At 38.2% G+C, this 72,089-nt stretch overlaps 3 protein-coding genes and 1 long non-coding RNA gene across 4 annotated transcripts; all 4 read left to right on the top strand.

Moving 5' to 3' along the window:
* Nucleotides 1-18,454: 18,454 nt before the first annotated feature.
* On the top strand, nucleotides 18,455-19,835 carry LOC113318679. The gene is made up of 2 exons (XR_003344756.1): nucleotides 18,455-18,960; nucleotides 19,138-19,835. It is a non-coding gene; the product is annotated as an uncharacterized LOC113318679 (long non-coding RNA).
* A 3,608-nt stretch (nucleotides 19,836-23,443) lies between these two features.
* On the top strand, nucleotides 23,444-24,772 carry LOC113315817. The gene is made up of 4 exons (XM_026564067.1): nucleotides 23,444-23,914; nucleotides 24,077-24,180; nucleotides 24,315-24,582; nucleotides 24,692-24,772. Exons 1-4 carry the CDS (start codon nucleotides 23,444-23,446, stop codon nucleotides 24,770-24,772), a joined length of 924 nt encoding a protein of 307 aa, XP_026419852.1.
* A 19,201-nt stretch (nucleotides 24,773-43,973) lies between these two features.
* Nucleotides 43,974-45,170, top strand: LOC113317474 (ethylene-responsive transcription factor ERF086-like). The gene has a single exon (XM_026565598.1). The coding sequence runs from the start codon at nucleotides 44,024-44,026 to the stop codon at nucleotides 45,128-45,130; it is 1,107 nt and encodes a 368-aa protein (XP_026421383.1). The 5' UTR covers nucleotides 43,974-44,023; the 3' UTR covers nucleotides 45,131-45,170.
* Nucleotides 45,171-62,492: 17,322 nt separating this feature from the next.
* LOC113315816 (uncharacterized protein DDB_G0283697-like) lies at nucleotides 62,493-64,796 on the top strand. The gene is made up of 8 exons (XM_026564066.1): nucleotides 62,493-62,571; nucleotides 62,783-62,809; nucleotides 62,951-63,040; nucleotides 63,221-63,355; nucleotides 63,528-63,638; nucleotides 63,729-63,913; nucleotides 63,963-64,164; nucleotides 64,540-64,796. Exons 1-8 carry the CDS (start codon nucleotides 62,493-62,495, stop codon nucleotides 64,794-64,796), a joined length of 1,086 nt encoding a protein of 361 aa, XP_026419851.1.
* The last annotated feature ends 7,293 nt before the right edge of the window (nucleotides 64,797-72,089 follow it).

The raw sequence follows: 72,089 nt of genomic DNA, 5'->3' as shown, positions 1-72,089 counted from the left end.
TGAGAGTTCACCGATAGGCAAGATATAAAAAGTAATCACAAACACCTTCGTCTCATCGTTTGTGATTCCACGACATCTTGTTTCGCTACCATACGATTAAGATTGTTGTGAGGTGATTGATAACTCTAGGCTGTTCTTCGGGAATATAAGACCGGATTATCAATTGGTTCATGTTCACCTTGACTATTATCAAAAGACGGAACAAAAACTTTAGGGTTTTTCTGTGGGAGACAGATTGATCCTTTGATAGGCTTGTCTGTGTGAGACAGATTTGTTTATTATTAAAGCCTGCGATTTTGGGTCGTAAAAACTCTTAGTTGTGGGTGAGATTGGCTAAGGGAATCAAGTGCGCAGTATCCTGCTGGGATCAGAGGCGTAGGGAGTACAATTGTACCTTGGATCAGTGGGAGACTGATTGGGGTTCAACTATAGTCCAGTCCGAAGTTATCTTGGAGTAGGCTAGTGTCTGTAGCAGATTAATACAGTGTGTATTCAATCTGGACTAGGTCCCGGGGTTTTTCTGCATTTGCAGTTTCCTCGTTACAAAATTCTGGTGTCTGTGTTATTTTTATTTTCGCATTATATTTGTTTATATAATTGAAATAATACAGGTTGTGCGTTTGAATCAATCAATTGGAAATCCGACCTTTGGTTGTTGATTGATATTTATTGATCCTTGGACATTGGTCTTTGGTACCGTCCAAGTTATTCCTTGTGTTTGATTATAGACTCGCTGATTTCTATTAGCTTGAGTGAATCAAAACAAGAGAGAGATATTAACTCCTTGAGATACTTTTACCTAGATTGAGTCGGTCTGTCTAGTTGATTCTCTAGAAAGTGTTTCAGAGTTAGTCCATACAAATTGCTAAGAGAAATATTGGGTGGTGTTGTTAGACCCCCGCTTTTTCAATGCGAAAAAGAAATAACACAGACACCAGAAGTTTTGTTAACGAGGAAACCGCAAATGCAGAAAAACCCCGGGACCTAGTCCAGATTTGAACACCACACTGTATTAAGACGCTACAGACACTAGCCTACTCCAAGTTAACTTCAGACAGGAATGTAGTTGAGCCCTAACCAATCTCACACTGATCAAGGTACAGTTGCGCTCCTTACGTCTCTGAATCCCAGCAGGAATCTACACACTTTATTCCATTAGATTATCTCACCCACAACTAAGAGTTGATACGACCCAAAGTCGAAGACTTTATAAACCGATCTGTCTCACACAGAAAAGACTACTGAATAGATAAACCTACGAGTTTTTGTTCCGTATTTTGATAAATCAAGGTGAACATGAACCAACTGATATACCAGACTTATATTCCCGAAGAACAACCTAGAAATATCAATCACCTCACAATAATCTTAATTGTATGGTAGCGCAACAAGATATTGTGGAATCACAAACGATGAGACGAAGATGTTTGTGACTACTTTTTTTTATCTTGTCGATCGGAGATTAAATCTCGAGCCAATCTTAAAGAAGATAATACTCAATCACGATAGAAAACAACAAGATCAGAACACGCAATATCTTGGCTAATATATTTCAACCGTTAGATCGAATTTAGCTTGTTACACATAAATGAAAAGTGACTTCATTTAGATATGAGTAACCGTACCTAAACGTGTGCACCTTTGTTGGATCAACAATAGTTAATCGAAGTTAGTCATATGAACACTTTCATATCAACCTTATTCATCTTAACCATAACTAGTTCAAATGACTCAAATGAAACTAGTGCTAGAGTTGTTCAATTGTTTATATTCTCAAAGAAGTATACAAGACACAATTGAAGCAAAATCGGTTTCGATTCACTCGAATCAAGTCACGAACATTATAGCCACGGTTTGCAAAATATTGCATTCCTTAATATATAAATGTATTAGTTCATGAAAAAACCGATTTTGAACATAACCCACTCAAGTATGCAAACATGTATGCATACCTTAGTGGCCGGACTGAGTTTGGATTCGCCAGTACGTGAACTGGTACGCATACCACAACCTCAGTAAAGTCCCGGAACTTGAACCTCACGCCAGTACACGTATCGGTATGCATGCTGAGTTCCCGGACCTTGGCTAAACCAAACAGTACGCATACGGGTATGCATACCTGTAGATGGGGAAAACGATTCGCTGGTTTTTACGGAATTGAGAAGACGACCGTGCGGAGGAGACTCCTTGAACCGAGCGAAATTTTTAACCTCGCACAGATGCACTGCAAGAAGGGAGTGTTATGAATTCGATAGATCAATCTGTAGTACTCCGGCCTAAACCAAGACAATTGTCGTTTCAGAGTAAATTCGATCACAAGAGAGGATGGGTCGATCTGTAGGAGGGAAGCTGAGAAATGTGTGGAATCAATGGTAATCAAATATTGTAGGTGTGTTATGTATTCTGAATAAGATAAGTTCTGAATGATTGAATCTCTGTTGAGAGTGATTACTCAGATGTTGAGTTGTTAATCTCGTGTTGTCTGTTTGACGTGATATTCTTGTATATTCGATCATGATTCAGAGACTTATTTATATTGCTGGAATTGTAGACACCATGATCCCATGAAGTGTGACAGTTGATGGAATCAAAGAGTGGGGAAATGGAAATCGTGTTTGAAACCAGTTGCTCATCGTGTGGAGACTTGGTCGATTTTCCATCCACTACTTTGTTAACTCCTTCAACTGATTACACGACTTGCTCACATTCCATCGTGTGTATGAACACACGTTCCGTAGACCACCAGATTAAAACCCTAGTTAATATCCCCCCATGTGACACGATTGACGCCTCGTGGTTAATTAGTCAGTTGTTGACTTCATGACTTTATGGGACGATGAGTCCATGTATTTGCTGAGTTGAACATGATCTTGCAAAATGTCCTGAGACTCATGAATTGAACGTGCCTGTTGTGACAGAGGTATGATTCTTAAGAAAACGTTGATAGTTAAGGTGAGAAAGTATTGCTCATTCGATGAATTGTTGAATATTGATAGTTGAACCAAGATTCCTTGGTTTGAGCAAATCTTACTCATCTGAGCAAATGTTGCTCATTTGATGAATTATTGGTAGCGTGACCAAGATAAAATATTAATTTAAAATACTGGTAATTGAACCGAGCATAATTAATAAAATACTGATCATGAGATCGTCGTAAAGTTATTGGTGTTTGAATCTGGAATTATGATCCTTGGACTCAGAAACCCTAATTCGATCAATTGATGACCAATTGATGGTTTATTTGAAAATTAACCATGGAATGAAAGAGGGACCGGCTACATGGGATCATGTATCGGCCATGTAGCCCCCATATGCTCGAGTGAGAAAACACCAAGGTCTCTTGAAGAGTTGGTGATTTGTTGATGAAAGAATGATTAAATGCTGGTTTAATCATTTATCAGAAAAATGCTCGTCAGAGCCTTAGGTGATAAAACCTAATTAATTATGAAGAGATGAGAGACCGACCAAGGGGTCATGAAACAAGCCTTGGATGGTCACGGGATCGAAGGACGATCGCTCTATGAAAATTCCAAAATTATTTGGAGGAGTTTTGGACCTAATACGTGCAATTAGGTCAAATCATGAAAATACGTGGGACCGGCTCCTTGCGAGCCAAAGACCCAACCTTGGTCGGTCAAGGTAACATGCTCACATCGTCAAAACTTTTATGTCTCAGTCCTGAGAATTTTGATATTTTCTGGCGTGCATTTGAGCAACCATTTGAGAAAATATGACAAAATCAGGGTTTTGCTGAAACTGAGGAAACTTCATGAAATGAAGGAAAATAATTATAAAATGAAGGAATGATGAGGCGTGGGACCGCTGAAATGAAGGAAAATAATTATAAAATGAAGGAATGATGAGGCGTGGGACCGCTGAGGCTAAGGCATGGTCGGTCGGCCAGTGACCAAGGTCCCATGGTGTCTTTTCCTAATTTTATATTATTTTTCATGATTTTATGAAAATATCATGAAATCAAGGAGTTTGTTGAAATTAAGGAGTTTCCTTGAAGTGAATGAGTTTCCATGGGATTAAGGAATAAATAATATTAAAATAATAAAATAAGGGCGTGTGGGACCGGCTTTGAGCATGGTCGGTCGGCTGAGGCCCGTCCCGTGCGTTTCCCTAATTTTATGTAATTTTTGTGTATTATTTCCATGATTTGAAGGAATTTTCATAATTTGAGAGAAATACCATGAAATCAAGGAATTTCATGGGATCAAGGAAACTTAAAATAATAATAATAAAATAAAGGGACGTGTGGGACCGGCTAGGGCATGGCCGGCCGGCTGGGGCCTGGTCCCACGAGTTTCCCTAATTTTGTATTATATTTTCATGGGTTTATGAAAATACCATGAGATTAAGGAGTTTTCATGAGATTATGGAAATATTAATAAAATAATAAGGAACCATGAGGTGTGGGGACGGCCGGGATCAAGGCATGGCCGGTTGGCCAATAAACACGGCCCCACGGCATTTTTCCCAATTTTATATTATTTCCTTGGTGCGAAGGAAACACCATGAAACTGAGGAGTTTCCTCAAAACGAAGGATATTTGTTCAAATGAAAGGATTTTCATAAGATCAAGGAAAATAACAAAAAATATGATAAAATATAAAACTGGTGTGGGACTGGCCACGGCACGGCCGACTGGCTAGTGGGCCCAGTCCCCCAGCGCCTTGGTTAATATTTTATTACTTATTATTTTCTTTCCTATTTTGCATAGGTTCATCGTTTCGTCGTATTTTGAAATACTTATTTGTGCGTTCAAGTGATTGTTAGTGCATCATCGTCGAATACACTTGCACCTTTTGAGTCGAGGCTTACTCGAAGGTAAGTCAGACCCCCGTATGTTGAATATTTATCAGTAACCCATGGAATTCTGCTGGGAAGAACCATAGATTGAAGTAACTAAATATTACGAAAATATTTGAATATTTTCAAAAATTCAGTGGATGAATCCAAGAATTTAGGAATAATTAATTGATGGATCTATACTAGTACGATCGTCTAGGAGAATTAATTATTCTGAGCGACATGAGCTAGTTGAAGCGTCATATCCTTTATATAGTCAGGGAAAACTGTTGTTTGTATCCTGAAGACGTTATTGCTCTATACTAGCAGGCAAGCTGTCTAGGAGCCGTCCAATCTCGTGATTCTATATAGAAGTAATTAATGAAGTGTTTAGTATTCATGAGATATGTCGTTGCCTACCCAAGAGACTACATATCTGCATGTACTCTGAGAGACAGTATTCTCAGTCAGAGATTCGATGAGAGACCCGTGTCTCGATACTCGCGTATGATTGATGGATCAGAAGTTCGTATAATTATGGGTTTATGATTTTGTCCTTTGTCGTAAATCCACCATCCATATTATGTCCCCTGCTTAGTGAGGGACAGTCATGTTCCTCAGTCAGCACTGAATGGTGATTTTCCTGCTATTGATAAAATAAGTAATTAAACTTAGTCATAAGATAAGACGTTACCGGATTTCGACTGAATGAGCAAACCATGGTTTGAGCGAAAACCCCAGTGGCATAATAGAGCGTCATCCAACGAGCATAAATTAGTGTAGAACCGCTGATTCGATGGTAGAACCTTGGTTGGTCTAGGATTCAAGGATCCGGGCCCAAGAAAGGAATCCGTTTTAGCGCGGACGCTTGTTTGTTCGTTAGTTTAAGAAACAACAAAATAGACCTGAGTCTAATGATAAAAATTTGGTCTATGAGCTTTCGCGAAAAACAAAACTTTATATTTTAAATATGTGAGATCTCACAAAGTGGAATAAACTCTCGTTTCGAAGATTGATGCTCATACGAGAGAATTATTTTTTGAACAGACGTGCGTCTGTTAGTAATAAAAAAATTTTTATGAGCTTTCATGAAAATTTTTATCTTCGAGCTTTCAGAAATCTTTAAAAATTATACTCTCGCTTCAAAGACAGATGCTCGTGCGATGAAGCAAAATACATATATATATATATATATATATATATATATTGTTCAAACTTACGTGAGTTTCACGTTAAAATATGTATATATTTTTGTAAAATCAATGTTTTGATTTTGAAAAACTGGTGAAAATAGACAATTATACATGGTGAAATAATGTCTGTATGTGAGTTTTCACAATTGTAGAATGGACGTCTGCTCAATTATTGAAAAACCAGCGGATGTTAAAATTCACGTAGGTTGTTTATGGTTTTATGAAAATCAAGTCATGATTTTGAATAATTAATCTTGCTCGTCTTTGCAAGTTTGAAGGAACGATCAAGTTTTTCGAAATTCCGACGTTATAATCACTACAACTAGTGAAATTGTAAATAGGTAAGAGTTGGATTGTTACCATTTTTGTTGCGTATTTGTTGTCGGTACATCCGTGACTCCATGTCTTTCGCCTCAGATAGTGGCGAGTTCTGGTTACAACCACCCTTCTGGATATTCCGGCGAACGCTCCAGAAATATAAAGTCAAAGATGAAGAATTCTGCAGATGTTCATGCCGAGGTGAATCAACCTTTCAGAGACGCTGGTACTTTGTATGTCTCTCGATCATCTGGGAGTCGTCCTTTATCCGTAGAAGCACCGCCAACTTCAGCAAATGATACTATCGGCTGAAGATGAAGTCAGGATTTGCGTTGATGGTGTAGATCCTGATTCAAATGTGGATGAACGATGAACTTCATCATAATTCGTCATCAGAAAATCCAGAAGTCGGTCTTTCAGTAAAAACGTTGTAGAATCTTCGTCCGATGTCGGATTTCCGCGGTCTACCATGTTTGTCATCCTCAGAATATTTCCAAGCTTTATCAAAGAAGCTTTTCGAGTTTTGAGCATGTTTAGGGGCCAAAATAAGCAAAACAATAAACTTCCAGGAGATTTCCATAAACTTTTCAGCTGCATGTAGTCCAATGTTTCGACCACATCTCTTTGCTCGTTCATCCAATTACTATGAATTTTGGATATGTTGTAGAGGACATACATGCGAAGAGAATGGGATAAGATACATCCTTAGATTCTTCACCAATTTCTCCCAGCTCACCCTTTTGTGAAAGATAGTGTAAAATCGTTTCAGACGAGCTTGTTGTAAAACGCCCTTGTTGTGTCTTTAGACCATTCGCTCGTGTCTTGAACACTTGATGAAGGATTTTAATGCCATTTATTAATTTTAAATCTGAACCCCTTCATTGATACATGAGCATGGTGCTTGCAGTGCCATCTTGTTTCTGTCAGTTGTAGAAACATCACTTCTGAAACCCTGGTCACGGGACCCTAGCTGAGGTTGCTCTCGAGAGGGGATGATGTAATGACCATGGTTTCATGTCCCGGTGGTAGCATTCCTTTTATGATGAATGATTAGCATATGAGAGTCTGGTGCCATGGGTCTTGGATTGTGAAACTGATCGTCATGATCAGTGGACCGTCAGTCCCCAATATCTTGTTGAATCTCTCCTTTTCGTTTTCTCTTCTTCTGTCCAGACTTGGATAGAGGACCCAGGTAGAAAAAAATTGATGTAAAGACCTAGGTGGTTGAAGTTGGAGGTACCTTGATGAAATACTTGGTGGAAAGACATGGTGGACACCGATCGACTGTGGAAGTTATGAATCCCGTCTAAGAATTGATGCTTGCATGTACGCTCTGGAAGCTGTAGGAACCTCATACGACGTCGAAATTCAACGCTTGAACCCAACTTTTGAAGCTAAGAGGATGAGTTATCACATGAGAAAAGAATCACTCAATTTGGAGTTGTAGAGGTCAGCCAACGAAGGATGCACATTTGTAATTTGTAATCCCGTACAAATTTTTCATATTTCGTAGACCTGACGGTAAAGGCCATATCTTTCATCTTGTATGTCTGATTGATGCGCCCTTTTGGTATGTTATAGCAGAGACATAAACGAACATCTTTTGTTAAGGAAGTATTGTCCCATTCTTCACCCATTGGTACGTTTTTGTAAACCCATGAAGCATGTTGTATCTCATTTGTAGAGGTGATGAGAACATCTTGTAGAAGACTTTGGCTTGTGCCTGTCCGTCGTGTAAGATTTGGGAAGACTTTGATGCTAACATATTTTCATTTCCACACGTCTCGATATGAGTCGTTAGTGCTTGGAGAAGTATGATCCATCGAGTAACACTTCCAGACTTAGATTGTAGATAATGGACAGTTGATGGAGCTTTGTCATGAGGATGTTGCTCTTGAGACCGTTGTTAATGCTGAGATCTTGATTGAATTTTCTCCAGAAATTCTTGTTGATGCTGAGACCATGGACATAGTTCCTCCAAATATCCTTGTTGACGCCGATACCATGGTTGGAGTTGCTCCAGAAGGCTAGAACCATGATTATCAATATAGTGTTTCTCCTCCATCCAGTGAGCCGCGGAGTGGCTTTGTCAGGGAATTGATGTTATTGCGGCAAATAGCAGCAGCGTACTTTATTCAATAAGATCAAGTCCCCAGCGTGTTGAAGGAGTTTGTGACAACGTTGTATCTTCTCCAGAAGTATTATCACGGGATAATGAAGACCTATCGATTGAACTTTGATCGTGTCGGTGTTGAATCAGTGTGTCACCGTAGAGATATTGTGCTGAAGATAGAGGAGCTATTATCGAAGGTGTACTCTTTGATTGGGAGTACAGTTTGAAGGCTTCTGAAGAATGTAGCATTCAGAGATGAGAGGTTTTTGACTTTCAGTTGGCCTTGGAGAAGTAGGTGATTGACAGCTGTTGTAAGGATTTTCTTAGATGCTCGAGTGTTGAGGCTTCACACCCTTTAAGCGTCCGATGTCGTAGGTTTGATCGTCTCGTCCTCGAGTATCCTATGTTGATTCAGCATTCCTTTCTTTGCGGTAGTGGGATTCAACACTTGTGCGGACATTGAAGCTTTCTGATTTTGTGGTACGCAAGGACACTTGTACAAGGCTATAGAGAAACGCCCCAAAAAAATTTTCCATGCTTGAACACCATCTCAGTAATGTATGTCTCAGTGAAATGCTCGTTTCGGAGAAATGTCAGATTCAACCACTTGGCAAAATATTGTTGAAGTGAGATTACCCACTTATAGCGTCTTGCAATAGCAGAGATGCTAGCATAATTGAGTCCCCATGCTAGAATAACATGTGAGGAAATAAATGACATAGAAATGGGAGGAATGAGACTTTCCTGAGTGCAGGACCTTTGGATGAATGTTTATGCGCATTTTGCAGGTTCTTGTTTCAACCTCGCCAAAATTCGAAATTCCTCCAAGTGCTCTGATGATGGAACGTCCGCCAAATCTTCTTGATCAGAACTTTCTTCTTTGGAGAGATGTGTAACCAAAGGCGCTTTGTAAGTACCCATATTTTCAGCGTGGATCCACGCTCGTCTGAAGGACATGTCATATCCTGGATTTTCCTGACTATGTGAAACTTGGCTTCTGTCCAGGTTGAACTTATGTTCACTTTGAGAGTGATGTAGCCATAAGTATTTCCGAGCGTTCCTTCAAGGTATCTGAGATGGGAGAATGAGTAGCTCCTTGTCGAGTGATACCTGTGGATCCGATGTTTTTCAGTGGAATATTGTTGATGGCGGTGCCAACATCGATCAACGTTCTTCCAAATTCGTTTCTTCTGAGATTGACCATGGTACGCAGTCCCCAGTCGTACATCTCTTGGTCTATGGATGGAGGCTCAAGAAGTATTTCCGGAATGGAATTCTTGACACGATGTAGTTCAGTGCTGTGAACATGTCTCTCCTTTGTGCCTTCGACAGATAGAGCAATCCATGTTCGACCAAGGATTGAACTGCCTCTTTGATAGGTTGTTCAGAAAGTGTAAAGGTTATGATTGGGAGAGGATTCTTGTGTACTCCTTCAGTAACCAGTTGAAGCTATTGTGGATCAAACGTCTCTTCAAAATGTTGTAGCCACCTGTTAGATGATAGGTGAACTTATGAAGGCAACAATACCTAGGATTCTTCATTTCTTTTTCAGTCAGATGCCTCCTGATGAATGTCGGTTTGCTTGCACCAACCTGAATCCAAACTTCCAGTAACCCGATCACTTGTTTAATGAAAAGAGTGAGCTTAGAATCTGTATGATCATTTCCCCGTTTGTTGATGTAGGGTTGAGGTTCGTGCATTTCAAGATTGGTTATCTTTTCTTTGTGCTTCCGGAAGAGCTGAAGAAGCATGCTTGCGTTGTGACTCGTCTATCTGTTTGATCCCTTATGCAACAAAATTTATGAAAGCTTGGAGGTTGTATTGCTTGTTAATCAAATGCCTGCTACCTTGAGTGTCTCGCGGCTCTTCAACCTTTGTAGCTTTTGTTCTTTCCAGCAAAACGGGTGCAATAGTTGCCGATCTCTTCGCCGCTTCATGAAGCTCTGAGAAGGTATGGAAACGAAGATTTTCCAATAAATCTCTGTAGACCGAGATCATGCCGTTGATACACAAGTCTACCAGTTGTTGCTCCGTGACATTTGGATCATGATAGTCCAGGGCCTGGACTCTGAATCTTTTCACGTAGTCATTGGGATGTTCATTGCTCCTCTAAAACATTCTTCTAAGATCGGAGAGAGTAACTTGCTCTGACAAAGAAGTACTTTCTGTAGAAGGCGTTAATCATTTCTCTACAATTGTTGATAGAATGTTGTTGTACCAGGTGTATGCCCTTCCTTTCAAGGATTTTGAAAATTCTTTGAGGCGAACAACATGGTTATGCTCATGTTCACCCAAGGCTTCCAGGAACCGAGAAACATGCTCCCGAGCATTGCCTGTTCCGTCATACAAAGTGAAAGTCGGAGAGGTATAACCTTTTGGAAGAGGAATCCTTTGCGTAGCAGCAGGGTATGGAGGCTGGTGACGATGGATATGTGAGGCCTTGTCTTTTCCATGGTTCTCCAAGAGGAGTTCCAAATCTTCCAGAGTAATGAAACTTGATGATTCCTTCGCTGATGGATCGTCTGCAGCTTTGCGGACTTCGCTGTCATCCACTGTATGAATTGGAACTACCTCAGGATCAGCATCTGAGGATGTTTCCTTTTCTTTTTCTTTTCCTTAAGTCTTCTCTGACATCTTGTCAGTGAGAGTCTTGAGATAATTGAATATCTCTTTCTGTGTAGTAGCCATATCGGTTTGATTCTGTGCAAGGGTCTCTTACACTTTGATGAGATCAGCAATGGTAGGTGGTGGATTTCCTCTGACTTCCTCAGGGTGTCGGTCGAACAAAGTATGACCCTCCGCGTTGACGTGAGGAGGAGTAACATCACCACCGCCAGTGTTAGAGGACGGAATCGTTCCCGGGATATCCTTGTTATCGTCGTCGTCGTCGTTGTTGTTGTTGTTGTTGCTAGTGCTAGAGCCGTTTGCGTTGGAACCTGTGAATAATCCAGACCTAAGACCAGCCATCTTGTGGATTTGTGAGATTGAAACCGAGAGAATGATCTCCCACTATGGTCGCCAATCTGTAGATGGGGGAAAACGATTTGCTGGTTTTTACGGAATTGAGGAGACGACCATGCGGAGGAGACTCCTTGAACCGAGCGAAATGTTCAACCTCACACAGATGCACTGCAAGAAGGGAGTGCTTTGAATTCGAGAGATCAATCTGTAGTACTCCGGCCTAAACCAAGACAATTGTCGTTTCAAAGTAAATTCGATCACAAGAGAGGATGGGTCGATCTGTAGGACGGAAGCTAAGAAATGTGTGGAATCAATGGTAATCAAAGATTGTAGGTGTGTTATGTATTCTGAATAACATAAGTTCTGAATGATTGAATCTCTGTTGAGAGTGATTACTCAGATGTTGAGTTGTTAATCTCGTGTTGTCTGTTTGACGTGATATTCTTGTATATTCGATCATGATTCAGAGACTTATTTATATTGCTGGAATTGTAGACACCATGATCCCATGAAGTGTGACAGTTGATGGAATCAAAGAGTGGGAAAATGGAAATCGTGTTTGAAACCAGTTTCTCATCGTGTGGAGACTTGGTCGATTTTCCATCCACTACTTTGTTAACTCCTTCAACTGATTGCACGACTTGCTCACATTCCATCGTGTGTATGAACACACGTGTCGTAGACCGCCAGACCAAAACCCTAGTTAATATCCCCCCATGTGACACGATTGACGCCTCGTGGTTAATTAGTCAGTTGTTGACTTCATGAATTTATGGGACGATGAGTCCATGTATTTGCTGAGTTGAACATGATCTTGCAAAATGTCCTGAGACTCATGAATTGAACGTGCCTGTTGAGACAAAGGTATGATTCTTAAGTAAACGTTGATAGTTAAGGTGATCAAGTATTGCTCATTCGATGAATTTTTGAATATTGATAGTTGAACCAATATTCCTTGGTTTGAGCAAATATTACTCATCTGAGCAAATCTTGCTCATTTGATGAATTATTGGTAGCGTGACCAAGATAAAATATTAATTTAAAATACTGGTAATTGAACCGAGCATAATTAATAAAATACTGATCATGAGATCGTTGTAAAGTTATTGGTGTTTGAATCTGGAATTATGATCCTTGGACTCAGAAACCCTAATTCGATCAATTGATGGTTTATTTGAAAATTAACCATGGAATGAAAGAGGGACCGGCTACATGGGATCATGTATCGGCCATGTAGAGCCCATATGCTCGAGTGAGCAAATACCAAGGTCTCTTGAAGAGTTGGTGATTTGTTGATGAAAGAATGATTAAATGCTGGTTTAATCATTTATTAGAAAAATGCTCGTCAGAGCCTTAGGTGATAAAACCTAATTAATTATGAAAAGATGAGGGACCGACCAAGGGGTCATGAATCCGGCCATGGATGGTCACGGGATCGAATGACGACCGCTCTATGAAAATTCCAAAATTATTTGGAGGAGTTTTGGACCTAATACGTGCAATTAGGTCAAATCATGAAAATACGTGGGACCGACTCCTTGCGAGCCAAAGAGCCCACCTTGGTCGGTCAAGGTAACATGCTCACGTCTTCAAAACTTTTATGTTTCAGTCCTGAGAATTTTGATATTTTCTGGCGTGCATTTGAGCAACCATTTGAGAAAATATGACAAAATCAGGGTTTTGCTGAAACTGAGGAAACTTCATGAAATGAAGGAAAATAATAATAAAATGAAGGAATGATGAGGCGTGGGACCGCTGAAATGAAGGAAAATGATTATAAAATGAAGGAATGATGAGGCGTGGGACCGCTGAGGCTAAGGCATGGTCGGTCGGCCAGTGACCAAGGTCCCATGGTGTCTTTTCCTAATTTTATATTATTTTCATGATTTTATGAAAATATCATGAAACAAGGAGTTTGTTGAAATTAAGGAGTTTCCTTGAAGTGAAGGAGTTTCCATGGGATTAAGGAACAAATAATATTAAAATAATAAAATAAGGGCGTGTGGGACCGGCTTTGAGCATGGTCGGTCGGCTGAGGCCCGGTCCCGTGCGTTTCCCTAATTTTATGTAATTTTTGTGTATTATTTCCATGATTTGAAGGAATTTTCATAATTTGAGAGAAATACCATGAAATCAAGGAATTTCATGTGATCAAGGAAACTTAAAATAATAATAATAAAATAAAGGGACGTGTGGGACCGGCTAGGGCATGGCCGGCCGGCGGGGGCCTGGTCCCACGAGTTTCCCTAATTTTATATTATATTTTTCATGGGTTTATGAAAATACCATGAGATTAAGGAGTTTTCATGAGATTAGGGAAATATTAATAAAATAATAAGGAACCATGAGGTGTGGGGCCGGCCGGGATCAAGGCATGGCCGGTTGGCCAATAAACACGGCCCCACGGCATTTTTCCCAATTTTATATTATTTCCTTGGTGCGAAGGAAACACCATGAAACTGAGGAGTTTTCTCAAAACGAATGATATTTGTTCAAATGAAAGGATTTTCATAAGATCAAGGAAAATAACAAAAATATGATAAATATAAAACTGGTGTGGGACTGGCCACGGCACGGCCGACTGGCTAGTGGGCCCAGTCCCCTAGCGCCTTGGTTAATATTTTATTATTTTCTTTCCTATTTTGCATAGGTTCATCGTTTCGTCGTATTTTGAAATACTCGTTTGTGCGTAAGTGATTGTTAGTGCATCATCGTCGAATACACTTGCACCTTTTGAGTCGGGGCTTACTCGAAGGTAACTCAAACGCCCGTATGTTGAATATTTATTACTAACCCATGTAATTCTGCTGGGAAGAACCATAGATTGAAGTAACGAAATATTACGAAAATATTTGAATATTTTCAAAAATTCAGTGGATGAATCCAAGAATTTAGGAATAATTAATTGATGGCTTTATACTAGTACGATCGTCTAGGAGCATTAATTATTCTGAGCGACATGAGCTAGTTGAAGCGTCATATCCTTTATATAGTCAGGGAAAACTGTTATTTGTATCCTGAAGACGTTATTGCTCTATACTAGCAGGCAAGCTGTCTAGGTGCCGTCCAATCTCGTAATTCTATATAGAAGTAATTACTGAAGTGTTCAGTATTCATGAGATATGCCATTTCCTAGCCGAGAGACTACATATCTGCATGTACTCTGAGAGACAGTATTCTCAGTCAGAGATTCGATGAGAGACCCGTGTCTCGATACTCGCGTATGATTGCTGGATCAGAAGTTCGTGTGATTATGGGTTTACGATTTTAGCCTTTGTCGAAAATCCACCATCTATAATATCATGGTTCCCGGACTTGGATTACACATATGCAAGTACACATATTGTGCTTATATCCAATTGTTCTAAACTCTTATTTCAACCATTGAAACATTCTCGGAAGACGGGAATAGCTGTCTCACACAAACTATTAGCTTGAAAGAAATTTTCAAGTGATTGAATGATCAATTCGAAACATTCCTAGTCTACAAATGACTGTCTCACACAAATCATGTAAGATGTTACCAGGCGATTTTCACATGATCATCTTTTGACTTCCGTCAAGAATATAAGATGAACTTGGTTAAAGTGAAAGCTTACTAACACATATTTCGAGAAATTTGTAAACGAGTTTAACTCAGCTCGAAATATCAAATGTGTATAATTGAAGTCTATATAGCTATACGACTTTTGTCTCAAATAAGAGATAGAGTAGATAGACTTTTGAGTGATAGATGAGTTCAAGTCTCCATATACCTTTTATTGATGAAGTTCCACAAGCTCCCCTTAGTAGTTTTTCGTCTTCAATCGATGAACGTCGTGAAGTATAATACTCAATTACACTTTATATCCTAATTCGAGACTTAGTTATAAGTAGACTAGAAATCAAGACTTATAGTTTTGGCAACTAAACTTGACAACAAGCTTGAGATACCAACGCTTGTGAGCTCTGATTTTGTCTTGTTCTTGTCTCCTTGGAGTTATGGCTTGGATTTTTGCTCTGTCCTCTGGTTTAAAGAAGTTGTTCGGTTTTTCTTGATCTCATTTATTCTTTCAGTTCTGAGATCTTGAACCAATTTTGGTGCTGGTTCTTGAAGATTTGACGGCTGAAAGATTATTTCCGAATTTGGAATCCACCGACCTTCCTATATTTTTGCAGATTTTCCATTTTTGACTTGCCATACAAAATTTCCTTTAATCAAGTCCAAACCTTTTTGGATGCTCGTCCAAATCCACGATAATTATAGGTTCTAGTGGTTTCTAAAGGATGAGAATTTGGGAAATATTTTGCTTTGAGAAGTTGGACCCATAATTGGCGTTTTTCTATTATTAGTCTACTGTCATGTTTCGTGAGCAATGCTATTTTGAAATTGTGGGGTTTTTTAATTCCTAGCGCTCCTTCAAAATAGGTTTGCAAATGCTATTCCAAGCTCTAATGAAACCTCCTCGTCTTTTTTTCCCCTCCTTCTTCCAGCAAAAATTTCTTTGAATATGATTCAATTGATCCAAGGTTTCTTTCAGAAGAGCAAGCACCTGCATTTGGTAGGTTGGGAAGGCTTGCAGAATGGACTTTATTAAAACTGTCCTACTTGCTTGAGAAAGGAGTTTGGATTTCTATCCTTGCATGGTGGAGTAATATTTTTGTAGAAGCGGCTCAAAATTTTCCTTTCTATTCTTGTCAAAAATGAGGGGAGTACCGAGATATCTGTCATTTTTTGTCATCAAAGAGACTTTAAGAATTCTTGCTATTACTTTTCAATGTTTGGGATGAATTCGGGGGCTAAAATAGGCACTGATTTTTGAAGGTTTATCATTTGACCAATGATATCTCCAAACAAGGATAAGATATCTAGAAGATTCTTTGCTTCCTACGGATCAGATTTTGTGAATAAGAAACAATCATCCACAAAGAAGAGATGAGAAATATTCTGAGCGCTTTTGTTGATCTGAAGGTCAGAGATTTTCCTATCTATAATTGTTTTATCAAGAAGCCTAGATAGTATTTCCATGCAAATGAGAAACAATTACGAAGATAAATGATCTCCTTGCCTTAATCCTCTCGAGGTATTAAATTATTGTTCCGGGGAACCATTGAGTATAATAAAGGAGGATGTTGTTGAGATACATTGCATTATGAGGTTTACCCAATTTTCATTGAAGCCAAAGCTAAGAAGGACTTTTTTAATGAAATGCCACTCCACTCTATCAAACGCCTTAGAGAGATCTAATTTAAGTGCTAAATAGCCTCTTTTTTTTTAGATATTTTTATTGGGTGGATAAGTTCGTGGAAAATTATAATATTATCTGTGATTTGGCTCCCAGGGAGAAAAGTTGATTTGTTGGGTGATATTAATTTATTGAGGATGGGCTTTGAAATTGATTTGTAGATGGTAATACTTAATCTTATAGGTCTGAAATCACCTGGAGTTTGCGAAGTGGATATTTTCGGAGAGTAATGAAAGAATAATTAAGATCTATATCAAGGATACCGGATTTAAAGAAATCTTGGACTGTGTTAATAATATCAGACCCAAAAGTTTCCCAATTAGCTTTAAAAAATCATGATTGGAATCCTTCTGGTTCTGGAGCTCCCCATTGGTTCATATTAGTTAAGGTGAGCCAGATTTCATTTTCGGTGGGAATTTCTAGGAGTGAAAAGTTTTCCGCTTCAGAGATACAAGGTTTAATGATGTTAGATAGATCAAAATTGTAATTGTTGGCTTGGGACGTGCCTATTTGGGTAAAATGATTTACCAGGAAAGCATTGATTTGGTTCCTATCAGATAGCCAAAGACCAGAGGGTTCTCTAAGTGAATTGATGGAATTTAATATTTTTCTATTGGAAGTCGTGGCATAAAAGTACTATGTATTCTGGTCATATTCCTTGAAAAATTTATCTCTAGATAGCTGATGGTAGAAATCATTTTTTATTTCTACCATTTTCCTAATTCTGCTTGCAGAATTTTTAACTTCTCTATGTCATTTGAAATATTTTCGGATCGATGAATGCTCTCTATTTTGTTGTTTAAGTTCTTAATTTTTTTATGAATGTTGCCAAATATGTCGGAATTCCAATGAGCCAAATCTGAGGATAGAAGTTGAAGTTTCAAGGAAATATTTATACCTGTCAAATTATTGGAATGTAAGTCCCAGGCCGGTTTTACTACTTTATGTAACGTGGGACGGGGGATCCAAGATCTAATACACCTAAAAAGTTTTTGCTTTTTAAGTTTTTTAGGGTTGGAATCTAGTAAAATAGGTGTATGATTTGACCCAACTCTAGATAAGTGAGTTCCCTTGGTGTCCGAAAAATTCTGGGACCAAAGAAATGATACCAAGGCTATGTCAATTCTTTTGCATATATTTGCTTCTCCTTTTCTGTTATTTGACCAGGTGAAAGGAGCGCCATCGTATCCTGCATATTTTATATTTTAATGATCAATCACACCATATTTTATATTTTATACAATCCAAAAGATTATTACATAATTGTTTACAAATTACAAGAAAATTAAAACGTTAAATACGAATACATGTAAAACGCGAAGCGAAAAAACAAAATATTGCAAAGGTACCTAATTTTTGTATGAGAAATTGAGAAAAAAGATGCTATAATTCGGAATCAATTCCGACCATTTTGAAAGGAGTACTTAGCCCTTAATCTTGTATATATGAACGAAAATTCCGGATGCCCTAAATCCCTTTTGTTGAAGATGAACTCAAAGCGATGTCGTGTTGCATCGTCGATGTTCTCGAATCTAGAATAGCAAGGTATGAAACAACCAACAAAGATTGAACACATCACCATCAAATTGAAAAAATAATCGTCTTCAAGAGAAGAAAAAATCATTCAAAAAGTGAAGAAAAAATCACCAAAATAGTGAAAACAGATGTCACATGAACTACCCGCAAATAGCAAGTGTGGACATGGTTAGGTCTGTGCTGTGAGTTGAGAGTTCAGGTCAGGTTGTTTATATGCCAGGTGCACACGTGTGAGGAGGGTGTCGGTGTTTTGTAATCGAGAGAGTGGGGAGTTGGGTATATAACCTCAACATTGGAAATCTATCTTCTTTTAATCAATCGATTACAAACCGTAAGCAACGTAGACATGAGGTTTTCCTAATGTTACTATGGTATCAGACTCAGAAATCATCAATTTCTGAGGGTACCGATCCTAGCCTGTCAATTTCTTCACCAAAACCATCATTATTTCATCTTCGAAAATCACCACCACCATTGATTAATCATCATCTTCTGATGTTGCCACTATAGATAGAAATTTAAAGGGTGATCTCATAAATTATCTCAGATTTGAGTATAATTCGTCTCCTCTATGGGTTTCCATCTACATCTACATCAACAATTGGTAAATTTCTTCATCCATCTCCATTAATAGTGTTTTTTAGTACGAATTAGGGTTTTTATGTGGTTTGATACCTATGCTATGTCAACAGACAGGATTAAGTATGATTTTTTGATTTGAAATTTGGTTGAATTACTTGAGCTCTTGATGCTTTTGGTCACCGTTTTCAATTGGAGCTGGATTCATTTACCTCAACTGGTTCAATTCAAATCTCTGCTGGTAATCTCCAATTATATGTTTAGATTACTTCAGATTTTTACTTTTATGTTCAACTTCTACATCACTAGCTCAACATCATCCAGTTTCATCTTCAACTGCCTTATACATCATAATTAGCTTGTTTTACATCTAATTTCATAATAAAGATCTGTTGTTCTTGTTCCCTGATGCCGAAAGGGTCTGAGCGCGTTCTAGTCCGCCACACAAAGGTCTAGTTAAGGCGAAAACTTAAAGTCGTTCCACTCAATTGGATTCAGCAGAAGGTTGAGAGTTTGTGGGTGAAAATGATTCTGCACGTGGTGCTTAACGGCTTATTCTTCATACTTCCCATCTCAATTCTTATTTCAAGGAAGTCCTTACTGCGGTGTTGAAGTATCTTGTGCTTTTCGTGGGGTTTCTGCGATTGGACTTCGAATTGGAGTTGGTGAGTTACATAAGTACATGTTGGAGTTCTCTTTGTTGAGTTTGTATACACTTAGTATGCAACCTGGTGTTAAGTTTGCATGTGTGTTCAATATGCAACCTGTTGTTCTTCTATTTTTAATGCAGTTGAAGTTCATCTTCAATGGTGCTATTTACTTTTATTTCTTATGTGAATGGATAATCCAATGTGCACTGGCCTTATGGAGAATAATCAAAGGTTAATAATACAGTTGAAGACTTTGCTGCACGGTGCGCTGCTGCAATAACTGAATAAGGGGATTTTTTTTTTCCTTTTCAATATGCTATTCAAGTTCTTGCATTTTGTCTCATTTCTGCTTTGCTGCATCTAATAATGTTGCTGAATGAGTGCTTTCTACATCTCATTGGCTCACTGGCTTGTTATATTTCCACCCTGGTATAATGTATCAATGACAAATCTGATGGTGTTGAGGTACTGTTTGCTGGTTGTGAATGATTGATTGTGTTGGCATGTTGCTTCATTGTTCGAAATGGTTTTCTTTGCTGCTTCAACTTCTTATACTTCTTGTGCTAGATCACCTTCAACAACCATACTTTCTTCTGCAACAATTAGTTGTCAGCATCACTATCACATTGTTGAATTCCAATGGTGCTGCTCTTGGTCCTTCGACATGTGTAACTAAGAGCTTTATTGCAGATTTTTGTTTTGTTTGTTGCTGCTAATTGTTCGAGGAACTGGAGTCCCTAATATGTTAGTGCAAGAGGTGCTATGATACATACATGTCTGGTTTATTATTTCACTTGCGCACTCTCAACTCTCTATCGCCAACTTGTAGTGAATGAATAAGTGCAATAACTGTACTGATTCAACAATGCTTTTAGTGCTTGCTACAAACCTACAGTCTCCTACCAGTGTATCTGGTCTCCCTCTGTGCAAGACATCTTGTTTGCCTAATACCGCGCCAGTGGTATGAATCAGGCAAAAAATTTGGGTCTAGTTTTCTTAGCAACAATATTTTGTCTATCAATGGTGTTGATTCAAGATATGCAAAAACTGTCCTAAAACGTAGAAATACAAGATTGTTTGCCGCCAGGGCTACTTATTTGTGAAGTATGCCTGAGTTATACTTCTTTTTGTTGGTGCTAAGCTAATCTTCATACACTACCAGGTATATTTTTTGATCAGCAATCTACTTAAACAGACATGTGTAGTAGGCATAAGGAGCAGGTTTAAGTAACTGCTATCACTGTACTTCAACCAGTCCTGCACCACTGCACCAACAACTTCTACTGCCACACCATCTTTTTATTCTATGCTTGGCTAACTATATAAATATCAACTTTCTATTATGTTAAGAGTGTTGTTTTTTCTAGCATATGTAGTCATGCTCAGGTATGCAAGCTCAAGGTTTCTTTATCCACCTTGACCTTCAGGAGGGATAATAACACATGTAATCATGCTTAGATCTGTAATATGAGCTGAGAATTCAGGTCAGGTTGTGTATGTGCCAGGTGCACGTGGTGACGGTGTTTGTAATCGAGAGAGTAGAGAGTTGGGTATATAACCTCAATTGTGTCTCATTGTAAATCTATCTTTTTTTAATCAATCGATTACAAACCGTAAGCAATATAGGCATGAGGTTTTCCTAATGTTACTATCGGCAGTCCAAATGATTCTGTCTTCCAAAAGAGGATCTGTCCAACCAATTCTATACTCTTGGTTTTTTGTGTATGTTTGTAAGGACCCGTTGTTTAGTTTCTACTGTTAAATGATAAGCTGGGACGGAGCGACGGTAATTGGTAAGTTCTACGATAAGCTACAGCTAGAGTACCTTTTTCAAGTACAAGCTATGTGCCTCTAATGAATGGTCGGTGGTCATAATACTTTGTCGCATAAAACATGGATCGAATTTAGACCACATTGAGGTCCTCATATATTGTCGATCAAACCACTCATCATTGGGCTAATTGGCGATTAAATAATTAAATTTTGATATTATCAAAGCAATTTTGAGTTATTACTGGATAAAACAAAAGTGTGCTAATTTCGTCGACCATGTCACTCTGGCAAGAAATTCCACAATTTTTGACATGAGTCAATAATTCCAGTTTGAGATTATTACCGCTATTATGCTTTAGCTTCTTATGCTTTGAATCACAAAGTCCAAAACATGTGGACTAGCTCTAATATTCCGACTAGTATTGCGAGTTTTTGGAATGTAAGCAATAACTAGTCTCTGTTACTTTTTGGATACAAAAAAAAAAGGAAAAAAGAAAAGAAAAAGAGATTATAACCGCTATTTTTCGCTTAAACAGCGACTTACATGCTTCTTTTTAAAAATAAAATTGAATGCGAAATGGAAATGGAAATGGAAATGGAAATTTCAACAAAACTTAGGCCGGTACTACCTTAACCGCAGAAATTTGGGCTCCGCTGCTAGCATCAAGAACAACATTAGAAAGACAACGGCCAAGAATTCTCTTTGAAACCGATTCAGAGAACCTCCTGAGATTCATCACATCCTCGGACCCACCACCTTGGCACATATCAGATATGATAGAGGAAATCAAAAACAAATTTCGACAAATCCTTCAGGCGGCTATTCAGCACAACTACAGGGAAGGAAATCAAGCGGCAGACGGGTTAGCCAATCACGCAGCGGCTGGAAGTCAAATGGGAAATTTATCAACTAAAATATGGGACCAGGCAATCTCATCTTTTATTAGTCAAATTTTATTTCATGATTCCGTGGGCACTACATATCCACGACAAATTGTAACTTAACTCTTCTTATTTATTAGCTTGCTTGAAAAAAAAAACTTAGGCCGGATTTGATAATGCTTTTATTTTTCCAAAACACTTTCAAAACATATATATGTTAATAATTTTTGAAATTGGTATTTGGTAAAAAAAAATCAAAGTGATTTTTACCCAAAGCACTTCCCAAATTTCTCAATTTTTAAAAGCTGGGGAGGAGGAGCTTTGGTCCCACCAAAATTTAATGCTTGATTTATTATTTTTGTCCTTATTTTCTTTTGTAAATGACAAAAATTACCCTTAAATATATATACAATCAATTTTTTATTTTTTATATCTTATTTTTTAAATATTATTATATTTTATTTTCAAACTATTTTATGATACCATTTCATTTAATTTGTCAAAACTAAAACTAAAACTAAATATTAAATAATTATTTAGTTTAAGTTTGATTTTTTGTTCGAAAATTATATATATATTAAAAAAGTGGTTAAGTAAAATAAATTTTTTAGCAATCATAATAATAGTAAAATTTAGTAAATTAATAGTAAAAAAAAATTTAACTCAGTAAAATTGAATAAAACTATTTTCAGAAATATGTCTGTTTTTGTCATTCGCCACAACAACTATGGTTTAATTTGATATTTTATCAAACATACTTTGATTGTTTTTTTAATCAGCTTTAACTTTAATTAATATTTTACCAAACGTCTAACTGTTTTTTTCTCACAGCACATCACAACGACGCACAACAGAAAAGTGCTTTTATAAAAGCTGCAACAATATCAAACTAGCCTTTAATAGGAATGTTAGTTTGTTTTCGGACGAAAAAATTATGAATTTGATATGTCTATTTATTTTTTTCCCCTAAACAAGTGACTTGTATATTTCTTTTAAAAAATAGAATTGAATGTGAAATGAAAAATTCATTATAACATAATAGAAACATTAGTTTGTTTTCCAATAAAAAAAATATAAATTTAATAGGCCTATTTATTTACATTTTAGGATGAAAAAAATCTGACGGTCTGTCATGCCGAACTATAATATTACCACTTTTACCTACCTTTTTCAGCTGGCTTGTTACATTTTCTATTTAGAAGTTTACACGACAAATTAATAAAAGAAAAGACAACTTATTTATTTTGGATAAGTAAACTAAAACTTTTATAATAAAAGATTAAAATACATGAAATATGTTCTCTAAACCAAAATAAATCAAAGCTTGAAAGCTAATGGCAACAAGAAAAAACAACTAATTAGTAACCGTTCCACCATCTTATTAGAAAAAACAAGATTGAAATATATTTTACAATTATAATGATAAATGCAACAAGGGAGGAGGTTCAAAGATTGTTGGTTATTTTGTTAATGTTTGAGGTGTTGACTGGTTTGAAGTTGAATCTAGAAAAGAGTTCGATGACAAGCATAGGAGCTGAGGAGATGGTGGAGGAATTGGCTATGGAGTTGGGTTGTAAAACTGACGAATTACCTATCACATATCTGGGAATGCCAATTGGAGCATGCAAGAGAAGTGAGGCAATATGGGAGGTCGTGATTGAGAGGATGAGGAAAAAGCTGGCTCCTTGGAAAAGAAAGTTTCTCAACAAAGCAGGTAGAGTAACTCTAATCAAGAGCTCTTTGGAAAGTATTGCAACATATTTCCTTCCAGTCTATTATCTTCCAGTTGCTGTGGAGAAACAGTTGAACAGTATTATGCGTAAATTTCTTTGGGGAGAGGATGATGAGAATAAAAAGATGAGCTGGATTTCTTGGAAGCGTATATGCAAGGCAAGAAGAAAAGGCGGCTTGGGTATCAGATGTTTGAGAAGGATCAACAGATCATTATTGGCAAAGTGGCATGGGAGATATTGCAGTGAGAAAACAACATTGTGGAGGAAGATTATGTGTGAAAAAACTAAATATGATGGTTCCTTTCTAGTTCCCTTGCAGGTAACGGAATCAATGGGTCGTAGTTTATGGTTTGGGATTTCAAAGGCAAACGAAGATTTTCATGAAGCTGTTAATATTCGAGTGCAAAATGGGAGATCTATTAGGTTTTGGCATGACTGGTGGTTTGAGAAAAGAGCTTTAAAAGACAAATACCCTAGACTCTATAGAATTAGCAAAAAAAAAAGGATGCTTCGATAGCAAATATAAAAACTGGGGTTTGGAATTTTGAGTTTGCTAGAGCTCTGAATGCAGCAGAGAGTGTGGATTTACTTGAGCTAAAATTCGATATTAGAAACGTGATACTAACACAGGATTTGGAGGACGAAGTGGATGGTGCTTGTACAACTAGGGCTCTTTATGCGAAGTTTGAAGAGGCGGATGAAGATTGGGAATTTGCTCAGATTTCTCATAGTAGACTGGCGCCTCCTAAGGTCGTGTTTCTCATCTGGGCGGCTCTACACAATTCAGTTCCTACCAGACATATGCTACATCACAGGGGGGTGACGGTGAGTTCGACTATTTGCTTATTCTGTAATAGAGAAGAAGAGACACTCGATCACATGCTGCTTCACTGCAGCTGGGTAAAACAAATATGAGATTATTTCATGGATGCAGTTCAGGTTAATTGGGTTTTTAATTCTCAGTTTGGAGTTTGCTTACAAGATTGGAAGATACAGGGAGTTTCAACAAAATTAAGGACGGTATGGCATCTTATGTCGTATGCAATTTGTTGGGAGATTTGGCTAGAAAGAAACATCAGGGTTCATGATGGAAGAGCAAAAGATAAAGAAGAGTTGAAGTGCGCTATTAAGCTGGACATCGCTATGTGGAGCTCGATCACGGAAATTTTCAAAGGATGTTATACTTCACAATTATTGTTCGAGATAAGTCCCGTTATACTATGAGGGTTTGGAGTTTCACTTTTGTGATTCTCCTTTGTATATAACTTTGTACAATTCTTTTTTTTAATACAACCTTCCTTTTTCAAAAAAAACTTATTAGTAACATCTAATAGAATGCCTATATGTAACCAAGCGATCCATCATCTAAATACTCGATGTACGTAGTTTTTACTTCGTTAATTTCGCATGAAACGAGGTTTCAAATTAAAAGTCTTGTTATCAATTAAAATCAAAAAGACTAAACTTTTTAATATGCATCACTTTTATTTTTTTTATTATAAATAGGAGAAGAAATTTTCATTTAACTTCTGCCGGGACTTGCATATGCATAGAGTTTTTATCTAATAAGAGATTTCAACCCAATAGTAGCATCAGACTCCCAATAAATAGGGATAAAACTGCTACTTGTTTCCTTAGTTAAAATGTTTGATGCACTATTTGTTTCTCTAGGTATATGATAACTCACCTATTCTTATTGGGTCCTCTTAACTTGTATACCAATATACATATTAAGGAGACATTAATAACTCACTTTTAAGAAAAATCTGTCTTGAATTTATAAACTTTATTGGAGTTGTAGTTATCTTGAAATACGATTTACATGTTTTCTATAAAATATTAATCCCATTTGTACCCTTATCAGTATATAATACCAGTAAGAACTTTATCATGCTAACTCATACTTTCATTTCTACGGCTTATATTTCATGCGTATTTTGAGTTTTTGGCAGTATCAACAATTGACTTTTGTGTTTATCTAAAAATTTGACCAGAAGATAAAATGTTTATCTCTATACTCGGTTGGTTATTTATTACGTTAACAACTACAAAATCTGATTTTGTTAATTGGGTCGACCGACCGGAGGGCCCGAAGGGCCCGTAGGGAGGGAGTTCCTTTTATGACCACTTTTTTTCAAATGAAACCTAACAAAAATGTTCAGTTTGATAAAAAGATTGGAAATTTCCATGTCCATGGTTACTTTTTCACTAGACAAAATTGTCCCTCCCTTTTAGTCCAGTTATTATATCTACTTGTGTATCCTATCTTTTTAGGCCTATAATTGGAAAACAAACTTCAATATAACATATCTAAAAATCCGTGCCTTACAATTTTACAAATTTCATATCGTTGGAAAGGTTATAAAAAAATCTACGCAATGAGTACAAACAACAATATCAAATTTAAAGTTTTTACGAAAAATTTGGAGGTATTTATCATTTTAGGCACAATTTTAGAAAATTAAATGTGTGTTCATTATGCAAACCATCACAAAGGATACATAATACTTTATGTAGCCATATTTTGGTTTATGCATCAACTAATTTTCCTTTGCAACTAATAAAATGATGTACTCGCTTCGTTTCAAGAAAAGTGATACTTTCACTTTAAGCACAATTCTCGAAAATTGAATGCATGGCCATTATGCAAACCACCACAAAGAATGTATAACACATCATGCAACCATATTTTGGTTTATGGATCGATTAATTTTCCATTTCTGAAAAAATGATATTTTCGCATTCTGTTTCAGGAAAAGTGATACTTTCACTCTGTTTCAGGAAAAGTGATCACTTTTTCTAAAACGGGACAAAAGTAGTCATAAAAAATCCCATTTTCCGATTTTTTTCGATCGGCCCTTCCGCCGTGGCAACGGTTGTACTAGTATAAACCACAAAATAAATAAATGATAAAAACATGAGAGTAAACTTTGTTAACATTAATTTTGTTAGTATTAACCACAACAAATCACACGATTAATCTAAGTTTCAATAATAAGCCGGTGTGGAATGTGAATTAAAAAAATGAATCTCGGAGCGAATATTTAACTTTGTTAACCAATCCATTAATTATAAGAAATGGGAATCAAATATTTAAATCGTTCAATGAATTTCAAGGATACTACCGTAAATTACTCGTTATATATCATTAGTGGGTTCTATGTTAATTAGTTGGTTTAGTATTAATAGTTACCTTGATATTTGAATAGAAAAGTTGGGAAAACAAGATAAATACTCCTTAACATGTATACGAGTATCCAAGTTAATAGGACCCAATAATCTTAAGAGATTTTAGATGATTTCTAATAATAGAGTTATTTATCCATTTAATAAACACTATCTTGCCATCCAATAGATTAACCCCATTGAGAGAAGTGGGAATGTTATAAATGCCGTCAATTTTGGTCGACCTTACACAAATACCCTCAAGGGGTAATAAATAATTTTCTTTTTTGAATCAACTTGAGAAAATTACTTCCAAATTTAGAGCCAATTTGAAAAAATTGCTTTCATTTTTGGAAACAATTTGTGCTAATTGCTCCCATTGAGGGGTATTTTTTAAGTTGAATAAAGATATATTTCAAAGGACGGATTCTTTAAGTGAGACAATCCCTTCAAAATGCGTATTTGTAATTTGTTTATTCTTTACCCAGTTGATAACATCATATGCATTACTTTGTAAGTTTGTTTTTAGCTTCGGCTACTACAGGGACACACCAAGCTCCTTGAAATGTACCTGCATCATTTGGCATAATTAATTTGGACTCCACCCAATTATTCTCTTCGTAATTAAGATGCAACAAAATCTACTTAAGCAAAAATAGGGTGTGGAGGGCGGCTCCAAGTCCCAGTTAGACCATCTCCCACCACTTTAATGAGCGCAACCAAAAATGAAAGCTCACCCAATTTTGAAATACAACCGTTAGATCTTATAGGACACAAATTCATCCGTCATATTTGTTCAGATTCCTTAACAGTTTTCCGTGTGACATTAGTCTGGAGCTATAGGATTTTCATGCTTGGATCTCAACGGTGGGATTTCATTTTGGGGGAAGGATATTAGGGTAAATACGGTGTAATACAGAGGCATATATTCACAGGTTTAATTCATTTTTGTATTTACAAAAATGCCATTTTCGTAAAACATATCGATGAATTAAAACATTTCATATCTTTTTTTTAAGCATGCTATTAAATAAAAGAAGTTAGGTTACAATTTGTCGTGGGTATGTGGTGCCCACGAAATCAAGAAATAAAATTTGGCTAATAAAAGATGGGATTGCCTGGTCCCATATTATAGTTGATAAATTCCCTGTTTGACTTCCATCTGCTGCATGATTGGCTAACCCGTCTGCCGCTTGATTTCCTTCCCTGTAGTTGTGCTGAATAGCCGCCTGCGGGATTTGTCGGAATTTGATTTTTATTTCTTCTAGCATTCCCGATATGTGCCAAGGTGGTGGTTGGAGGAAGTGACGAATCGCAGAAGGTTCTCTGAATCGCTTTCAAAAAGAACTCTTGGCCATTGTCTTTCTATTGCTGTTCTTGATGCTAATAGCAGAGCCCATGTTTCTGCAGTTAATGCAGTTGTGATTCCTAGTGGTTGAGCTAGAGCCATTAAACTTCGTGCGTCAGAATCTCTGCATATGAATCCTTCCCCCGCAAATCCCGGGTGACCTCTGGCTGCTCCATCTGTATTAATCTTAATCCAATTGATGTGTGGGCTAGACCATCCTATCGATATTATTGATATTCTTTTGTCTCTCGTTGGATGGTTAAATAACGGTGCATCTCCTGGTACGATTGGTAGTGAAGAGTGTAGTGCCCCGTAGAATTCTTGTTGTAGTTTTTGTGCCCATGCTAGGATTTCGTCTGAAGTTGTTTCCTTTTGTTGGTAAATTAGGTTATTCCTAACTAGCCATAAGGTCCAGAATAGAAAACAGAAAGAGGAGATTATAGAAGTTGACGTAGGTAGTTGTGGGATATGTGAAATGGTCGTCTGAGGCGTAATGGTGAAAGTGGGGGGAGGATTGGAGTTTGATGAAATTGACAGTTGAGTGAGTAAGGTGTTCCAAGAGGTAGTTACCGTTGGACATTGAATTAGAAGGTGACTTGCTAATTCTGGATCATATGTCTGAGTTGGTCAAATGGATATGATGTAAGAGTGAGAAGGTTGGTAATCCTTCATTATGGCTTTCCACAAGAAAAGCCGAATTTTTGGGGGACATGGTAAAGTCCATAAGAATTGGGTGGGTGGTAGAGGAGTGTGAGTTGGTTGATCATGGGTTAAACATTTATATCCTGATGAGGTGGTGTAGTTTCCATATTTTGAGTGTGGCCAGATAATTTTGTCCTGAGGGGCATCTCGGGGTAGGTGGATGTTCATGATTTTTTGGGTTATGGTATTGGGAAGGGAGCTTAATTTTTCGTGATTCCAGGAGTGGGAAATTAGGTCTATGAGATCTGCTACCATTTGGATTGGGTAGCATTGTGATTGGTCTGGGTTTGTTGATTGTGGAATCCAATTGGCTTCTATCGGAGTTGATAATCCATTTCCAATATGATGGAATATCAAATGCTGCATGGTAGGGACTATTGCTGCTAGTTGTCTCCATTGAGGACTGGAAGAGGAGGGTATGCAGTTAATGCCCTGTAGAATTGGTTGTTGGTTGAGATATTTTGCACTGAAGAGACTTCCGAAGATAGAGTTGGGTTATTCATGTAGATTCCAGATTCTCTTCATGAGTAGTGCCTTATTATGATCGCTGCTCTTCCTTATTCCTAATCCTCCTTCGGATATTGGTTTTGTTACTTTATCCCATCCTATAGGGTGAAGTTTTTTAATGGTTGAGTCATGTCCCCAGAAAAAATTCATGGTGATACGATCTATTTGTTTATGAATATTGCTGGGTAGATTTTGTGTTTACATAATGTGGTTTGAGGTGGGAATTAGGGATGTTTTGATGAGAGTGAGTCTCCCGGCTGGAGTTAAACATTTTGTCATCCATCCTTTGGCTTTTCGGGCTAATCTTTGTAAGAGGGGAGCGAAGGTTTGGTTGGATGCCCATCCTTGTTTGAATTGGACTCCTAGATAGATTGGAGGTTTATAAGTAGCCGACATATTAAAGAATTGTTGAAGTTCGTTTACTTTGGTCGGGTCTAGTTTTGGGTGATGAATGATTACTGATTTAGAAGTATTAATTATCTTCCCAGCAGATGTGCTATAGGAGTGCAGTAGGGATTTAAGGTGTTGGTTACTCTGATTGGAATCTTTATATGTGATTAATAAGTCATCCGCATACATTAAATGAATAATGGGTGGTGCTTTTTTGGATATGTTGAGTCCCCTAACTAACTTTTGGTTTTGTAGGTTTCCTAGATTTGTAGATAAGATTTCAGCGCATATAATAAAAATATAGGAAGAAAGCGGATCTCCTTGTCTGATTCCTCTAGTTGGGGTGATGTAGCCATGGGGTGTACCATTGATGTTGATTGAGTATGTAACTGTTGTGACGCATAGCATAATGTAGTCTATAAAGGCTGGTGGAAATCCAAGTTTTGTAAAGGAGGTTCTGATGAATCCCCAGTCTAAGCTATCATAGGCTTTTGGATATCAAGTTTGAGAGCTATTTTTGGATCTTTGGTTAGGTTAGAGGTTTTGATATGATGGAAGAGTTCTCCAGCAATCGCTATGTTATCGTGTATTGATCTTTGTGGGACAAAAGCACTTTGGAAGGGGCTTATTAAGAATGGGAGCAGTGGTCTAATTCGGTTGACTAGAATTTTTGAAATGATTTTATAGGTGACGTTACAGAGTGCTATGGGTCTGAACTGAGATGGTTTTGATGGATGGTCGATTTTAGGTATTAGTGTTATGTTTGTGTGATTCATGAGAGGATGCATATTTAGGTTATTAAAAAAACTTCGAACCATTTCTATCAATTGGAGATGAGTTGTTTCCCAGAAAACTTTAAAAAACTTACTTGTGTAGCCATCCGGACTTGGATCACTTTCTAAATTTATGGAAAAAATGGCTTGTTTGATTTCCGTTGTAGTTACTTCCTTTGTGAGTAGGTCCGCTTGTCTGGGAGTTAATCTTGGTCTGATATTTGTGAAAAGGTCTTCATTAATCACTGTAGGTGGGGCCGTATATTGCTGAGTGTAGTGATCTAGAATGAGTTGAACAACGTCTTCCTTCTTGTCAATCCAGTTGTTTTGTGGATCTTGTAATTGTTGTATATTGTTACAGGCTCCGTGGATGGTAGCTTTAGTAAGGAAGAAGGTTGTGTTGAGATCCCCAGATTGTAACCATTGAATTCTAGATCTTTGTTGCCAGTATGTCGCATGGCATTGTAAGAGTTCTGCATGATCTATCCTTAGCTGTTTTTCTTAATGTAGCCAGAATTACAGGTCAGAGCCGATTGGGTTGCACATTGATGTTGTGCGTGCTTTATCTTGGTTGTTGATTTCTTGATCATAGTTGGTAGGTGGCCAAAGGTTTGTTTGTTCCATTCTAAGAGGTTTTGTCCAGTTGTTATGAGTTTTAGTTGGAGGTCGAGGGTAGGTTCACTATCTTGTTGTTGCTCCCATGCCGATTCGACTATTTGCTTGAGTTGGGGATGAGAGAGTCATATGTGTTCAAATTTGTAGTTTTTTGTTCCTTGCCAATCCATTGCTTTTCCTTTGTAGCAGTATTGGGGCGTGATCAGATGCTATTCTTGGAAGATGAGTTATTGTTGCATGTGGATTTGCCGTTCGCCAAAGTTGGGTTGCTAAGGCTCTATCTAATCTTTCTTGAATGTTGTCCTGTCCCATTTGGTTGTTTTTCCAGGTGTAAGGGTTTTCCCGGAATCCCAGATCTATAAAACCCCTTTGATCCATGAGAGTGAGTAAAGGTTGAGATTGAGCATATGTTACTTGCCTGCCTCCTTTTTTCCCGATTTGTCTAGGACGTCATTGAAGTCTCCTAGTAATAACCAAGGAATGGAAGGATTGACGTTGCTAAAGATTGTAGGGACTTCCAGCCATAGATTTTTCCTTGTATCCGGATGCGGTGGCCCATAAATACTCGTGCAGAACCACGGTTGCTCTGGAAGTGGTGGTGTAACTTTTGTATGAATGTAATTTTGAGAGTGGAATAGAATTTGGATATTTAGGTTATCTTTCAACATCAAAAATAATCCGCCTCGCCTTCCAATTTTTGGGACCGTGAAGTAATTATTGAATTGGAAGGTTTGTGATAATCTCCTCATGCGTTGGTCATTAGCTAATGTTTCAGAGAGAAACAATATGCTAGGTTTGTGAAGAGAGACTAACCCTTTTTAATGTTGAATTGAATGTGAGAGATTTATACCTTGGAAATTCCAGACTAGAATAGTCATTATGAGGATTAGATATACTGGTTCAAAATGGTTTTGATAAAGGAGGTTAAATGAGAAGACTAAGAGGGAAAGGGAGGGAAAGGATGAATAAGATTTTAAAGGGCTTTCAAGGGATTATGCTAACTTGAGCGATGCTTAAGACAAGATCAAACTAGACAAGACAGCGAAATTGCAAAACGAATGAAATTGAATTGATAAGACCAAAATAGTTTGAGAGGACTTACCTTGGAATTAGTCAGATCAGAAGGGTATGGGTTTTGGATTGAGGGTATCATTTCTTCAAACCCAGCACGTTGCAACAGAGGCACTAAGGAGGTTAATGAAAAATGAATTTTTTTTTTTTTAAGCAAGAAAAAGAGAAAATCGCACAGGAAAGTGATGTCCAAGGATAACAAAGTTCCTAGATTATTGAACACTAAACACAATAATTCTTTAAAGAAAATCCACTAGACAATTAAGAAGAGATTAAAAAATCCTACCGAAAACAATTAAGAAGAGATTAAAAAATCCTAATGGAATTTATATGCTGAATTTTTGTACACTTTTTATGACCGGGAAATTCTTTAAATTCTCTATGCAAAGAGTATAGCATAAAATTTTAATTTTTCATTTCTTTTGATTTTCAAAAGTAATATGAAAGAACGTATATCTTATTTTCATGTATCATATATTTTGATTTTTTTCAAGAACATATCATAAGACATGACGTGCAAAGCACGTGCACTCGACTTGTGCTAGTAATATGTAATAATTGTACTTCCTCGTTTCAAAATAATAAACTGATTTCATGTGTAGTTTGTATATAAAACCAGTCTATTTTTCTGAAATGGAGATAGTATATTATTTTTTCATAAACATAATATATAACGATTGTTTGATTGTCGAGTGTGATTGTTTTAAATATAAAAGGGAGTTGGCATTCACTAAACCATGTTCTAAGGTTTGTTGTCACGGTTTGGTCTCATCTTATATGTATCCGTCACTCACCCGTTCAATCATTCTCCCTCTTTCCATTGTTCTTTGTCAAGGTCAAAGTCAAGACCACAAGAAAAGTTATACTGACCTTTTCTCCCCAAATTCTGGGGGACCTTACCATCTTATAAAAACAAAACAACAAGAGCTTGTTTTGGTCATTTTGCGCTCTAGTTATCTGTGCACTCAAGACCAAATTCTATGTGGAATGTGGTGTTGTGTCTTGCGTCATGTGGGTCTCACCAGTCCTTTGACCACATGACCCACCAAATTGACCGATGGAAAATACACCCTTGCCCTCTGATCTGAGCCTCTTGTAAGGAAAATGCTAGGGAGACCCCGCATGCCAGTGGTTATTGCCAGTGGACTACTCTTGCAAAGTCATGTGAATAGCATGCCAGTGGTTATTGCCTATTGGACTACTCCTGCATATGATTGTAAACAAAATTTCACTTGGGCCAAGTTAGAGAAGATCGGCTATATTGCAATAACAAAAGTTGAGAAGAGGAAGTAAAGGATTTCGTGCATGACCAAAATGTTGTTAAAAGGAGCGAGGGGATGGCGGTAGGGTCCAGGGAATATCATTGTCGGTTTTTCTTTCTTGATATAAGATCGAGTGAAACAACCTCTGGGACCCATCAGGAAAATTTTTAAGGGGTGGTTTTTCCACAATATTTGTCTCTTCCGGTTGATTCCACAAAATTTTTGTCCCGGTGGATCTAAAATTATTGGTATTATAGTGTGATAGTACCACATCTACTCGTACCAATCTATGTTGAATTAACTTGAATTTGGACACTGTCCAAATTGTTAAAGGAAATAATTTATGTCAACAATACACAAATAACGAGAGTGGAAAGAAGAAATTGGTGCATTCTTTATTCCTTTGGTGGGCATATAACTCATGACAAGGTGGTCTTTACCAAAGACAACATGCAAACTATTTGTAAGACCACCGCTAGCTGACCGATAGTAACTCATAATTTTTCTAGCTCTCCGACCTAAAGAGTTATTAAAATAAATAAAAAGTTCAAAATTTATACAATTATCTAGGAAGAAAATAATTTTTTGAGTTTCACAACCTATAAGATAGCTTCATTAGCAACAATACATCCTGCTTCTTTAGGTCCCGTTTTTAGACATTAGATTGCTTGATATTGATGAATCCACTATATGTATCTAAGTGGATTGTACCTGCTCTATTTTCTCTTGAAAAGTAATAAAATTTTCCTGAAAATTTATAAAATAAGCATTTATTTAAAAAGTGTAGATAGAGGACAATGACCCTACTTCCCCCAATGTAGATCTGCTCCTGCCTGCACCTGCACATACACATCATCAGCGATAACCTTATAGGCAGATTTAACCATAAATAAACCATTATTAGTAGGTTTTCATCTAGTAGTATCACTACCATGAGCTAGTAACTGAATGACACTGATTTCCCTAATAAAGTTGCTATCAAATAATGCATTTGACATATCCATCTCCCATCTGTACTCATTCTTAAAAATCAATTGATTGATAATTATCATAGAAGAAGAAGAAGCAACAAAAGTGTAGTCAATAGGTGTAGATATATTAGGGATCCAATTATCCTTCCAAATATGAACTTTGATGACATCTCCTATTTTCCAGTAATAGTTTCTTTTGACTGCTTCTAATCCCCATCATATTCCTCTCCAAACCCAAGAACCCCACTATCATCTACATAATGTAAGGGACTGTTTTCAGGAAAGTGTTTATGTTCTAGAATTTTGGTCCAAAAAAGTATCACGCTCGATAACCACAATTTAGTCAACAAAGCAGTATTCAAACACTCAGTTCTTTTAATGTTTAAGCCTTCACGATCTAAGGGTTTAGTGATTTTCTTCGAACTAGTCAAGTATACAGCTATAATATTTCCGTTTTTTTGTTCATCGTAATATTTTTTGGATGACATATGTCCGTCAGTGAATCCTTTTTGGCATGGGAAAAACAGCTAAATGATGGGAAGTAATGTAGCACTTGTTGATAAGAATACAACACGGAGGTTGTAGAGGATGTGAAGGAAGAAAAGGGTGCGAAAGAGACGAAGTATATTGAGCAGGTTTGGGAGAAAGAATGAGAAAGATAAGTTCTCCGTAAAAGAGTATAGTTTCATAAACTTGATAATAATAATTGTGTCTCTAAACAATGACCGAGCCTGTTTATATAGGCATGAACTAGAGTCTAAAAATAATAAAACTCTAAAAGAAGTAAGTCTAAAAAACAGGAAACAATAGACTTGCTATTCATGTCATCTAATGTTCTAGAAAGAAAGAAAGAACCAACAAATGTTCTACATCAGTCCCCCCCTTCTTGAAAACAACTTGGCCTCGAGTTGATCAACTTAAATCATTCTCCTCATGGAACATAAAAATTTCCTGCACATTAAATATGTTAGATATGTTCCAGTTTGTAGGAAGATCCACCACATAAGCATTGTCATTTATCTTCTTCAAAATCTTGAAAGGACCATACTTCTTCATTTTAATTTTGTTGTAAGTACCAGTTGGAAAACGCTCTTTCCGTAGGTGTATTATGACAAGCTCTCCTTCTTCAAAGGTCTTGGTTCTTCTGTGTTGATCAGCTGTTGTCTTGTATTTAACATTAGAATCTACAAGTTTAGTTCGCACTTCTTGATGAAGCTGAGAAGCTTTGTCGACTAGTTGATCAGCTTTCACATGAGACTGTGAAATTTTAGGCAGAACTACTAAATCAAGAATATGATTTGGAACCTTAGAGTATACAATTGCAAAAGGAGACTTACCAATAGAACGATTCACCGAAGTATTAAATGCAAACTCCATATGAGGAAGAAAAGTTTCCACTGTTTCTCAGTAAAATCAACAATCTTTGCACGTATCTGATTTCCTAAAGATATGTTGAGAACCTCAGTTTGTCCATCAGTTTGTGGATGCGCTGTGGTGTTGTATTGTAACTTAGTTCCCAATCTCACCCATAAAGACTTCCAAAAGTAGCTGAGAAATTTAGTATCACGATCTGAAGTGATAGATTTAGGTACTCCATGCAAGCGTACAATCTCCTTGAAGAGTAAGTAAGCCACATTGGAAGCATCCGTAGTTTTTTTACAGGCAACAAAATGTGCCATCTTTGAATATCTATCAACAACTACCATAACTGAATCATTGCCTTTAACTGATCTTGGAAATCCAAGTATAAAATCCATACTCACATCAACCCATGGAGCTTCAGGTACTGGTAATGGAGTATATATACCAGTGTTTTGAATCGTACCTTTGGAGCGTTGGCACACCATGCATTTCTGAACAAACTTCTGTATATCTCTTTTTAAAGAGGGCCAAAAATATCACTCCTCTATTAAAGAAAATGTCTTATCTCGACCAAAATGACCACCAAGTCCACTGCCATGAATTTCATGAATCAAATGAAGTCTTAAGGAACCTTGTGGAATGCAAAGTCGATTACCTTTGAAAAGAAATCCATCTTGAATAAGGAAATCATCAAACCGTGAAGACATTTTCTTGCATTATTCCCAAATTGTCTTAAAATCTTCATCATCAATATACAAGTCTTTGATGTAGTCAAAAGCTATACTTTCACTACGAAGAGTGACAAGAAGGTGAGCACGCCTACTTAAAGCATCAACTACTTGGTTCAACTTACCACTCTTGTGTTTAATAGAGAAGGTATACTGATTTATGGTAGACAACCATCTGTCATGCATTCTATTTATCTTAGCAGAAGTCTGCAAAAACTTCAAAGCTTGATTGTCAGTGTTGACAATAAACTCATTATGCACTAAATAAGGATGCCAATGTTTTAAAGCTTGAAAAAGAGCATATAATTCAAGTTCATAAGTTGACCACTTCCTTTTAGCTTCAGAATTCTTCTCACTAAGAAAAGCAACTGGATGACCAATTTGAGATAAAACAGCTCCAATCCCAACAACAGATGCATCACAATCGATTTCAAAAGGTTTAGTAAATTCAGGCAATGCAAGAACTGGTGCACTACATAACTTTTCCTTAAGAAGATTAAAACTCTTATCTGCTTCTTCAGTCCAAAGAAATTGTTCTTGTTTCAAACAATCAGTTACTCCAGCAGCAATAGAATTAAAGTTGAGAATAAAACGCCTATAGAAAGATGCCAAACCATGAAAACTTCTGACATCTTTAATATTTGTTGGAGTAGGCCATTCAGAAATGGCTTTAATCTTCGAATCATCCACTGAAATTCTTTGATCAGAAATAACATAACCCAAAAAGGTGACAGATGTTGTTAAGAATGTGCACTTTTTAAGGTTCACATATAGTGCATTCTCAACAAGAGCTTGAAATACTTGAGAAAGATGAGAAACATGTTCATCTTCATTACGAATGTATATTAAAATATCATCAAAATATACAATGATGAATTTACCAAGGAAGGGTTGTAGTACCTGATTACCTCATGAAAGTGCTGGGTGCATTTAATAATCCAAACGACATAACTAACCATTCATATAATCCCTCACGAGTTTTGAAAGTTGTCTTCCACTCGTCTCCAATGCTAATGCGAATCTGATGATAACCACTGCGAAGATCTATCTTAGAAAATACCTTAGATTCCACAAGCATATCAATAAGATCATCTAATCTGGGTATAGGAAATCTATAAGGAATAGTGATTCTGTTGAGAGCTCTACAATCAATACACATTCTCCAACCTCCATCTTTCTTGTCAACAATAAAAGCTGGACTAGCACAAGGACTCTTGCTCAATCTTATTAAACCTTTTTCTAATAAATCATATACCTTCCCCTGTAGAATCTCATGTTCTTTAGGACTCAATCTGTAATGAGCATGATTTGGAAGAGATGCTCCAGGAATGAAATCAATTTGATGTTGTAAATCTCTCAAAGGTGGTAAAGATTTTGGTAGCTCATCAGGAAATATAACATGAAATTGATTGATCAAGGGTTGTACCTTTTCTGGAATGACTATCATTGGCTTAGAATCTTCATGTGAATGTAGAGTATGTCCTTGCAGTTGCTTCACAACGCTAGCTACTAATGCACTTGTTTTGCCATCACTATGCTCTTTGTAAACGGTTGTAGATTTAGAAGGAACTAAAATTTTCTTCTTGTCATCTTTGAAAAAGGTATAAGTATTTTCAAAGCAATTGTGAACTGCATACATATCATATTGCCAAGGCCTTCCAAGTAGTAAATGCGCAGCAGTCATATTAATAACGTCACACAAAACTGAATCTTGATAACTCTTAAGTGCAAATTCAACAAGACATTGGTGAGTAATTTTTTGAGAAGTAGAGCTATTTATCCATCCAACAGAATAAGGATGAGGGTGAGGAATCACTGGTAATCCCAGTTTTTTAACAACTTCAACAAAAATATAGTTATCCATGCTGCCACTGTTCATGATTAGATCACATGTAACTCCCTTAATTAAACATCTTGTTATAAAAATATTGTTTCTCTGTGAAAAGAAGGTTGAGAAAGTAATAAAGGTCGAATCATACCCATTAAGTGTTCACTGTACAATTCTTCTACTATTTCATCACTTTCTAATTCATCCTCAGTATTCTCAAAATCATTATTATCATCCTTAATCAATCCACTATACTTTTGTGTACCTTCTGGTTCTTCATGCACTAATCCATGGACTCTACGACACTCAACAGAAGTATGACCAGGTAATTGACATTTGTTGCACTTCTCACCCCTAAACTTAACATAAGGATTATTTGTTTTGGGTAAAGGTGGAAAATAGGTTTGATCCTTTGATGAAAAACGACTATTTTGGTTGTAGCTTGGACGAGAAGAAACTTGTTGTTGTACGGATTGAAGTTCAGTTGGATTAGAAAGAACTGGAGGATTATTCTTCGGTATCGGGTGCTGAGAATGAGTAAAATTGGGTGTTTGATATTGTGGTTAAGAAGAAGAAGAATGTATATTGTCTTCTTGAGCATATGCATTCTCATAATAACTAACTGAAGAGTAGGGTTTACCTTGGAATCGATGATACTGCCTAGTTGAAGACTTTTGAGTAAGAAAAAGGCGACGCTCTATCTTGATGGCTTGTTGTATAGATTCTTCCATAGTATACACAGATTGTGTCATTCCCTCTTGAATCACTCTATTCATCCCTTCTATGAATCTAGCAATAAGTTGTTCTTCTGTTTCATGAAGTTCATCACGAGCAATTAGGTTGTAAAACTCGGTTACATATTCTTCAACCAACCTTGCGCCTTGTTGGCAATTCTGCAATTTTATAAACAATTGTTGCCTGAAATCTCTAGGTAGAAACTTACTTCTTAAAAGATCACTCATTCTTTTCCAGGTCCGTATTGGTGGTTTTTCATGGTTTCTACGATCTTCACAAAGTTTAGTCCACCAAGCAGCTGCACCTCCTTTAAGCTTATAGGGTACAAGCTTTACTTTAGAATGTTCAGGCACTTCCATGAATTCAAAAAAAGTTTCAACCTTATAAAACCAATCTAATATATCCTCTATCTTTAACCTTCCATTGAAAGTTGGAATGTCTGCTTTGAGCTTGTACTCAGGTAAAGATCCATAAGAGTTTTGACCTGATTGCAGGCGCTTTTCTTCAACTTCATCTTCTCACTGTTACCACGAGGATTTGCAAGCTTCTTGTAAGGGTGATAGATATACCCTTCATATTGACTAATCTTGTTAAGTTTGTCTTTAACACCTTTTGGAGTACTATTGTCTTCGATAAAATTATTTTTCTTTCCATTCTTTGAAGAATATCTGGATATGGAGTATTTTACTTCACCCTTAGAACCTGTATCATCTTCAGATTTTTCTTCACCTTCTGATTTTTCTATATCTACAGGTTTGCCTTCAACAAGAGAATCTATTTTAATATTCATCTTCTTAATCTCTTTTTGTAACTGTTGTAGAACACTGCTTATGTTTGCAAAAGTTGTATCATGTTGATTCAACCTCTCTGTAATCTTGGTAAGTTCAGTTATAATAACCTGGTCTCCCATTAAAACAAAACCTATTTTTTTTTTACAAGGGTTAGAAAAAGAATTGCGGAAGCGGTTTTAAGGATCTGTCTTGAGATAAGAATCTCAAAACTTTGGCTCGATGCCACTTAATGTAGCACTTGTTGAGAAGAATACAACACGGAGGTTGTAGGGGATACGAAGGAAGAAAAGGATGCGGAAGAGACGAAGTATATTGAGCAGGTTTGGGAGAAAGAACGAGAAAGATAAGTTCTCTGTAAAAGAGTATAGTTTCATAAACTTGATAATAATAATTGTGTCTCTAAACAATGAACGAGCCTGTTTATATAGGCATGAAACTAGAGTCTAAAAATAATAAAACTCTAAAAGAAGTAAGTCTAAAAAACATGAAACAATATACTTGGTATTCAAGTCATCTAATGTTCTAGAAAGAAAGAAAGAACCAACAGATGTTCTACATCAGGAAGCTAGGGAACCAAGGACAAACTGAAACAGTTCTCCCAGATTGGAAGGTGTTTACTCTTCCAATTAGTCATTTACTATCAAAATTGCCTATAACATATCCAAAATTATCTATTTTATTTCTTTGAATTAATTATGGCACACCTAGGTACTTATCTTGTAACCCTAATCTCTTAATTTGCAAAATAACAATAATTTGAGACTATACTCCTGAATCATTCTTAGCACTAAAGATTATTCCTGATTTCTAAAAACTTATGGACTGGACTGAGTATTTGATCCAAACTCTTAGCACATTTCTCAGAGGCTTTAGTTAAATCAAACAGTCAATCTGCAAAGAACAAGTGACTAACTGAAGGATTCGATTACCCTCGAAATAAGAGTTATGTTTGGTTTTAATAAGTATCAGAAATGATATATGAAACAATAAAGTAGTTTGACAGATTCGATTACCCTCCAAATAAGAGTTATGTTTGTTTATAAAGCAGCGAGAGACAAACCCGATAAAAAGATAAAGTCTTCAGTAAAGTAAAGTTTGGTTCCTCGAATGATATCTTGGAAAGTCAAAACTTGTCGAGTGAGCCGAACCGTAACCCCTTAGAAGGCTAGATTTTTTTTGGTATATCACATCTTTTTAGTAGAATCTTAGAGGTCACGTGATTTCCTGTATGTATATATGGGACTAAACAATGTATCCTGATACGGCTCATGACACATATATTCTGGGTAGCACGTACGTACTGACAATGGTCACGTGTCTGTGTCAGATTCGCGTTCTTACAGACACATCGGTGACATCACATGCATATGTCACATACTATTTTAATATAAATGTCTACTAAAAGTGCCTGAACTTTTGTATATACATTGTTTTATTAGTATATATGCTTATTCTTCTACAAATTTGTTATTTATCAATAGTTTATCAGTATTGTGAAGAAATTACATTCATATATATATTTTAGAACAAAATATCACTAATTTCGTAACGTATTCCTATCCTAATTGTTTGAGAATTTGTTCGTGTCCGCGTCAGGACAACCAGCGTGAGAAAGTGTTTCACCCTTTCCTGAAAAGTAAGCTACTTCTTTCATAGTTAAACGGAGACACCTTGACTGCCACATGTAATGTATGGAATGCCTCAAATCGGGTTGTTTACTTCTAAACTAGTATACCGTAATCAGCTTATACAACTATACAAGTACATCCTAATCAACCTACAACTATGTATAAGGAACGAAAGAAACAGTCTTTTGTCAGTTTATACTTTATACTACAAAAGTAATTTTTTGTTAAAGAAGGTCGAGTTCATCTCTTTACGTATTAGTTATAGGACTTCAAGTAAATTAACGTGGTGCAACGCTAACAAAGGACAAAGTGGTTTAATGTATATATCCATTGATTTTAATGACGTTATTAGATCAACACACATGGGGTAGTTCGACATGTAATTAATTATGAAGAAAAGAACATATATAGTATATCTTTTTAATTAGAGAACATGGGTTTCAAAATCCTTTTAGTTAGTGGAGTAGTCAAGACTCCATAGTCATGGATTCTATCTTAAGTACTTGGTTTTGGTTACATTAAAAATACTATTATTTCCTAATGAATATCTTTTCTTGCTGATAACCCTCCCAAAGAGGATACTATTACATGAAATTCCACTCTCGATGACCATAGGATATTCCTTGACTACCACATGGGTTGATCTCAATAATGATCAAAGCCATTTGAGCTAGCACAAGTGTACTCCTAAGAGCAACTGCAGTGGTGCGATCAAAACCAAAGATCAAAGATAAAAAAAAAGATCAAATTTTGGGTTTAGTCCGTGTTGTCACGTAACGGTCCCGATTAAAATTTGGTCGCGCGTAATTTAAATCTCCGCCCCAAAAAAATTTCATCGGGCGTATCTCAAATGTCCGCCCAATCAATCACCAGGCGTACTTTAAATTTACGCCTGTCAACAGGTGTACTTTAAGTTTACGCCTCATTTTTTTTTTTTTTTTTAATTTGAATTTTCATCGGGCGTAATTTAAATCTCCGCCCGTTAACGCGCGTACTTTAAATTTACGCCCAACAACAAGCGTACTTTAAATTTACGCCCGACTAAATTAGGATTTGGTATTTGGTCGCGACCAAATATGGTCTGGAATTTGATCTTTGGCTGGGATTTGATCTTTACTCCGTCCCACTGCGTCACGATCTCATCCCAAATTTTTGGTTATACTCGCCCACTGTGGATGCTCTAAGAGAATGTTGGTGAATCTACACTATTACTGGTATTATTGTATGGATAAAAAGGGTTTTAGCATTTGTAGAAATGCTAAATGCTAATGACAACAAAAGGAAGTTGACCCATTTTAATTCGCTTAAACAATACATTTCTTTGTAGTTCCCCATGCCATTTTGAACCCAAATCATATAGGTTAAGTGTCCCACTAATTGTTGTTTCTTTTATGATCTGATCATTCAAATTTTTAATAATCTTTAACCACCTTTTGATTGATTTTGCTTTTGACCCTCAAACCCTCACATCTTTTTTCTACTTTTGGAGACCATATTCCCATGCCATCTTCTACTAATTTAATTAAGATGAAGCTTTCCTTCAAATATTAGTATAACTTTTTGTACACGTGATACCGGTCCGATTAGAGTTAACTACTTTCGTACTAATTTCATTTGTTTATTTCCTAATATAATGTATTTCCAGAGAGAAAAATGGATACTGTTGAGATTATGATCAAACTATTTGATCTTACATGGTAGAAATTTGAAAGCAGACAAACAGAACATGTTCATGTCTTTGACTTACAAGGACCTACATAATACAAAAGAAAGAACCCTAGTATTATGGGAGTTGATGATAATGATTTGAGTTTGGTTTATGTGTTTTATTTACAATGCAGTAATTAATTAATCAACTCTTATGAAATCTAACTACTCCCTTTGAAAAATAATGAAGATTTAATTTTACAATTTGTCCTTGATGTTTTCCGTATAATTAATCCAAAATTTATCAAAATAGTCATGATATTTTTTCGGGTGAAAAAATTAAACTGTCCAAGAATTTAATTTCTGATCGAAATTTTATCGATCAAGTTTAATTTATTAAATACGTGTCCAGCCAAACTCTCTTCAATTTGGCGCTCGAATGAGACGCTTATTTTATATTGGTATAGTATTCGCATTTGCAATTCGATTCAGGAAAAAAAAATGTAATAGTGAAGTATTCTTTTATATGGGGCTAGAGAATTTCATGTAGAATCTCAGTTGCTAATTTTATTTATCTTTTCTGAAAAGCAAATTAAATCAATACAATTTATATTTAAAATATTCAGAACCAGAGTCTTTATAAGAACCTTCTTAGCTTCACTGGTACTCCTACTCAAACCCACACATATTTTCTTCTTTCACTTCTCGAACTCTTTATCTTCTAAACTTGCATTCTTCATCCAATGCCAAACTCCAGAATCTTTGATAAATCTTACAAACCAGATGGAACAAGTTTTGTTCAAACTGGTTTTACACTAGCTCATCCTGTGAGTACCAACACTTCTCCTCCAACCCAAACAAATGAAAGGAGAGGCAGGCGAAAACAAGCTGAACCAGGGAGATTTCTCGGTGTTCGAAGACGTCCATGGGGTCGATATGCAGCCGAAATTAGGGATCCTACTACTAAAGAACGGCACTGGCTTGGAACTTTTGACACTGCACAAGAAGCAGCTCTTGCTTATGATAGAGCTGCTTTATCCATGAAAGGAACACAAGCTAGAACCAACTTTATGTACACTGATAATACCAACTTTCACACACTTCTTACACCATTTAGCACACAAAATTACCTGCCACAAGCAACCCATCTTACTCCCCCACCTCCACCACCACCTCCTGCTCAAACCCATGAACCCATTAGACAAAACAACACATTTCCCATACCCATTCAATACCATAACCATATCACTTCTTGTGCACCACAAGCTTCATCGTATGAGTCTGATAACAGTGACATTAACAACTTCTTTTTCTCTTCATCTGATAATGGTTCTGGTTATCTAAGTAGTATAGTTCCTGATAGTTATCTGAAACCATTACCCTCGTCCAATCTTAACCATGCCCATTTGAGCTTCGAAAATATCGTGTCTGGCGCCAGTGGTGATCAAAACTTTTGTACTAGCACTGTTGACACTTTGTTTCATCACGCATCATCATTATCTCCAACTGATGAAACGCAACTCAACAGAAGTAGTAATGGAACTTTAGAAGATGCATTAATCGGGTTATCTAAATCTTCAAACTCCGAGAACAGCTCGTCTTTCCTAGATGAGTTTAACAATTATGGTTTTTGGGGTGGTGATCATGAACAACAACAAGCATGGGAAATGAATTCATCAACAAATAGTTACAGCCAAATTTTACCTGTTGATCATCACCATGCACTTAGTGACAATCCATTAATGGTGGAAGATGGATGTATGGGAGCTTTATATCCTACTTACAGTACTTTCATGTCATCACAAGCCTCTTCATCTTCGGACATTTATTCTCCTTCATTTTTCTTTTAATCTATATGTTATGTTATTATAGTATGTCTTAAATTCTACTGTTTTTAAGGATATTGAAGTAGTTCTTATTGAGAATAGTTTTACTCTTAAGTAAACAAACATATTATTATATTACACTGTAGTTCTTTACTTTTTTACGTTCCTTGTGCTTCTTTTTCAGACCCTTATTTGTTGCAAAGTATTTAGTAGTACATGCTTCTAAATTAGAAAGCAGAGACAGTCAGAGAGAGATGATCATGAGTACCGAGGCTTTATTGTTGTAGTTTTTTTTGGTTTTGGATTGAGGTTTAATATAAAAAGTGACTTTTGAAAGAAAGCTCTGGTAATTTTTGTAACAAGTCAGAACATCATGATCTCTACTTTGATCTTATGACAACTGACTACCTTACCATTACTACTCAAAACACCAGTAGATGCCTATGTAATAACAGTAAACTTCTGATCCCTCATCAATATAGAGAAAGATCCATGGCAGATCTCAATACCCAATCTCGTTTTTGCTTTGGAGCTCTGAAAATGGATTTCCGAAAATGAGAGGAAGTGTGCGAGATAAGTTTGGTTAAGGAAGGACATTTCAGACATTAATTATGAGAGAATTACAGCCGATTCCTTTGGAATCAGATTCCATTGCACTGTTGGATGAGTACAATTGAATTCTCTGTAAATCAATTGGGAAAATTAGGCGCAGGCCCAAAAGAAAATAATATTCTCATTGTTAGGCCCATAATTAATTTTAGGTACCGTGACACCCATAATTATTTCCTTGACACTCATAATTATATGAAATTATTAAAAATGTATGCATGACAGATTATACATCCGCATGACGGGTTATGCATCAGGAATATAATTGGCAACACAACTTGGATATAACATATCTAAAAATCCGCGCCTTAAAATTTTACAAATTTTATATCGTTGGAAATCATTTTAAGAGAGCTACGCAACGAGTACAAACAACAATTTCAAATTTTTGTTTTTCACGAAAAAATAGGAGGTGATCATCATTTTAGGCAAAATTTCGAAAACTGACTACATAACCATTATGCAGCCACCAAAAAAGATGCATAACACATTCTGCAGACGCATAACGAATATGCAACCATTTTCTCGACTGCATAACAAATTATGCATCTGCATAACAAAATTATGCATCTATAACAAGTTATGTAACCATTGTTTTGGTTGATTTTAGTGTGTACATAAAAAATTGATGCATAATGCAGTATGCATCCATATATATACGGATGCATATCAGGTTATGCATCTATTTTCTGGATGCATAAAAGATTGTGCAACAATTTTAACATGTTATGTAGATATTATTGTAAGTGCATGACAAGTTATGCAACCTTATTTTTTGTTGGTTTCAATACTATAAAAAAGTAGCTGCATAACGTGTTATGCAACCGTTTTCTGGACTGCATAACAAGTTATGCAAAAAAAAAAAAACACTGCAGAACGTGTTATGCAACCAAATTCGAGAATGCATGACAAGTTATGCAACAAATTTGTAGATGCATAACCTATTATGCATCACTATTCACACCTCCATTTTCTTTTAAATGCACGTCACACGCACACCAAACTCATCTGCACTTCCATCTCCTTTGCCTTGCCACTGCAACATCCTTTTAGCTCTAATCAGCTGTTGTAAAGCACTTCCACCTATAGAATTATGATCTCTTGTATAAATCCCTGATATGATCGGCTATCACTACACTGATAGTCGGAAAAAAAAATCATCATATTAAAAAGCTGCCAACTTATGTTCATGTTCTAGCAGTAATCTGGAAGCCACGCTTGATTTGTAAACAAAATAAACAAAACAAGTGGAGTAAGTCATTACAGAACATGTTTCATGGGATACTATATACTTTAATGCTTGTGTATACATATATCTCACCATCAGACACGTGTATATAGAAAAATACGTGGAAAGCATGCAGGCCAGGACATCAAAATACGATGCACTACGGAACACCAAATAAACCCCAAGGAGTTACTTTATCTCATCCCAAAAGAAGCTAAGATCAACGGTGGAGAGAAAGTTAGCTGACACGAACGTGACAGGGGCAGAAGACACTTGTCTGACACGAGCATGCATCTCAACCACCTTCATTAAACACTCTGAGAAGTATACGTGTCGATCAACCTGTGGAACGAGCGAGGATGTCTCTGCGTGATCAAGTTGCAAACGCATACCTCTGCGTGATGGACACAAGACACTAGAAGATAAGGTTCCAACGGCCTTCAGAGATGGGTCCCACACTCTAACCCTATAAATACCCCCTCTCCACCAAGAGGAAGGGGGATCGGAAAAATCAGGAAGGGAAGGAGAGAGAGATTGCAAGTGTAAGTTAATCCTTTAGAAGAGAAAAACATGTAAACCCAAAAGTCATTCGACTATTCTTGTAACCGTGAAGAATATAGTGAAACAACAAACCCCGTGGACGTAGGCCTTAGTGCTGAACCACGTAAACCTCGGTCTTGTTTACATTTCAGCACTTTATATTTGTCTAACCCCATGGATCTTTACTTATACGTTTTGCTTTCTTTGTTTTTACCTGTATCCCGTGCGCAAACGCCTCGCATGGAGTTGTTAGATGAGGCTATGATAAACCCGAAGGTTTTGAGCCAAGGAATCAACACTAGGATATCATCATCACAATTCTCTCTAGATTACGATGATTGGTTGTGAGCATTCGGATGCCTTCGTGATTTGTGTGTTCACAATTTGGCGCTAGAAACAGGGACTTCGTCCCGGTAAAAGATTTATCTTGTCCTGTGATTTCATTTTAAATTGGCATATGATTTCTCTGATTTATCAGCTCGGACCGTATAGATCATTTGTTAACTTTATTATATTCAAAAACCCACGTACTATCTTCGATAAGATTTATTGTTTTGATCCGTGGATTTACGTTTTTCTTTAGATCTCGTGCGAACCAGTCTCTCAGGGGGGTTTTCGTAGTTTTTTTTTTTTAAAAAAAGGATCTACTTGCATTTTTAAAAGGATCTCTTTTAATAAAACTTTAACCCGTGTATTGTAACTCGTATGTATTAATCCTCTCCTGGAAGAAGATATTTCGCCAACTAACCCGATTCACGCGGATATTCCCGTTTTTCGTTGTTTGAAATTCCTTGTGCAGAAAGAATGTATTGTGAGTAAAGAAGGCGAGTTTCTGCGAGATTTCATTGCCGACAAAAGGACCCGTGATGGAAAAGACGCAGGAAGAAGGAAAAGCCAAAGCTTCGTCAAAGGAAACACCCAGGACAACCTCGGTCATCACCCGAAGCAAGCAGAAAGGAGACAAAGCTAAAATGACCAGTCAAAGGCAAGATACTGCGGAAATCACTTCACCTATGAACGCTAATTCAGTTGCAGCAGCGGCTCTCAGAGCAGCAGCAACCAAGAGAAAGGGTGGATGAATCCAGAACATTCCAACCCGTGCACCTTCCAACTTTTGGAATGCCACCAACAAATGATCAAAATCAAACCATACCGGCGGCTCTAGCACCGCAGAGGGGCACTCACCCCTATTTGGAAATGCCAGCAACCGAAGCTGAACCTCTGCCATCTTTAGTGCAGACCATAGAGGAAGGAGGCACCATGGCCGTAGTGGCACGCGCTGGGACTCCCAATCAGGGGTCCAACCAATCACATCGACTGATGGCTGAGCTTGAGGAACTGAAGAAGAGCCAGCAGGTTTACGCAGATGCTGTAGCCCTGTTGGCCAGAGAAAATCAAGATTTAAAGGAGCGGATTGCTCTAAGCACGAAGACCAGCCAACAACTTGATGAAGCAAATTCCAAAGCACCAGAGCCAAACCGAGACTGTAGAGTCGTCATAGCGGCTAATGGAGATGCGACTAGGGGAAGTAGCGTATCCGACCCGGATTATGACGACAGAGAGTCAGACGGTAACGAGCAGAAGAACTTAGGGCACCACCGCGCGATGGAAGAGCTACGAGATGAGATGATGGCCGAGATCAGGCAATTAAAAAATAGACAAGGCGGGGGGAGGTTAGAAGAGGTCATGAGAGAAGCTAACTCTACGCCCTTAACTCATCGCTTGGCCAACACCCCTATTCCACTGAAATGCCCTGTCCCAACGTTCGAATGCTATGATGGATCCAGTGACCCTGCTGCACATATTCGGTACTACAACCGTGTCTTAGATAGATGGGGTCAGAACGACGCCGTATTCTGCAGATACTTCCCGTCAAGCCTGAAGGGATCGACATTATCATGGTTTGATAATCTGCCACCAAACTCCATCCACTTATACGACCAACTCGCAGAGAAATTCTTAAGAACATACATGTACAACAAGGCTGTAAACACCGGAATGGATAAGCTCTTTTCACTAGCGATTGGCTACAAGGAAACCACGAGGGAGTACACTAACAGATGGCACAAGATCTGCGAAGCCATAGGGAGCGTGGACCCAGTGGTAAGCATCAATTGCTACAAATGGGGATTGGACCGAATGAGTCCCCTATTTGTGGAAATTCATGGAAGCGTGCCTAAGACAGAGGGAGATCTTCGAATAATTATCGAAAAGCACGCTCGACTTGAAGAAATTCAACGGGAAAACCCGAGGGCATATCCGCAGAGATCTCACCGCACCAATTCAGCAGAACAAACCAATGGGACCAAAAGGAGTTGCTCAGTGGAGAGACCTCACGAAGATAGGAACGAACGAAGGGATGAACGAAGAACAGGTGACCGAAAATTCGAAGATCAAGTTTACACGAAACTCAACGCTAGCTATGCTCGTATCCTACGAGAGATCAAAGGGAGGGAAAACCTGGAGTGGCCATGGTCTAAGGGAAAGCAGCCCCCGAGATCCGAGAAGTCTAAAGATTACTGTGAATATCATTGTTTCAACAGACACCAGACCGAAAAGTGCAAGAACCTTAAAATAATGATCCAAAAATTAATTGATGCGGGAGAGCTCAAACATTACGTACGAAAGGATGTTACCGAGGATAGATCCAAGCGAACCAAACCAGTCCAACTTCCGGAAGGAAACCGAACAATCAACACCATCTCGTGTTCCGAAGCCACAGGGCCCTCACTTACAGCGCAGATAGGAAAGAGGTTACGGAAGCAATTCGAAGACCGCTGCGAATTGTATAAGGTCGATGGGATAGTGGTGGACGAGCACGAAGAATGGATGGAATCTCCTATCATCTTCGATGCCGAGGATATCGAAGAAGATATGGAAGACCATAACGATCCCTTGGTCCTAACACCAGTAGCTGGATGTAACCTCAAAAAGATCCTCATAGACGGGGGAAGCTCCGTAAACGTCCTATTTTACGATGCATTCAAACGGATGAAGCTCCATGATGAACAGTTAATGACCTCTTATCACCATCTACGGATTCAATGGAGCAGCCACGAAGCCCTTGGGAGACATCGTGTTGCAGGTTAACGCAGGGCCCATGAAACTAGAAACCCGATTCAGTGTGGTGGACACCCCTTCCCCCTACAACGCTATTATTGGACGAAAATGGATACATAAACTCAAAGGAGTTGCGGCAACGTACCACCAATATCTCAGATTCCAACACCTGAGGGAGTAATGGAAATCAAGGGAGATCGGGTCACTACGAGAGAGTGCCAGGCCACTCAGGATCATATCAACAACGAGCAAGAAGAGCGAAAAATCCGAAGAGTAAAAAATAAAGAAACCGCGAAAGAGAAGGCCATAGACCTGTTCCTCAAGGAAACTACAGGGAAGGGCTTGACGAAAGATGATAATGTCCTAAGCACAGAGACAAGTACTTCAACAACCAGCGAAGAACAGAAACACGCTAAATAGCAATTAAAGAACGTCCCAGTCCTCGGAAATCCGAAGCCTGTGTTCACACCAGTGGAGCCCGTAAAAGAAATCAACATAGGAACGGAAGAAACCCGAAGATGATCAAAATAGGGACCATAATGGACGAAGGAAGGGAAATTCTTTAACCAAATTACTTAAGGAATACGCGGATGTGTTCGCCTGGAAGCTAGGAGATATGCCGGGGATTGACCCAAAAGTAATCCAACACGAGCTACGCATCAAACCGGGCACGCCCCCGTTCAGGCAGAAAATACGAAAAGTAGCTCCAGAGTATCATGAGGCAGTAGAAACAGAACTTCGGAAACTACTAGACGCAGGATTTATCAAGGAAGTCAAGTACCCTACCTGGATCTCCAACATGGTCATTGTTCCTAAGAAAAATGGAGGGGTTAGAATATGCATCGACTTTACTAATCTCAACAAGGCATGTCCAAAGGACAGCTATCCCCTGCCGAGCATAGACAGCTGGTAGAAGCAGTAGAAGGATATGAAGAACTGTCATTCATGGATGGACATTCTGGCTACAACCAAGTGCCCTGGCAGAAGAAGATCAGCCACACACAGCGTTCTACACCCCACATGGCCTTTATTGCTACACTAGAATGCCCTTCGGACTTCGAAACGCAGGGGAACATACCAAAGATGGTCGATGCTATCTTCAAGCCATGGATTGGAGGAACCTTAGAAGTCTACGTTGACGACATGCTCGTCAAAAGCAAGCTGCGTAAAGATCACCACCAGGATCTGAGGAATATCTTCGAAGCAATGAGAAAACATCACATGAAAGTGAATCCGGAGAAATGTACTTTCGGTGTCACCTCGGGGAAATTCCTCGGGTATCTGGTAACAAAAAGGGGCATCGAGGTAGACCCAGCAAAGATTCAAGCCATAGTAGAGATGCCGTCCCCAAAGAATTTAAAGGAAGTACAGAAACTCAATGGATCCATAGCAGCTTTGGGCAGATTTATTGCCCGGTCCTCGGACAAATGCAAACATTTCTTCAATATTCTCAAAAAAGGGAGCAGGTTCGAATGGACCGTTGAATGCGAGGAAGCATTCCAAAAAATCAAAGAACACCTAGCCTCAATCCCGATCCTGCAGAAGCCAGATCCTGACGAGGTTTTGGCATGTACATAGCAGCAACAGAAGACGCAGTCAGCGCAGTATTGGTCAAAACCAATACAAAGATAGAACAACCTATCTATTACGTCAGCAAGACCCTCAATTCTGCGGAAAGGAACTATACTAAGATTGAACACTCATCCTCGCATTGGTATGGGCTACTCAAAAACTGAGAACCTACTTCCTAACTCACCTCGTCAGGGTCCCATGCAAAGCACCATTGGAAGCAGTCCTCAAAAGCACGGGAAAAGTGGGCCGAATAGCCAAATGGAACACCCATCTGGACCAATTCAACATCATTCATGAAATTCAACATTCTCGGAAGTCCCAAGTTCTGGCGGATTTCTTAGCAGACCTCCCCCTTGACAACGACGAAGAGATTAAGGGAATACCAGAAGCCGAGGAAGAAAACAAGGATCCAATGGATATCCTCGAACCTGCGAGTCAAAGACAATGGGAAGTCTTCGTCGACGGATCCAAAAATAAGGAAGGAGCAGGAATAGGCATTGTCATTATCACCCCAACCGGAGAAAGGATTATACAGGCACTTAGGTTAGAATTCAAAGAGCATACCAACAACATCGTTGAATACGAAGCTGTCGTACATGCCCTCCGTATAATAATAGAGATGGGGGTAACCGATGTAAGGCTGACAAGTGATTCGCAGCTTGTCATACGGCAAATAGGGCTCGAGTATAATGTGTACGATGACACCCTCTCAGCTTACATGGCCTTGGTCCAAACATTGGCATCGCAAATCCCGAACATTAAGTTCCGGCACTTATGCAGAAGGGACCTCAGGCACGCGGATGCCCTAGCATATATATCATCCATGCTGAGGGATAAAAAGTCGAAGCTATTAAAATAGCAAGGGTATACGAGCCTTCGATTGCATCTCAATTCTCCTTCGCTACCAATCAAGATACAGTGGAAGAAAATATCGAAGACCAGGTAGGAGAAGACATCCATAACGACTTTGACGAAGAAGATATCCTGTCAAGAGCAAATCAAGACGAACTTCAGCAACGAAGATGACTGGAGAGTGATGATCCATGCCTTTCTCGAAAAGGGAAGCTTACCTGCGGATCAGAAACAAGCTAGGAAGATACTCTCCAAAGTAGGAAGATATGATCTTCGGGATGGGGTCCTGTACAAGAAATCCTTCCTTGGACCATTACTACGTTGCTTGTCCCGGAAAGAGGGGCATCGAATTCTAAATGATATCCATTATGGTGACGCGGGGAATCATAGCGGCATGAGATCACTAGCTGACAAAGCAAAAACGCAAGGATATTACTGGCCGACAATGATACAGGATGCCGCGAGGATGTCCCGACGGTGTGAAGAATGTCAGCGCTTCGCCAAAAAGATCCACGCGCCGGCAACAATGTTAAACTCCGTCGATAGCCCGTGGCCATTTGCAAAATGGGGCGTAGACATCGTCGGGCCTTTCATCGAAGGATCAGGGAAAAGACGATTTTTGATAGTAGCCACGGACTACTTCAGTAAATGGGTGGAGGCTAAGGCCTTGGCCAGGATCAGAGACGTGGATGTGTTTACTTTCATATTCCAGAACATCATTTGCAGATTCGGTATACCCGCTGAAATTGTATCTGATAATGGTAAACAATTACAGGGGAAAAATATAGACATGCTCTTCGATACTTTCAAGATAAGAAAGAACAAGTCCACCCCCATATACCCTCAAAGCAACGGGCAAGCGGAAGCTACCAATAAGACCCTCGCCCTTATACTCAAAAAACAATTAGACGAGCATAAAGGAATGGTGTGAACAGCTGCACAATGTGTTATGGGCATACAGGACAACGCGAAGATCCGCCACTGGGGAATCCCCGTTTCTTCTCTCTTATGGAGCTGAAGCAGTCATCCCTACAGAGATACTCATGCCAACCACAAAGACCGAAGCGTGGGAGAAAAATCTCACAACAGACATGATGTTAGAGAGATTGGACGACCTAGAAGAAAAGGGAAGCAGCATTACAGAAGATGGAAAATTACCAACGAAGACTTGCAAGGGAGTACAACAAAAAGGTAAAGCTCGGAATTTTGTAGAAGGGCAGTATGTGTTAAGAACAATCCCACAGTATCAACGGAGAAGAGATGGGGAAAGTTAGCACCTACGTGGGGAGGACCTTTTATAATACATGATATTGCGGGAGCGGTTCCTACTACCTTCGTAATCTGAAAGGCGAAGTCCTCCGACATCCTTGGAATGCTAAGTGGCTCAAACCATACTTCCCATAGGGCAACGCAGCCTTGCAACTGCGTGAAGGGTACCAGAAGAAGGGGAGTGTGACCACTCTACATGTTTCTATCTCTGGACGAGGAATTGCAGGCCTCAACCTATCAATCAAACAAGCTTTCTATGTATCCACTAAACCTATCGACAATATTGGGGAAAGTAGTTAATCTACAATCTCTCAGGGCTCCCCCGTCAGTGTCCATAAGTGTAAGACCAGGGGGAAGGCACCCAGCAGAAAGAGATACCCAACCAATCTTAAGGCAACGGGTCGACGGAATGGGTGTATGTAAATTTTTTAACCCCATATCCTAGAACGTTGCCTCGGCCCCCACCGTCTGGGAATCCTCTGGCCAAGGGTTCGCCAGCGGGACAGGTCTCAAGCCGATCACGAAGGTACCTCCCTTCGGGATCGCACCCAAACACTTAAAATCCTTTTTTATTTTTAGAGTCTTTCATCACAATGCTTAAAATAAAAACAAACCAACATTGCAGGTATATCAAGAAAAGGATCCATTTCATAAAGGACGATTACAAAAAGTGAAGGCCAATTCAAGGAAGAGTACACATCAAAAAATATTCCTTTTACATGATACTAGCAAAAAATATTCTTTTTACATATTACAAAAAGTGGAAGGATAATGACGCTGCGGTCTCTACAAAATGCAGCGGTCTCTACCTAGATGATGCCGCCCCATCAGCAGGATCGTTCCGAAGACTTGAAGGGACGCTCCCACCAGATGAGGGTCCCGAGGAGCCAGGCAAGGCAGCAGGAACTGGACGACGCAGATAATTCTTCACAAGACCATGCTCGTTCTTTAGGCCAAGTTCTATCTTCTCTAGCATCTTGTTCGTCTCCTCAGCCAATTGGCACCGAGCCTTGTGCTTAATAACTATCGTCCGTTGTTGGGCTTGGGATAACAATGAAGACAGACGACTCACTTCTTTAGAAGCAGCACCGACGGCCTCTTCGCGGGATGTCGCCAAACTCTTAAAATGCTTAGTTTGTTCTTCTTGCTGCGCTAAGGAAGATTGAGCCTTTTCAAGTTTTTCATTAGCAACGCGAAGTTGTCCCTCGAGTTCTGAAAAAGACAACACCAGGGAGTTAGCACAGAAAAGACACAATCACACTCGATGGAATAGGGTTATACCTTCGACACAAGCCGAAGCCTCTTCATACTCATTAACAACTGCATCTCGCGCTTCATCAAGATGATCATATTCCGCGGATAATTTCTTATAATCTAGCTGAAGGTTTGTGAGAGTAAATTGGCTGGCATCTAATTCTACCTGCTTCATCGAATCCATGTGACGAAGGTGGTCAACTTCTTTGTTTATCTATGATACCCCCTTTCTCAATCCGTACATACACACTTCAAGATTCCTCTCAGACTCAGCCTGACGAGCTACTTCAACGCGGGACGCGGCAAGGGCCTTGCTTAGAGCATGGGCTTCGGCACGGGCATTGTCCCTTTCTCTGATAAGACACCGCGCACTATCTTCAACTCCTGGAAAAGGGAGGGATCGAGCCTTTTGTAATTCCTCTTCCAGCAGTTGTATCCTAGACTCCAACAAAGAAGTACGCTCACGGGATTCTCGCAGACTATCACGTGTCCACAGCAGCGTACCATTAAATAAAGCACGGTCATGGTTATACAGATTTTGCATGTCGACCATCTGAACATGCCTTGCGCGCCATACCTCAGCCCGAGCATCCCATTTCTTGGCTTCACTTTTAATTTTCTGAACAAGTTCTTTAATACGAGATTTCTGCCGTGCCCTTTCGTTTCGAAGCCATATCAGCTCGGGGACACCACCCACTGGAGATAGGGTGGGGAGACTCAGACAGAACAACTAAGAAATAGAGGAATGACGACACACTGCGAGGGAAAAAGAGAAAAAAAAAGAACCAAACCTGTGAAAGCTGAAACTTGGCCGCGAGTTTGCTCTAACTCAGCGCGAGCAGCAACAAGCTCTGAACGAAGACTGGCCTCCGCTTCACCCAGCTTTTCTTTCTCCTTGAGGCTTTTCTTCAGCTATTCTATTTCCACCTCAGCCGCAGATAATTCCTTTTCTCTGTGACGAAGCTTAGCCTCGAGCTTCAGAGATTTCGCTTTGAAGAACTGATACAGCACGTGGTTACAATGCTCACTCCTCATCATCTACACATCAAGACGAAAAACATTATTTCACCGAAGAATTGGATCGTCACGTAGAAGTACGTACGAAAATTTACCTCTAAGACACGCTGCTGAGGAAATCCATATTGATACCCGTCGGCTATGGCCATCATATCTGCAACGGAAGTAGGAGGCTCCGACACAAGGGTAGCTTCGGGAACACTCAAATTTCTTCCCCAGGCCTCAGACACCCGCGCCTTGGAAGACATTTCCATCATACGACGGGTATACGCGTCAGAATCATTTTCACCAACAACAACAGGGGCGGGATGAGGGACAAATAGCAGATTCTTTTCCTTGAGCCAATCCATTATGGCATCCTCACCCTCAGATGTCGGCGAATGAGGGAGATCCGCAGCAGGCGAATCAATCACCGACTTCCCCTTTTCTAACACGACCCCATCAACACAAATGTCGACACCCACATGCGCACCATGCTCCTCCGCGCCACCATCTTGAACAACAGCGTCTCCGTTACTAGCACCCCCGAGGACATCCCAATCATCATTGGGGGACAGTAGAGAGAAGTCCTCAGGAAAATCGAGGGCATCATCCATAAACTCCCCTGTAGAATACAGCCGATCAAAATAAAACTCTTGAGAAAGGGTGGGGAGAGTATCCGTGGCATCCCCAACAGATACAGAAATATCACCAATAACACCGTCATCAGCTACCACGGCGTTTTTTATCCCTTCATCACCACCTTGACCCACACAGACCTCTTCTTCGACATTGATAGGGAAGTACCAGTACGTTCCTCCCCATCTGTAATCTCCTCGTCCTCAGCAAACTCTTCGTTCACTGGACTTGTAACTTCTTCATGGGCCTCAGCCTCACCCATCACAATGGTAGAAGACTGCTTCGGCTTAATCTTTTTCTTCTTCGACACCTGAAAACCCACACCACAAACATAATTATTTTTCCCGCAGTTGAATTTCTAAAGAAGAAGAAGCGCAGCTAGGATCCGCGTACCTGAGCAGTCGAGGTACTCCTCGGTGGAAGTATAGCACCGGAACCTTCCTCCTCGTCTCCCTCCATAACGTCAAGGGCATAAGGAAAATTCATACCTGTGAAGTTTAAACGCCAGGGACAGAAATCTCCATAACGAGCAGGAGGAGATTCACGCGGCTTGCTACTCTCAGTACGCCCATGGACCTACCACTTCGATAACGGTAGCGTTCCACTCGTAGTCATGGTCGCGCTTGATCCTCTCGCGGGCCGGGAAAAGTTTCCGCTGACTAGACCCCTCTGTGCCGGGAACATACTTCAGCTTGGCATCGCTGACCTCATTTAACAAACGAATTTCGCCCCGAGGAGCAGCGAGATTCCGGAGGCTGACACTCCACGGCTTACGGTTCCTACTGTTGACATAATCACCGAAGGAGTTATTGAAATTCTCAGGAGTATACCATTCCTTCTCCGCGGGATTGGGAACGTAACAAGTCATTGTCGTCTCCCCCTTACTCCGCAGATAGCATTCCTTCAGGGCGCGGAGATAATTCCCCGATAGTTGCGATACAGAACGACTGTGAGTATTAGTGGAGGAGCCCTCACGACTAGCAAGAACATCATAGTATAAGGAATCACCTGACTTGTACAACGGCAGCATAAGACCAGCTTCGAACGTACCAACCGTGGTCAACAAATGAAATTCATCGAACTCATACTTTGAGATAAGCTCATAAGTTATATCATCCTCAGGGGCATAGAAACGAACCTCGAAGGCTTGAAGCTCATGCTTTTCCTTGAAAATCTCGAGATCAATATGCTTGAACGTTACTTTTTTCTTGCTGACCGAAACGCTGCGTATCAATGGGGCAGCCTCATCCTCCTCGGCGGGATCGGGTAAACCAATGAACGCCTCGGAAGCCTTTCTCTTCAAAGAAGGATTTTTTGAAGATTCAGCCCTCGGAACACCACCTTTTGTACTCTTCCCTTTAAAAGAAGTTGTAGGAGGGGGCGGCAGAGGATGCTCTGGCACTAGAGAACGTAGAGGAGGAACATCAAAAGCGACAGCACGATTCGGTGTCTGCGTACTCCTAACATCATCACGAGGACGAGACACCGCACGATCAAAGACTTTTCGAGCCCCAGAAAGATTTGTCAAAGGAACTTCTTCCCTAGAAGATGAGGCCTTCTCCCCAGAAGAAACTCGACTTCTACGAACATCATCTTGAGACTCTCTACGCGGAGGAGATCTCGATAGACCAGAACCAGGAGTCTGATAAGGAAGCCGCGGACGGTCAGACATGGCTGCGAAAAGATTAATCATAAACAAGTCAAAAACAAACTCGAGGACATTACCAACGATCAAAAAACCACATAAATAGAAATCCACAAACGATAACGCAGAAACCCTAAAATTAGCATACGTGATCGAAATTCCATAAAATCCCTACCCTAACAATGGCTTCCTTGATTTAAGACGAAGAACAGGGGCAAAATAGCATGCAAGCATTGAAAGAAGTTCTTCATCACAAACAAGGAACAACAGTAACAGAAAATTTACAAATCAACAAAGCGTAAAACCATGGAAACAAAGAAAAGAAAAACTTACCAGTAAAGCAGCAGCAGGAAGAACAAACTAAGGGCTGAAGAATGAAGAAGGAAGAACAAATCAGAAATAAATAGGAGGCAAGCATGCTTAATGCTCAGTGAAAAGAATTTAAGGGCTGAAGAATGAAGACTGACAGAGAATTTAAGGGCGGAAGAATGAAGACTGCCAGAGAATTTAAGGGCTGAAGAATGAAGACTGACAAAGAATTTAAGGGCTGAAGAACGAAGAATTAAAATCGAGAGAATGTTTAGGAAGAATGAAATTAATTTTCTTTCTCTCCTTAATATACCCGAAAGAAAGAGAAGGAAATTAATGGAGGAATGGGAAACGTGCCCGTTACATGAGCAGTTAATGCACAAATAAAAGACGTGCCCAAGTATCTAGGAAAAGTTATTAGGAGAGATAGAAGAATATGCAACAACGGTTTTCTTCAATGCACCCATTAAACATTCAAGCCCGAAGAAAAGGGGAAAATTGTGTATACATATATCTCACCATCAGACACGTGTATATAGAAAAATACGTGGAAAGCATGCAGGCCAGGACATCAAAATACGATGCACTACGGAACACCAAATAAACCCCAAGGAGTTACTTTATCTCATCCCAAAAGAAGCTAAGATCAACGGTGGAGAGAAAGTTAGCTGACACGAATGTGACAGGGGCAGAAGACACTTGTCTGACACGAGCAGGCATCTCAACCACCTTCATTAAACACTCTGAGCAGTATACGTGTCGATCAACCTGTGGAACGAGCGAGGATGTCTCTGCGTGATCCAGTGGAAAATGTAGACCTCTGCGTGATGGACACAAGACACTAGAAGATAAGGTTCCAACGGCCTTCAGAGATGGGTCCCACACTCTAACCCTATAAATACCCCCTCTCCGCCAAGAGGAAGGGGGATCGGAAAAATCAGGAAGGGAAGGAGAGAGAGATTGCAAGTGTAAGTTAATCCTTTAGAAGAGAAAAACATGTAAACCCAAAAGTCATTCGACTACTCTTGTAACCGTGAAGAATATAGTGAAACAACAAACCCCGTGGACGTATGCCTTAGTGCTGAACCACGTAAACCTCGGTCTTGTTTACATTTCAGCACTTTATATTTGTCTAACCCCATGGATCTTTACTTATACGTTTTGCTTTCTTTGTTTTTACCTGTATCCCGTGCGCAAACGCCTCGCATGGAGTTGTTAGATGAGGCTATGATAAACCCGAAGGTTTTGAGCCAAGGAATCAACACTAGGATATCATCATCACAATTCTCTCTAGATTACGATGATTGGTTGTGAGCATTCGGATGCCTTCGTGATTTGTGTGTTCACAATGCTGAATTACACAATCATCCAACAACGTACACATGCAGTCTCTTAAAGCCATAAACTATTCTTGTTAGGCATTCCTACGCATGCACAATACAATACACAAACAAACCATTCAAAACAACGCTATCTTATATCGTTATCCTAAAGTGTTGCGCGTAATAGCACCAACCTTCAAGTAAAAACAATGCTTCTCCATAACAGAAATAATATAAAGAGAAGAGACGCGTCACTGCCCCTTTCATCCCAACAAGAGTCACTCCCTCACAATCATATTCAGTCCATCACCACCAACTCTGAAAAAATTAAAAATTATTAGTCCAACATTAATAATAATTCACTGAATAAAACAGGAGGAATCAGAATCATTCTAAGCTATGTTTTTGTTTCTCCGCATAATTATGTTTGTGGACAACACTGCAGAATGATAGACATAGAGGAACGGAAATGGAACAGTTCCAGGTTTAGTTCGAGGAAAATTATCCGTTTCTCCTGTACTGATAATATTTTGGAACTGATGTGGTTTACTAAGTTGTAACCACCATATTGTAAGCTGTCAATTTCATCCAAAACTCTTTGTAATTAGATTCTCTTTAAAACTTTATATATATATGTGTGCAGTCTGTGTTGCAAGTAGTATGGAGTGAACTAGTTATAAAATCGTCTTCTCTGTCAAAATATAGATGTACAGAGAGACTTAACAAGAACTGCAGAAGAGGTCTACACAACATCAACTTAAATAGAATCCTAAAGAATCATTTACGAAGTCTCGCGAGTCATGTATTGATAGTTGAACAGTATTTGCATTGCATATTGCATATTTAAAAAAAAAATGAAAAAACAAACATGTAAGCTACCGAAAATTTCAGATTTCCCGTCATTCAGGGTAAATTTGTAAATCTCAATGTCTAAGTTTTCTGAGATTAAATACACGGGTTTGTAAATCCAGTTTGACTAATCACAAATCTTTAATTGAAATTTTTTTGTGAGAGAAAATCAATTTTCGATGTAGAGCAGGATCTGGGTTTTTATGAAATATTTTTTCTAAAATTTGTCTTCCAAATCACTAGATCTGACTACTTCAAAAGCAAAATCAAGGAAAGAGAAGGGGTTCATCCTTTTAAGGCCGATCGTTGATGTAACTTTGTTTTGAAGGGGAAATCATATAGAAACCTCAACCCCAATTCCATCCATCCATCAAATCTAAAATTTAGTTTTTTTTTATCAAGATATCTAGATAAGAAACCTTACAAATTTCAAAGCTCTCCTTGTTAAGCCCTAATTACACCATCATTGATGAAGATTTTCATTTGATCTCTCCAATTTAGAGAATTCTTCAATAATAGACTTGCGAATTCTTTCGGTATTTCATCACAGTTGAGAGGAAGAAGAAGAATTGAGAAGTAGTTCGGTTAAAACAAAGACCAAAACATAATTTTATAAATTCTGGGCTTGAGGGAAATTTTGTAATATAAAATGGGTGCGCCCGTGAACTTTTGGGACGGTGGGTTTGTCAGTGGAAAAAAATTGAGAAATGGGTGTGACCGTAGTTTTCACAAATCAATTTGCATTCCAAAAATATGTTGGGTTCGGATAATTGGGCTGCTTCTCTCGGAATTAAATTACCGGGTCTTGAATTCTCTGAACCAAACACAGTATTAAACCAGGGTGAGAAACTTAGGCGCAGACCCAGATTTTTTTTTCTTACCGTCAGACCCACAATTAATTTTGGATCAGGTCGCACCCAGATTTATTTAAAAATATTTAAAAAATGGGGAAGTACACTAATACCCTTCAGCGGTTTCGTCGGTTTCATTAACTCCCTGAACGGTCACAACATTTACTTTTCACCCGTTTTTTTTTTCTTTTCTTCTTCACCAGTTTCTTTTCTCCTCCTCTATTAACTCAGTAACAGATCTGGAGAGAAATTTTTTTCTCCATCATTCAAAGAAATCGATCATTTAAATCGATGATTGAAGTTGATTAAACCCCAGAAATCAATTTCAAACTCTAAAAAACCTTAGAAACTACTTACAGTTTACAAACCCTAGAATTCAGTTCATCAAAAAATGGATGAAATACCAACAAAAACGCGTCTTCAGAAGTCGAAAGAGAAGAAATCGGGTATTAAAACTAGTTTAATCGATGGTATTCTTACATGCATTCAGTAGATTTGATTTTTTTTTTCGATTTTAACTTTTGTTCTTGATGTTGATGACCTAAAACACGAAGAAGGAAAAATCAAGTCCAAGAAACAAAAAAAAAACGGTGAGATTTATCATTAACTTCATTTGTTAGTGTTTGATTTTGTTTTTTCCAGTTTTTTCCAGTTTTTTTTTTTTTTAAAGTTTTGTTGTAGTAACTGCCGATGATGAACCAGAAGCAGGTAATCCGGAAGAAAAAAAATATAAGAAGAAAAATGTTTTTGGTGAGATTTTCATCCTGAATATGTTTGCCATAATTTCTTCTGCTTTATAACTTACCCAATCTTCGATTTTAACATCATTTTTACCTGTTGATGTTGAAGATGAAAAAGGAGAAAGTGATAGTGAACAACCACTGAAGGAGATGAAAATGAAGGCAAAGCACGATGATGTGAAGAGAAAGGAAGTCTCTGGTATGCATCTTCACTAGTTCATGTGTGATTCATGTTTGCATAACATAACAAGTTATGCAGATAAAATAAATGTGCATAACTTTTTATGCAGTTGCATGACAGGTTATGCTTACCAAAAAAACCTGCATAACACCCTGTCAAACTTACCCATTTTTAAGTTTTACTTTTTCACTACTTCAGTTTTAACATCATTTTTACCTGCTAATGATGACAACCTAAGTGATGGAAAAGGGGAAACTGATGGTGACCAGCAACAAAAGGAGACGAGAACCAACGTAAAGCACGACGCTGCCAAGAAGAAAAAGAAAGTCTCTGGTATGCATTTGCGTTCCTTCATGTGTGTATGCAACAAAAAAAATCTGAACAACATGTAATGCAGAATAAAATAATTGTGCATGACTTGTTATGCAGATGCATGAAAGGTTATGCTTACCAAAGTTATTGCATAACCTGATATGAATAACTTATTTATTTGTGTGTCAAAAAGATCCTGAAACAACCACCCCATCAAGGAAGTCGCAGAGATTGAAAGATCAGGTATCACCTAGTTCACCTAAGCCTGAAGCAGAAAAGAAAACAAAGACTAAAAAGAAAGCTGGTGAGAACTTAACTTTCCTACATATTTCATGTTTCTGAACATTCCTTGATCTTTTCTGTTATGCATGATTTTGTCCTTGTTTGCTATTAGATTTTGATCGGCAAGCTGAGGAGCAATTAATTGTGAACACTAGTGCATCTAGAGTTCAGGCTGATAAAGCTACTAAGCGAAAAAAGAAAGCAGAGAAAGCTGCACCAAAGGAAGTTTTGGATGATGATACAAAGAATGAGGATGATACAGATGATACACAGAGAAAGATGCACCAAAGGAAGCTGGTAAGATTTGCTTGTGATTTCCTTTTTGTGTGATATATTATTTCTGTAGTGTGATTGGTTTGCTTCAATGTTGATTTGGTCTGTTTCAGTCAAGCAAGCTGTTGATAAACAGAAGAAAAGAAAAGGATGTGAACCCAAACAATCAGAAGACCTGAAAAGGAAGAAGAAGGAGAAGCAAATTGAAAGATCCGAAAGTGAAGAAGAAGATGAAGAAGAAGAACTTGTTCAACAATGTGTCATCTATAAACCAGGTGCGTTGAATTTCTGTTATGCATCAGTTAATAAACTTCTCTTGATCATTTACCTGCTAGTTTTATAGTTAACAGCTTGTAAAACACATAATGCTTCTTTTAAAAAATGCATAATAGGTTATGCAGACAACTAGGTGTGCATAATATCTCATTTACCTGTCTGCTTACATTTTAAGAAGTAGTGGATCATAGGTTATGCATGGTAAAAAATCTGCAAAATACATTTTAAGAAGTAGTGCATTATAGGTTATGCATGGTAAAAAAATGTGCATAACAGTTTATGCAGATGCCTGAATAAGAGGCATAGGAGGTTATGCAGTCAAAATAGCGATTCAACTTAGTTAAATGCAATTTTTTTTTCTTTTATTCATGCAGTTAAACCTAAAACCAAACCTGCAACTCAGGGAGGTACTTATAGAGAAGGATTTCTAAGGGTAAGTACCTTGTTCACAAAAATAAAGGAAAAAGGTGGTTTTACTCCAATGCAGGCTAGTATGATGAATGCGAGTCCATTTGGGAAATTCTATAACTGGTTATCTACTGCGGACATGTCATTGTTGGATGGTAAGAGCAGCCAGCTGATGGATGAGGTCCTTTTATCATATAACCATGATGATTTGAGTCAGCATTAATTCAAGGTGTACGAAAACAAGTTTATACGGTCAATGGCTAGTGAGGTTGCTGTTACTTTTCAGATGCCAAGAGTTGAAGGAAATAGAGGAAGAAATATTCTGACTTTAAAGGAAGAGATAGAGTTGAATCAGTCACTTGCCATCGTCAAGCAATTCCCATTCAAAACAGCAACAGGTAAAGTGAGTACAGATCCCAAAGCACATGTAACAAAGGTTTGGGTAGATGATATTCAAAGGCTTGTGTTGGAAAAACTTGATAATGAAGGTCGTGAAGAGGGAGTTGTCTGCCTTATCTGCCTCTACATGCTCGTCGTCTTGTTCTTTTATGGGTCAATGGGAGACAATTTGGACGTCTAATATGTTGGTTTGGTGAAGAATTTGGAAACCATGGACTTTGTATCATTTCCTGATCTGATACACGAACACCTGATGGACGACATCAAAACTGTGAAAGAAAAGAATCGTCTTATCAGGAATTGCACTGGTTGCACTATATATTCTCTTGTGAGTTGGTTTTTTTCCCACTTAATATCTGTCAATAAATCAAATATATATAATATCTAATTAGTTATTGTTTTTTCCAGCTTTGGTTGGCTGAGCACTCTAACATAGCTGAGTTGTCATCCGACATCAAGGTCAGTGAAACTGCTACACCAAGAGCTGCAAGGTGGGACTTTGTAGCAATGAAGAAAGCAATGCTCAAGAAGCATATTACAGACTTAGAGGTACTTGTTTATGAAACTTTATAAATAACTGCATAACATCTTATGCAGATGCAATTGTGAATGCATGACCAGTTATGAATAAACTCTGAATGTAAGACTTAGAGGTACTTGTTTATGAACCTTTATAAATATCTGCATAACATCTTATGCAGATGCAATTGTGAATGCATGACCAATTATGCATTATTTAAAAATGACAAAGTGTTAAGCAAGTTTGTGAAATATGAGTGCATAATATGTTATGCACCTTAAAAATAATAATTGCATAACTAGTTATGCAGCTCCAATGTTTAATGCATGATTAGTTATGTATTGTTTAAAATATCTGCATCACATGTTATGCATATAAAAATATTATTATATTTGTTATGCATTCCCTGATGAGTGTTATTAATCATGTTGCAGTTTCATGAGAACTTTAGAGAGTACAATCCAAAGGAGTTGGAACTCTGTGAACCAAGAGAACCAAGAAACAGGAAATATATATATGAACTCATCGCAATGAATCTTGAAGAGAACAAGGACAAGTATGAAGCAGCATTTCATTATACGTTGCAGATCATTGAACAAGAAACGTGTCCCGATAGTCGTGGAAAAAGGTTGAAGATTGTTCAAGAAATGCTACAAAACATGAAACAGACTCAGGAAACAAAAAGAAATAATGGAGAAGCATTCAATTCTGACTGGTATGATGATCTGAAGAAGTTGCTCATTGCTTCAGGCATAAAAGAGGAGGTGCGAGTGGAATCATCAGGTGGCCAAAGCGTCGATGCATCATCAGCTGAGCCTAGCATCCCACTGAGTCAAAATTTGCCAATGAATGAGACACTTGTTGAACTGGTATCTTCAACTGATCACTTACACAAGAATCATTGCTGGAAATTATCAGACTTGATAGCCAAGACCAAACTGCTAGTCAGGGACTCCAGTCTTCACCTTACAAGTTCATGGACCTGGAAAAAGCTGTTAATCTCTCAAACGACAAGGAAACAGACACGCTAGAAGAATTGCATACAACACCAAATATAGCAACAACTCAAGAAATAATTGAAGCACAGGAAAAAATTTTTTGGCTGGTGATGATGGTGTTGGAGGAGAAGATGTTGCTGGAGGAGAAGATGATGAACATCTTCCAGAATCTCAAAGAAAGCAAAAGTATTTGAAGGGCCCACATTTAATCTCCATATTTCACAAGGAGATGGTACTGGAGGACTACAACAACAAGCTGTTGAGATGCCAGAAGAGCCAGTCGCAGAAAAGCCGCAACAACCACTGTTGAGATGCCAGAAGAGCAAGTTGCAGAAAAGCCACAAAACCAGCTGTTGATACGGCCGTTGATGCAGATACGAAGATGTTCATTGAAATGACCAGTGATGTGGTGAGGTACCTGGCAGAGAATCCTTTAAGTCTAGCCACAGAAGAAGCTGCTGAAAACAAAAATTACTTGAATGAAGCCGCACAGAATCCCTCAACTCCAGCCACACAAGATGTTGAAAACAAAGAAGACTCAAATGAAGCTGCAGAGAAGGAGATAAATACACATACATTGGCACATAAAATATAAAACAGATTATGTATTTGAAAAAGCATGAACTGCTTGAAGTTTTTTTTTAATGTCGAATCAACTATATACTATTTATTATGTTGCTGTTTTGTTGTTTAATCAACTACTATTTACTTAATTTAAAATAAATTGGTTATATCTAACACATTTTGGTTACATGAATCTGTAGGAAGAAGAACTAGAAGAGGAATTTGTTCCAAGAACAGAATTTGCAAAGAAGCAACATGTGAAGAAATACTCCACTAAAAGAAAAGCGAACCCGGCAGAAGGGGATGGGAACCAACCAGGAAGCAAGGTAAGAAGAATCAAGGAAAGGACAACATGTAATGACAGGACAAACAATATACTTCTCAAATATTGTGACCTAGGGAAGCAACAGAAGAAAAAATACAAGCCTGATGAGAATAAAGTTGAAGAAGAAAATCCTTGTACTTCTATTGTCCGGCCGTTTAGAAAATTACCTCCGCTAGAAACAATGGAATGTTTTCAAGATTACAAGGATACAATAGAACCAGCCTTGATGGAAGTACTGGAGACATACTTTGAGCATGCCAACATCCTGTAAGTATATAAAAACTACATTTATGCTTGTTTAAAAAATCAATGCATTACAGGTTATGCTTCTTATGAAATAAATACATACCAAATTATGCTTCAAAAAAACCCATGCATAATAAAATATTCTTCTAAAACAATCCATGCATAACACAACCCTCTAGTTTATGGTTCTGCCGCATGTCACTTGAATAAATATCTCACTAATTATGTCTTCCACAGAAATTCGGCTTGGAGTATCAGAGACGGAGAAGACCCGTACTTATGGGATATTCGGATTCACAGAGATGTAATAAGGAAGATAATGAATAATGAATACCTAGAAGAACAAGTAATACGCTACTACAGTTACATGTTGTTCAAGAAGTGGAAATATGAAGAGGATGATGATAGTATTCAACACAAGTATGCAGAGTCTGCATTCATGAGGCCAGATGTTTGGGTAAGTCAAAAAAAGAAAATCATTTCCCAACACTTTAACTTTTAAAACTGTTACTTTTGCTACATAACAAGTCATCATAACTAGGTTTTCTGCATGACAAGTTATTCATCACTACATATCCTGTTATGCCCATATTATTACTTTTGCATAACATGTTATGCAACTGGTTTTGAACTGCATAACAAGTTATGCAACTAATTTTAAACTGCATAACAAGTTATTCAACATTGTTTCCTACACCTGTTGTGCACCCTTTCAACTGCATCCACTAATTTTTTTTCCTCAAAAATATTTCTTTTGCAGTACTTTGTTAGAACAAAGGACAAAAATGGGATTGCCAAATATGTTGGAGAATTCATCTTGAATATCCCTATTAAAGTTGAGAAAATGTTCATTCTAATGAACTATATGACAAAGGAAAACCCTGCTGGTACACATTGGACATTGTTAGAGCATGACCTTTCAGAGGGTGAGTGGAACTTCTATAACCGTCTTTCAAGCTATAAAGTTAAATGCAAGAATCAAGCTCTTGTAATGGAAAAGGCTTATATGCCTTATTTGATCCAAAGATATGACGAACTGAAACCATCATCAGAAGTCGTGGATATAAAGAGGGAACCGCTTGTATACAAGGATATTTTTTACAAGATTGTTACTGAACAAGGTCATCACCCCGACTGCCTCATATTTATATGCTATTATATGAAGATGAGTATGAAGTGTGAAGTCAGACAGAAATGGCTGAAGTTGGGAAAGGAAGTTGCAGTAGCAAAAGCCAACAAGAAAAGAATAATCCTGGTATTGAAATGCTGACAGATCCTGGAAACAGTTAGGCGATAGATGCCAATGAAGACGTCTAGGAAGATGCTGCGCGTAAATGTGATGAAGTTGTGCGTAAATGTTCCTGATGCTGTGCATAATAGAAAGGTTCAAACATGACTTTGTTTTAACAACCTGTGTGTTGTTGGTAGGTTGAGCAATTTAACTTGGGAGTGAAAACTAATGAAAAAGTAGTTGGTGTAAAGTTTAACTTCAGTCAGTAATTATGTGTAATGTGTTGGTATGAAGCTTGTCTGAACAACTTATCTCTTGTTATCTTAAGATGTTTATATATATATATCAATGCTTGTTTTAGTGCTTCTATTTGCTGCAATCTTATTTTACAAAAAGTAGAAAAACTGACTGGCATTTAACGGTACTATGCTAACGAGGGGGCGTTGCCCCCTCGACCCCCGATTATAAACATAACATGATATAAATCTTACAAGGAAAATGAAGGAACCACAGGTTGCATGAATCGTTCTGCAGCCATCTTTAAAACAATAAATGCATAAAAAATTGTGCATCTTCAAAAAAGAATGCATAAAAGATTATGCATCTTCAAAAAATAATGCATAACCCGTCATGCATCTTCAAAAACTAATGCATAATTTATTATGCATTTAAGAATACAATGAACAACATTATCTGATAGAAGCAGAAAAACACACACTGAAAAAAGAAGTATTTTTTCATAAAAACCAATACAAAAAGAAACTAATTAAAGAAAAAGTACGTGTTCATAAAAATCAATACATAAACTAATTAAATAAAAATGAATTAGGTTCAAATGTAAAAGTAATAGTCTGAAAAAACCAACAAGCTAAATGCTCTCCCTTAACTTCCCTTAGGCTGCTTCGGCGGCTTCTTGTAACAGGTAGGCTTTGTACAAGTTTGCTTGTTGTGATGACCAATCTCAAAACAATTACCACAACACATAGCTCTCCTGGGCGGCTTCTCGTAAAGGCTCAAATGTCTATTAGCTGGTGCTCTCCTTGGTGTCCTCCTAACATCAGGTACATCGATAATATCATTACCTTCATAAACTTCGGGCCTGTTGTAGTTCGGAATAGGATGAATGGCATGGATGTATGCATTATTTAAGTATGAAGTAGTGAAATAAGAAATAAGGTTCAACAAAATCATATGGATTAGAACCAAACATTGTTATCGAAAGCATGCACACATGGAAACCCATAGACACGCCACCTCTGACAGGTACATGTCTTTTCCTCAAGGTTAACACTATGAGAACTCTCCCCGCCCTCCACTTCATAAACATGAGTATCGGACTGTATAACCAGCTAGGTTAAATCCTCATCAATAAGATCCTTCATCTTAACTTTGTTCTTCGGTGTGAGAATCGTTATGAAACTTTTACCAGTATTTCTCCTTTCTGACATCATCCTCATCACATCCCTGCTTATCATATCCAGAAGAGCATTTGCAGAGATCTTCTTGTGTATATTCATCCAACTATTGAAGGATTCAGCAAGAGTAGACGATGTCATACCATACCTACAACCCTGAAAAAAGGCATTTGACCACCTCTCGGGAGGGATATCTTCAATATAGTCTGCAACCCAACCACAATCAAGACCCCTAATCGTAGCGATGGCAGTTTGGAAACGTTCGGGACTAAGAGCATACGCAGCATCTTGAAATGCATCAATAACGACACCATACCTTTCGTCAGAAGCATTAATAGGTAAGTTCATTTTAAGATGATAATAGCAGAAACTATGGAAGGTGAAAAAGCGGGGGTCTAACAACCACACCCAATATTTTGATTAGCAATCTGTATGGACTAACTCCAATATACTTTTAAGAGAATCAACTAGACAGTCAGACTCAATCTTAATAAAAGTATATCAAAGAGTTATTCTCGATTCAATACTTACTCAAGAAAATAGAAATCTGCGAGTCTAATTGAATACAAGAGAAATCACTTGAATGGTACCAAAGACCAATGTTCAAGTATCAATCAATTTCAATCAACAACCAAAGGTTGGATTTCTCAATTGATTGATTCAAACGCACAACCTGTGATATTTCAATTATATAACAAAGTATAATGCGGAAAACAAATAACACAGACTCCAGAAGTTTTGTTAACGAGGAAACCGAAAATACAGAAAAACCCCGGGACCTAGTCTAGATTGAACACACATTGTATTAAGCCGCTACAGACACTAGCCTACTACAAACTAACTTCGGTCTGGATTGTAGTTGAACCCCAATCAATCTCACACTGATCCAAGGTACAATTGCGCTCCTTAAATCTTTGATCCCAGCAGGATACTATGCACTTGATTCTCTTAGCTGATCTCAGCCACAACTAAGAATTGTTACGACCCAAAGTCGAATACTTTGATAAACAAATATGTATCACACAGAAAAGTCTACGGTAATAGACAAATCTGTCTTCCACAGAAATACCTACGAGTTTTTGTTCCGTCTTTTGATAGATCAAAGTGAATAGGAACCAATTGATAACCCGGACTTATATTCCCGAAGAACAGCCTAGTATTATCAATCACCTCACAATAATCTAAATCGTATGATGGCGAAACTAGATATTGTGGAATCACAAACGATGAGACGAAGATGTTTGTGACTTCTTTTATATCTTTCCTATCGGAGAAATCAATCTCAAGCCAATCTTACGATTGTACTTAATACGATAGAAACAGCAAGATCAGATCACACAACTACAAGAAATGTAGTATCGGTCTGGATTCACAATCCCAATGAAGTCTTCAAGTCGTTAACCTACAGGGTCTCGGTAGAAACCTAAGGTTAAAGGAGAATCGACTCTAGATAATACAACTAGTATCACACAGGAGGTGTGGGGATTAGGTTTCCCAGTTGCTAGAGTTCTCCCTTATATAGTCTTTCAAATCAGGGTTTGCAATCAATGTTAGCTTAGTAACAAAGCATTCAATATTCACCGTTAGATGAAAACCTGATTAGATTCAATCTAATATCTTTCAACCGTTAGATCGAAACTTAGCTTGTTACACACAAATGAAATGCACCTTTATCTAGGTTGATGTAACTGTACCCAAACATGTACATCTAGTTAGTTCAACAATAGTTAACCAAATGGTTAGCCATATGAGCACTTTCATATCAACCATATTCTTCTTTACCACAACTAGTTCAAATGACTCAAATGAACTAGTTAG

The sequence above is a fragment of the Papaver somniferum genome, chromosome 10 (assembly GCF_003573695.1).
Source record: "Papaver somniferum cultivar HN1 chromosome 10, ASM357369v1, whole genome shotgun sequence".
NCBI classification, from domain to species: Eukaryota; Viridiplantae; Streptophyta; class Magnoliopsida; order Ranunculales; family Papaveraceae; genus Papaver; species Papaver somniferum.
This window is presented reverse-complemented; position numbering and strand designations above follow the sequence as displayed.

Coding starts and splice junctions, on each gene's coding strand:
- LOC113315817 (XM_026564067.1), top strand. CDS start 23,444: ATGATAAATGCAACAAGGGAGGAGGTTCAAAGATTGTTGGTTATTTTG. Junction 24,181..24,314: donor CAAAATGGGAGATCTATTAG/GTTTTGGCATGA, acceptor TGAGTTTGCTAG/AGCTCTGAATGCAGCAGAGA. Junction 24,583..24,691: donor TACATCACAGGGGGGTGACG/GTGAGTTCGACT, acceptor TCATGGATGCAG/TTCAGGTTAATTGGGTTTTT.
- LOC113317474 (XM_026565598.1), top strand. CDS start 44,024: ATGCCAAACTCCAGAATCTTTGATAAATCTTACAAACCAGATGGAACA.
- LOC113315816 (XM_026564066.1), top strand. CDS start 62,493: ATGGATGAAATACCAACAAAAACGCGTCTTCAGAAGTCGAAAGAGAAG. Junction 62,810..62,950: donor CGATGATGAACCAGAAGCAG/GTAATCCGGAAG, acceptor TTGATGTTGAAG/ATGAAAAAGGAGAAAGTGAT. Junction 63,356..63,527: donor GAAGAAAAAGAAAGTCTCTG/GTATGCATTTGC, acceptor TGTGTCAAAAAG/ATCCTGAAACAACCACCCCA.